At 42.6% G+C, this 72,089-nt stretch overlaps 2 protein-coding genes and 1 long non-coding RNA gene across 3 annotated transcripts; all 3 read right to left on the bottom strand.

Moving 5' to 3' along the window:
• Positions 1–9,481: 9,481 nt before the first annotated feature.
• Positions 9,482–11,505, bottom strand: LOC130840787 (WAP four-disulfide core domain protein 18-like). The gene is made up of 3 exons (XM_057716695.1): positions 11,355–11,505; positions 10,562–10,713; positions 9,482–9,729 (listed from the first exon to the last, which is right to left on the bottom strand). Exons 1-3 carry the CDS (start codon positions 11,437–11,439, stop codon positions 9,682–9,684), a joined length of 285 nt encoding a protein of 94 aa, XP_057572678.1. The 5' UTR covers positions 11,440–11,505; the 3' UTR covers positions 9,482–9,681.
• A 14,553-nt stretch (positions 11,506–26,058) lies between these two features.
• Positions 26,059–28,090, bottom strand: LOC130839660 (WAP four-disulfide core domain protein 18-like). Its single transcript, XM_057713885.1, has 3 exons — positions 27,932–28,090; positions 27,139–27,290; positions 26,059–26,306 (listed from the first exon to the last, which is right to left on the bottom strand). The coding sequence occupies exons 1-3, from the start codon at positions 28,014–28,016 to the stop codon at positions 26,259–26,261; spliced, it is 285 nt and encodes a 94-aa protein (XP_057569868.1). The 5' UTR covers positions 28,017–28,090; the 3' UTR covers positions 26,059–26,258.
• A 14,767-nt stretch (positions 28,091–42,857) lies between these two features.
• On the bottom strand, positions 42,858–46,100 carry LOC130840692 (uncharacterized). Its single transcript, XR_009050041.1, has 3 exons — positions 44,848–46,100; positions 44,108–44,222; positions 42,858–43,266 (listed from the first exon to the last, which is right to left on the bottom strand). It is a non-coding gene; the product is annotated as an uncharacterized LOC130840692 (long non-coding RNA).
• Between the last annotated feature and the right edge of the window lie 25,989 nt (positions 46,101–72,089).

Raw genomic sequence — 72,089 nt, 5'->3', positions numbered from 1 at the left:
GATCCAGGACTTTGAAAAAAGACTGGATGCAAAGATTGAAAAGTTTACCAAAGACCTAGAAGAATTAAAGAGTGAACAAACAGAGATATGCAATACAATAACAGAAATGAAAAATACACTAGAAGGAACCAACAGCAGATTAACTGAGGCAGAAGGGCGAATAAGTGACCTGGAAGACAGAATGGTGAAAATCACTGATGTGGAAAAGAATAAGGAAAAAAGAATGAAAAGAACTGAACACAGCCTAAGAGACCTCTGGGACAATGTTCAATGCACCAACATTCGCATTATAGGGGTCCCAGAAGGAGAAGAGAGAGAGAAAGGACCCGAGAAAATACTGGAAGAGATTATAGTTGAAAACTTCCCTAACATGGGAAAGGAAATAGCTACCCAAGTGCAGGAAGCACAGAGAGTGCCAGGCAGGATAAACCCAAGGAGAAACACGCCAAGACATATAGTAGTCAAACTGACAAAATTAAAGACAGAGAAAAGTTATTAAAAGCAACAAGGGAAATACGGCAAACAACGTACAAGGGAACTCCCACAAGGGTAACAGCTGATTTCTCAGCAGAAACTCTGCCAGCCAGAAGGGAGTCCCACGATATATTTAAAGTGATGAAAGGGGAAAACCTACAGCCAAGAGTACTCTACCCAGCAAGGATTTCATGCAGATTCGATGGAGAAATCAAAAGCTTTACAGACAAGCAACAGCTAAGAGAATTCAGCACCACCAAACCAGCCCTACAACAAATGTTAAAGGAACTTCTCTAAGCGGGAAACATAAGAGAAGAAAAAGACCTACAAAAACAAACACAAAACAATGAAGAAAATGGTAATAGGAACATACATATCAATAATTACTTTGAATGTAAATGGACTAAATGCACCAACCAAAAGACACAGACTGGCTGAGTGGATACAAAAACAAGACCCATATATATGCTGTCTACAAGAGACCCACTTCAGACCACACATACAGATGGAAAGTGAGGGGATGGAAAAAGATATTCCTTGCAAAGGAAAATCAAAAGAAAGTTGGAGTAGCAATAGTCACATCAGAGGAAATAGACTTTAAAATAAAAAATGTTACAGGAGACAAGAAAGAACATTACATAAAGATCAAGGGATCCATCCAGGAAAAGGAGATACCAATTATAAATATATATGCACCCAATATAGGAGCACCTCAATACATAAGGCAAATGCTAACAACTATGAACGAGGAAATGCAAGGCAGAAATAGAGACACAGATGTAGGGAACAAACACATGGACACCAAGTGGGGAAGGCAGGGAGGGTTGAGGGGGGATGAACTGGGAGATTGGGATACCAAATTGTACACTCTAAATATATGCTGTTTACTGTCGGTTAACTGTATCTCATTAAAAGTTCTTAAAAACAATTATAAACTAGACTCACTGCTGTTGGGGGAGGATGGACAGAGCTTAGAGAAGCAAGTCCACTGAGTTCCTCAGTGGGTTTTCCCTCAGACTCCCCTCTACATACTAGTTCCGAAAGCACAGGCTTTCCATTTCAAGATCTGGGGTTCTGGATAGAACAGGGTTTGACGGGAGGTGGGGGGATGGGGATAAGGACAAGCCCCAGAGGAAACTGGAGGTAGTTTGAGGGATCATAAAGTGTCAATAGCAGAAATAAATACATAAATAAATAGCCAGACATGGACACATATTAAGAAATCAACAGCGATAAAAAATAAACCACAAGTTCTAAAAGTTTTCCGAGAGAAAAGTGAGATTGCCTATCAAGGATCAGATTCAGTTCAGAATTCTCAGCAGCAATTCTAACCATCAAGATAATAAAGAAATATTCTCAAAGTCTTAAAGAAAATATTTAAGCGTAGACTATTATATCCAGGTAAGCAATCATTTAGATGTGAGGACAAAATTAAGATAATCCTCAGGCATCCAAGGCCAAAAAGACCTGTTCTGAAAACACTCTTGGAGGAAATATTTCAGCAAGAAAAGGAGAAAAAAATCAGAAAGATGATACAGATATATGGGAGTAAGGGTGAGTATACAAACGACTAATGAATGGAAATATTTTTTAAACTACAAGCATAAAATCCAGAACTAAAATTCTATATGATACTTACTGGGCTATTGAGTAGCATGAGCTTGGGGATACAAGTCCAAAGAGAAATTAAGGCATGCTAAGGTACTTGCCTTGTTCTGCAAAAGATGAAAACATGAATAAAGCTTAAAAAATCCCGTGGTTAACAATCCGCCTGCCAATGCAGGAAACACAGGTCCTTCCCTGGTCTGTGAAGATCCCACATGCTGTGAAGCAATTAAGCCTGTGTGCCACAACTGCAGCGCCTGTGTTCTAGAGCCCATGAGCCACAACTACTGAGCCCCAGTGCCACGACTGCTGACGCTGGTGCGCCCTAGAGCCTGTGCTGCTCAACAAGACAAGCCACCACACTGAGAAGCCCGCACACCGCAATGAAGTGTAGCCCCCGCTCTCCACAACTAGAGAAAGCCACGCTCAGCAGTGAAGACATGACACAGCTGATAGGAAAATAAAAATTAATTAATTAATTAATTAAAAAGCAAAACAAAACACAAATTCATAGAAGAAGAGATCAGATTTGTGGGTACCAGAGGCAGAGGTGGGGGTAGGGGGAATTAGAGGAAGGTAGTCAAAAGGTACAAGCTTCCAATTATAAGTGTTTTATGGATGTGATATACAGCATGGTGCAGATAATTAACACTGCTGCTACATGTTGGAAATGACAGCAGTTAAGAGAGTAAATCTTCAGAGTTTGCATCACAAGGGAAAAAGTATTTTTTTCTATTCTCTACTGTTGTATCTCTACAGGATGATGGATGTTCACTCAATTTATGGTGGTAATTATTTCACAATGTATATAAGACAAATCATTATGTTTTACACCTTAAACATATACAGTGCTGTATGTCAATTATATCTCAATAAAACTGAAAGGGGAAAAAAACACTATACAGTTTACACTTCCTCCCATGGTGAAGGAGACATGGATTTCTCACACACTGGTCCAGTACCTTTGCTGTGTTTCGTCCCCAAGTTAAATGTTTTTAAATTTTATTTATTTATGCTTTTATTGAAGTATTTACAATGTTGTGTTAGTTTCAGCAGTACAGCAATGTGATTCAGTTATACACATACATACATATCTATTATTTTTAAAATTCTCTTCCATGATAGGTTATTACCAGATTTGGAATATAGTTCCCTGTGCTATACAGTAGGTCCTTGTTGTTTCTCTGTCTTCTATATAGAAGTGTGTAACTGTGAATCCCAAACTCCTAATTTATCCCTCCCCCTTAAGTTTTTAATGGACTATTTCAAGCTGTATATAGTCCCATACTCCCCTTGGGATGTATTCCAATTGGGAATATAAGGCAAAGAAGTCTCACCACAGTAAAGAAATTTAACTAGCACAAACTGTATAACACAGTATAATCTGCTTGTTACTCTAGCACTTCGAGTTTTCAGCAGGAAGCAGAGGATAATTATGGCCTGTAAGATTCTTACTGGATAGGCATTGCAATAATAGATGCTGCAAGATTGTTAAGGAGGGACTCTCTCCAATAATGATGACAAAACTTGACCTTTGTTAAGCATGTCATTGCCTGGCAGGTCCTGTGCTTGGACTTCACACCCATCATCTCACTGAAGGCTCACAAACCTGTGGGCTTCCTTCCATTGGGTCCCCCATGCCGCAGATGGAGAAAGTGAGACTCAAAAAAAGTCGCGCCTTGCAAACACTTCAACCCACCACAGACCCACTCTTGTGGAATCTCCAATGCTGGGGTCCAGAAAAGCTCCCCAGGTGTTTTTCATGTACCTGGAAATGAGGAGCACTTTACCTACTGGATTAAAACATTTATTTATTTGTGAGAAACAAGACAAAATGATGTCCCTAAAATAAGTGGATTTCTGGTACTCAAGTGACCATCACAGATTGGGGGATTTGCTAAGTTCTCATGACATATTATCATCTGAAAGGGACAGGTGTCTGCAACAGCCACGAGACACAGATGAACAGTGAAGGGAGAAGAGGGAGTGGAGGCCTTGGGAATTCCTAGACGTCCTCCGGGAGCTGAGCAGGACCCTATGGGGCCTTCCCGGGACAGACCCCTCTCCCACGTCCTCTGCTTCAGTTCCTCTCTGAAGTAGCCACATAATAGCATCTGGTGCACATTTCCTGAGTTGTGTTACAGACACTCACATCACCACCAAATGGAGGGAATTAACTACTTCATGACCACGAGCACAGAGTCCCCAGGCCTCCTGGAGCCTAAGGATTTGTAATGTTAACCCCTGTGACATCCTCACCATCAACCAATGCGAGACTTGCGCAGGAGCTGATCCCATCCCCTGAGACTCCCCTCCTCACCTTGCCTTTACAAAGGCGTTGCTGAGACCCATCTGGGAGTTCAGGCTTTCAGATCCCTGGCTGTCCCGGACCCCTTGTATGGCACCTTCCAGGACACACTGCCCTTTCTTTCACCACAATCCAGGGTCAGTAGATTGGCTTTACTGCAAGCGAGGGGGCAGACCTGAATTTTGGTTCGGTAACACTCCGTCTGTAAATCCCACCCATCTTACTTGCAGCCATCAAACCATGCAAGTTTTATTCCTTTTTTGTTTTTTTCAGGATAGCACATGAGACCTTGAGACTTGTAGCTTCCATGTTCAGACTCCTGAATTTGCGGGAATTCCATTTTTCCTCAGATTTCATATCCCAAACCTACCACATCCTTTAACACCCAAATGCACACTCAGACCCCCAGACCCAGATCTCTTTCATGTTGCATCTTTGTCCTGTTTCATCAAGAGCCCAGGATGAACACCAAGTCACTGTGTTTCAGAGCATGAGATCTTGCTAGACATCTCCTTAACACCCGTGGGCCCGCTGCCTTTTTGCATGACATTGTGTGTAAGAGATATTTGGAGGAATTACAAGGTGTCTTCCCTCCCTCCCCTACTTCCTTATACTCACTCCCATTCTCCTGTGTTGCAAGCAGTCAATTATAAAGTAGACTCACTGCCCTGGAGGAGGGTGGACACAGCTTAGAGAAACAAGTCCACTGAGTTTCTCAGTGGGTTTTCCTCCAGACTCTACATACTAGTTCTGAAGCCACAGGCTTTCCATTTCAAGACTGGGCTTTAGGGAGAAAAGGATGTGAATGGAGCTGAGGGAATGGGGATAAGGCTGAGCCCCAAAGGTAACTGGAGATGTTTTAAAGGATCATAAAGTGTCAACAGTATAAGTAAGTAAATAAATAGCCTCACATGGACACATATAGGGAAATACAACAACAAGAAGAAGATCAACATCAAGTTCTAAAAGTTTTCAGAGAGAAAATCAAGACTGCCTTATGAAGGAATCAGATTAAGTTCAGAATTCTCAGCAGCAATTCTGTTTTTAAAAATTTATTTATTTAGTTGGTATTTTATTTATTGGCTACGTTGGGTCTTCATTTCTGCGCGTGGGCTTTCTGTAGTTGCAGAGAGCGGGGGCTACTCTTCATTGTGGTGCGTGGGTTTCTCACTGCAGTGTCTTCTCTTGTCGTGGGCCACGGGCTCAAAGCGCAGTCTTCCGTAGTTGCAGCATGTTGGCTCAGTAGTTGTGGCTCATGAGCTCTAGAGCCCAGCCTCAGTTATTGTGGCACATGGGCTTAGTTGCTCCGCGGCATGTGGGATCTTCCCAGACCAGAGCATGAACCCGTGTCCCCTGCATTGGCAGGTGGATTCTTAACCCCTGCGCCACCAGGGAAGCCCTCAGCAGCAATTCTAACCATCAAGATAATGGAGAAATATCCTCAAAGTCTTAAAGACAATGTTTAAACATAGAATTTTTCATCCAGCTATGTGATCATTTAAATGCGAGGACAAAATTAAGGTAATCTTCAGGCATCCAAGGTCAGAAAAACCTTTCTTGAAAACACTCTTGGAGGAAACAGTCCAACAAGAAAAGGAGAAAAAAATCAGAAGTTTGATACACATATATAGGATGTAAAGGTGAGTATACAACCTTCTCATAAATGGAACTTTTTTTTAAGTACAAGCAGAAAATCCAGAACTCAAATTCTATATGATACCTGCTTGGCCACTGAGTAGGGTGGCACTGAGGATACAGGTCCAAAGAGAAACGAGGATATCCTAATATGATTGCCTTGTTCTGGAAAAGGTGAAAACATTAATAAAGCTTAAAAAAATCCACAGGGGTAAATTCCAGTGGAATAAAAACAGAAGGATGAATTTCCAATTAGCAGGTGAAAATTTAATCTAGCTAATTGTAACAGTAAAGAAAAACAAACAAACAAAAAGCAACAAGAAAGTATGGTACATGTGGCAAACATGAAATAGGGTGACAGAAATAAATCTTAATTTAACAGTTAGTCTCATAAATATAAAGGGCTTACACTTACTGAGTAAAAGAGCTCTCAGGGTAGACAAAATGAGAACACTAAATCAAGCAATACATTGCTTTAAGAAACACACGAAAAGGTTTAAGAGATGGAAATTTTACTGGACAAATACTAATTAAAAGAATGGTGAATTATCAGTTTTGACATTTAGCAAATAGATTTTAATATCAAATACACAAAGGACAAAGAAGAAGAGTATTTCGTGTTGAGGGATGATAAATTAAAAAGATAATTGTGGTCAAGGGCATAAATACTCCTAACAATATTACTTTAAATATACACAAAGAAACAAGTGATAAAAGTACACAAATACGTGAATAAGTTATTTAGTTGGAAATTTTATCATATCCCTCTCAGAAATTGATGGACAATAGAGACAAAAATAATGAAATATGGAGACAACTTAAATTATAAAGATTAACAAATTCAAACTTGTAAATACTAGAGAACTTTACACTCAACAGAGAAGACACTTTTTTTTTTAGTGTACGGAGGACATTCACAAAAACCAAAGAATACTAGGCCACAAAGAAATTCAAAACCTATTCCCATCGTATAGATTATGTGATCTAGCCATGATGCAAAAAAAAATTTTTAATTCATAGAAATTCTCAAACTCTTCCAAAAATGGGAGAGGGAACACTTGCTAACTCATTCTGTGAGGCCAACATCATCCTAATATCAAAGCCAGATATAGCCATCACAGGAAAAGAAAATTGTAGACCAATATGCCTTAAAAAAATAAATGCAAAAATCCTCAACAAATGCTAGCAAATTGATTCCAATAGCATAATAAAAGGATTATACATCATGACCTACTAGGATTTATCCCAAGAACCACAGGTGGTAAAAATCAATTAGGATAATGTACCACATTAATAGAATAAAGGGAAAAAAAACAAGATCATCTAAACTGATGCACAAAAAGCATTTGATAAAATCTAACACATTTTATGATAAAAATACTGACAAAACTAGGAAGAGAAGACAATTTTCTCAACGTAATAAAGGGCATTTTTGAAAACTGCACAGCTAACATCATACTTGATAGTGAAAGACTAAACACTTTCCCAGTAAGACCAGGAAAAAGACAGCAGTTCCTGCTTTTACTGCTCCTATTCAACAGGAGCTTCTAGCCAGCCAAACAGGCAAGGAAAAGAAACAAAAGGCATATGAATTGGAATGAAAGAAGTAAAACTATCTCTATTTACAGATGACGTGCTCTGATACAGAAAAAACCCCAACGAATCTACAAAGCATCTACAAGAGATAATAAATGAATTCAGTAAAGTTGCAGAACAGTACACAAAACACCGTACGAGCAATGAAAATGCCTTAAAAGAAATTAAGCAAACAATTTCATTTACAATAGCTTCCAAAAGAATAAAATACCTAGGAATAAAATGTAACCAAGGCGGTGAGTAACTCTTTCACCATTGCATGCCAGGTTTCCATGCTGCGATACTAATAAGATTTTTGTGACCTTGAGCATCTAACTAGATCAGTTCATGAAACCCAGAATCCTACCATTGCGCTCAGCATATTTTCCCTGCATCCACTCCTGACACCAGTTTCCATATGCATTAAGGCTCTTAGATGCAAACAAAAGAAACGAATTCCGACCAAGATGAGACATCCGGAATTTTGGAAAGACGTTATTACACAGCTCACAGAAACAACAGAAAAGATGGTGAATCAGGTGCGGGAGAGGATCAAGAGCCAAAATAAGGCAGGTAGCAGAGAATGTAGCCAAGTCCAGCTGACAGCAGCAGTCTAGTTAGGATGCTGTGGCTGGCACCTCTGCTATGGTGAATTGTTTTTGACTCTGTCTGAGTCACAGTGTCATTCCCTATAGATCCACATCATCAGAAAGATGCATGATAGTTCCAAGCCCTACTTGTGAGGAAGCAGAGAGTGTTTGGGTCTTCTCAATTTCCATAGGAGAAATAGAGTTTTCCCTTAAATATAAAGGTGGGTTAAATGCAGGTGAGAAAACTGAGAAGTTTACTTAAAAGAAGAAACAACTTTCTAGGGACACCTGGATTATCTGGAAGGCAGAAACATAAGGGGAAGATGCCATCCTCAAGGATCTTTGCAGGGGGAGGTCATGCCTTGGCATTCAGAATGGCAGATAGTAGGTGAAGTTGATTGAAAATACTTTGGAGGTTTGCTCACTAATTCCCATACATGAGCAAGGGACACTGGAGCATGGGAGGGTGCGGAATGGGGACGACCAGCCAGTTACAGGGGATTTCAGTGCTAATATGCCCGCATTCCAATGCACAGACAGGTGAGGCCATGGGACACTGTGGTTGGAAGATGTGCTGTATGAGAAGCAAGAGCCATGTTGGGACAGGGACACACACATATGGAAGACCACACTCAGCAGGCCAAGTGGGGGGACATCAGTGGAAAGAAGCGAATGGAGAGCTGGGAGAGATAAAGCTTGCAGCAGTCAGTCCACACCATCATTTTGTCAGGGCTTCCTTGGGACACCAAGGTGTATCCTCTGCTTCAGGTAAAGTTGCAATCAAAGGCTCCATCCCCAGACCCTATCTCCTAACTGGATCCTGACTCCTCATCACTCCAGGACAGGAGCTGGCACTTCCAACTCAGGTCACCCAAAGCCCCACATCCCAAGGATGAGAGTCGCTGTCCCGGAGTTAGGCATCTGGTCCTGCTAGATGTCCGTGTGTTGCCTTAGATTGGGGTATCCCCACGCTTGCTCCTGCTCCTGTTCCTCCAACTCTCGCCCTAAGAAAGGCTGCTCCAACTGGCCTGCTATTCGCTACAGAGTCATCACGTTTTCTCCTTGACCACAGGCATATTCACAGAATGCTTGAGAAAATATTCTGGCGCCTTCTGCTGTGTCTAGAGACACAGACATGGGAGGAGGAAAAGAACTAGCTGGGAGCAACTGCCTCTCATCTATTGGAATCCTGTGTGCCTTGTATTCATGCGCTCCCTGCACTGTGCACATACAGTCCTGCTAAGACCACAGAGAATCCACCAGAATGCCTACGTGGGAAGAATGACAAAGCCTGAAGAATGCCACAGATAGAGTTTATTTTGGGCACAAGCCCTTTAGAAAGCCATCATTCGACCATTTGAGAGCTCCATCTTCGAGGGCTCCAATTCCAGGGACAGGAAGTAGGGAGGAGTGGATGTGCAGGTCTTGTTGTTATGCTCAGCATCGAATTCATGGGTTCATGAGCAATCTTTGGGGGCTGGTCTCCAGGCAGGCTCACTCAGCGACAGGTCCAGCTTTCACATGGTCACCAGGGCCAGCCTCCTAAAATAGACATTCAATCATGACATGTCCTCTGCTTAGAAGCCTCCAGCAGACTCTCATACTCTTCAGCAGGAAGCTCATTCCTCACTGGACTCTGGCAGGGATGACCCTCCACCACCCCCCGAGACATTGCAAACCCTACCTCCCCCCATCACGTCCCCATCTCCAAGAGAGCCCACCTTCCTGCCACTGTCAGAACTGCCCTGCCTTCTTCCAGCAAATGTTATGCACCTTTACACCCTCCCTTGATGTTCTCTACTCTCTGACAACTTTCCTAATCCCTCTCCACCCAAGCATAGCCAGTAACTCCTCTCTTTGCTCCCACAGATCTTAGGAGAAATCGGTACAAAGCGCTGGTCACAGTAGGTTGTAAATCTTTATCTCGGTCTGTCTCCTTCACCCGTTGTGTTTGTTTTCTGTTTCCATTGCAGCACAATGCCTGCCTGACACAGGAGATACTCAATCACTTGGGGTTCCCTTGCCCTTCCTCCCTCCTCCCAGGAGGACCCTTTATCCAGGAAGACTTGAGCCCCTTTTGTGGGGGAGGAGAAGGAAAGTGAGAGTCCCTTGGTTAATAATGACCTGCGAATCGCAGGTTGTGGATACCTGTTTCAACCAAACTCATCAGGGTTGTCCTGGCATAGGGCTTCCCTTCTAGGAGAAGGCTGTAGATAATGCAGCCAGCTGTCCTTCTGCCATGTTTCCCGCCCCTTTCTCTTGGAATTGTCTGGACTCCCATGACAAGTGGACGTGTGAGCAGCCCTCTGCCCCAGCAAAGTCCACTGGGGTGTTGTCTGCAACCTTGGCCAACTCTTGGCTGATTTGCACTTACCCAGAAGACAGGATTTTGGCAGGTAAGACATTTGCCCCCGAATAAGCAGCATTTCTTTGGCCTGGGACACATACTATCTCGTGTGCACTGGTTTGAACAAGGCCCGTTGACAGCCAGCAACAGATTTGGGCATCGTCCAGGTCTCGGTCGTCCTGAAACATACGATGATTTTTGTAGAGTGTAGAACGCTCACTAACACACGCATGAGAACAAAGAGCAAGCCCCTGATCCTGGAGGTCTGAAGCCCTCATCGCTGGCAGGACTCCTGCCTCTCCCATGGCTTCCTTGGTGCTCTGCACTCCTCCCTCAGCCTCCACTGCTCCACTCTCATGCTTAAGCCCACACTCTGGGCCTCCGGAGAATATTCTCCCTGCTCCAAAGGCTGCATGGTCTCAGGGGACAGGACACCTGCACACTCATAACCCTCTTCTTCCCACCTTATAAGAAGGTATTAGAAAACTCTCTGCTTACATAGAGCTCCATCTCCCCACCTCACAACACACCCTGTGTTTGTCCTGCAGCTCTCTTTGCAGTCGCACATCCTGGGCACATATCCTAACCAGAGAGAACCCTACATTTTACTCACAATTTCTAATCAGACCCAACCCAATCTGATAAAAACAGTGGGAAACTCAGGGTGATCGCTCCTTTAGATCAAAGGAATTTGGTGTGCTCAATGCCAAATCTCTACTCTGCTGTGGGTACATGGCTGCTTCACTGCCAAACCATCCCCAGGCCTAACACTGGGCTCAGCCTTCTCTGCTCTCAGGGAGGATGCCCTCAGCCCCCTCACCTATGGAAGGAGGTCTCTGAGCACAGGCCACCTGCAGCCCCATGACGATGAAAGCCACCAGGACAAAGATGGTGCCGGTCTTCATGTTGGCCTTGGATGTGATGCAGGGGCAGAGCCCAGCCCCACTTTATACTCTCAGGGTCACCGGAAAGGAGGGTGGGGCGGGAGGCAGTAGAGCAGGCAGAGGATCCAAATGATAAGCTCTCAAGGGCGTACCCTCAGATGTTCTAGTTTCCTTGTTCAATTTCACAACTGGTTTCTCAGACTAGGGAGTGGTTTCTGGGAGATACATATCCCAAAATGGAGAGTTCAGGAACATTTCTGAGCCCTTCGTTCATTGCTGCATCACAGCTTCATCCTGGTTTCTCTGATGACTTTAGGAATCATGGTCGAAGGAAAGAATTTTCTCTTCATAAATTAGAATTTCAGAGTGCAAGCTTCAACTATGAAGCGAGGTGCTGATTGTCAGGGACCATCTGGGGTCTCCTGCAGGTCCGGCTACACAAGGATGGTGAATGTCGTTTTGAGTCACCGCCAGAGCTGAGGGTGGAACCACAATGCTAGTTATGTTCAAAGATCACAAGCCGACCAGGGCCCGTGGGGGTGGGGAGACATGGTCCATCTTGGTGACTGGTGGTCTCTGAGCCTGCCCTGCTCCATGCCAAGAGGTTCCTGGAGGGAAGGCTGTGTGGGTGAGCTACGTGAGCAGAACCACAGCAGAAGGACACTAAAGGTTCGATAGGGGCCTGTGTAGGAGCTCACCCTGTTTCTTATCCCAATTACAAAATCTTTGCGAAGGGGTGTGCAGGTAAAATCCCACTGACTGTGGGAGTGGAGAGAAAGTCTGCTTTGTCCTTGGTGGTCAGAGCTCAGACAAGCACGTTAGGACCTCCTGTGGGGAGGCCTGGACAAGCCACCCTAAGAGCAGAGAAAGACTCCGCAAGCCAAGCGAGGAGGGCAGTTAGCTCCACCCAGCATCTCAGAATCTCTGCAGGGGCAAAGGGTACCAGCACCCAAGACTGACCCCTTGGTCTGCAGGAGAGACCAGGGTACCCGAAGAGGGAGCTCAGTCCAGGGTGGAGACCAATGTCCCCAGGAAGCACAGAGCACAGCAAAGGGCGAGCCCTGATCCCAACCCGAGGTAGCCAGATCCCAGGCTGGTATGAACCGTGGCCTTGATTTTGAGACCTGGGCTGGAAATCCCCAAAGAGCTTGCGGGAGAATGCTTTGAAGCAGCACTCTTGGCAAGGAGAGGACTCCTGAACTCCTCTCGAAAAGTGACCGAGACGTGACGACCATCAGTGAGTTAACATAATGTGTCAAAGTTCATTTTCACACAACACACACAAGAATGAATTCTTGTGGTGAACAATACAAACGATACAGGCATATCCAGAGTACTCTTCCAGGAAGAAATCAATGTTCCCAGTTTGCTATGTATTTTTCTACGTCCTGTTTTTATGTTTTTACATACACACATATGTGAATATTGAAATACATACTTTGTTTCCAGAAATGAAGTTATATGTATTAATTTGCTTTATTCATTTCACATTATGTCTTGGAATGCTTTTCAGGTTAGTATCTTCTTTGCTTTTTAAAAAACAACTACTATCTAAAATTCCGTTACACAAATGGTTTATAATTTATTTAACCAAATCCAAGAGGTGAAGCTTTATCAAGTTTGGGGTTTTTGGTTCTCAAACATTTTGCTGTGGATATACATCATACACTCTGTAATGCTTTGAAATACATCAAGCATTATATATATATATATATTTATATATATATTTATGTGTCCTAATGTGGAAATACAAGGCATACAAAGGAGACATCTTATGTAAAGTTGGAATATCCCACCTAACTGTTCCCCAAAACACTATACATTTTATGGTTCATTAATATTCATGTATATGTGTGTGTGTGTATATATATATATATATATATACATATCACACTTTATCTATTGATGGGCACCTAGGTATCTTGGCATATATGAAATGAACAGTGTGGGGAGTACAGCCTACAATTATGTAATATCCTTGTATGGTGACAGTTGAAAACTACCCTTAGCCTGGGGGTCATTTTGAAATGAATAGAAATATTGAATCACTGTCTTGTGTACCAGGAGCTAACGTCGTGTTGTAAGTCAATTATACTTCAAAAAGAAACAAACAAATTCATAGAAAAAGAGATCGGAGTTATGGCTACCAAAGCAGAGGTGGGATTGGGGGGAAGAATTAGATGCAGGTAGCCAAAAGGTAAAAACTTCCACTTATAAGAGAAGTAAGTGTTAGGGAATAATATACAACATGATAAAGATAATTAACATGCTACATGTTATAAATGAAAGTTGTTAAGAAAGTAAATCTCAGGCTTCCCTGGTGGCGCAGTGGTTAAGAATCCGCCTGCCAATGCAGGGGACACAGGGTCGAGCCCTGGTCTGGGAGGATCCCACATGCTGCGGAGCAACTAAGCTCGTCTGCCACAATTACTGAGCCCACGTGCCACAACGACTGAAGCCAGCTCGCCTAGAGCCCGTGCTCTGGAACGAGAAAAGCCACTGCAATGAGAAGCCCACACGCAGCAATGAACAGTAGCCCCCACTTGCCACAACTGGAGAAAGTCCGTGAGCAGCAACAAAGACCCAAAACAGCCAATAAATAAATAAATAAATAATACAGTTATAAAAAAGAAAAGAGAGTAAATCTTGGCTCCCATCACAATGACAAACAAAACATTTTTTCTGTTCTTTACTGTTGTGTCCCTGTGAGATGATGGATGTTCACTCAACTTATGGTGATAGTCATGTCATGATGTACGTCAGTCAGATCATTACGTTTCACACCTTAAACACATACACTGCTCTATGTTAAGTATTTCTCCATAAAACTGAAAGGAAAAAAAAAAGACTACACAGTTTACACTTTCTCCTGCAGTGAAGGAGATGTGGATTTCCACACGTTGATCCAGTACATGTGTAGTCTTGCTTCCCCAAGATCAATTTTTTAGGTTTATTTATTTATATGTTATTAAAGTATAGTTGATTGCAATGTTGTGTTACTTTCAAGTGTACAACAAAGTGATTCATTTATACGCGTACACAGACATCTATTCTTTTAGAGATTCTTTTCCAAGATATTGACTATGGTTCCCTGGGCTATATATAGTAGGTCCTTGTTTTTTATCGATTATCTATATAATAGTCTGTATCTGTTCATCGCAACCTTCCAATTTATTCATCCCCCCTTAAGTTTTTATTGCACTATTTTAAGCTATACATAGTCCGATACTCCACCAGGATGTATTCCAATTGGGAACATGAGGCAAAGAATTCTCACCACAGTAAAATAATTTCAATAGTAGAAATTGTATATCCAAATATAATCTGCTTGTTGCAGTTTCCCATATGAACCAAAGGATAATTACGGCCTGGAATAGTCTTCCTGAAGTAGGCATTGCAATAACAGATGCTGCAAGGTTATTAAGCAGGGACTCTCTCCAATTCTAATGACAATACTTGGCCTTTATTAAGCGTGCAATTGCCTGGCAGGTCCTCTACTAGTACTTTACACCCTTCATCTCACTGAAGGCTCACAAGCCTGTGGAGCTGCTTCCATTGGCGTCCCCATGTCCCAGATGAAGAAAGTGAGACTCAGAAAAATTCATGCTTGCAAACACTCCAACCCAACACAGACCCATTGATGTGGAATCTCCAAAACTGGGTCCAGAAAAGCTCCCCAGGTGTTTTCCATGCACCTGGAAATAAGGAACACTTTACCAACTGGATTAAAACCTTTACTTCCTTGTGAAAAACAAAACAAGATGATGTTCCTAAAAAATTAGATTTCTGGTACTCAAGCGACCATCACAAATTTGGGGAACTGCTAAGTTCTCATGACATTTTATCATCTGAAAGGACCAGGTGTCTGCAGCAGCCATGAGACACAAATGAGCAATGAAGGGAGAAGAGGGAGCCGAGAACTTGGGAATTCCTAGAGGTCCTCCTGGAGCTGAGCAGGACCCCATGGGGCCTTGCCGGGACAGAACCCTCTCCCATGTCCTCGGCTTCAGCTCCTCTCTGAAGTAGCCAGATAATAGTGCCTGAGGCACATTTCCTGAGTTGTTTTACAGATGCTCACATCACCACCAAATGGAAGAAATTAACTACTTCATGACCATGAGCACATAGTCCCCAGGCCTCCTGAAGCCTAAGGATTGGTAATATGAGCCCCTGTGACACCCTCACCACCAACCAATCAGAATTCTGCACGAGCTAATCACATACACTGGGACTCCCTCCTCACTTTGCCTTTAAAAAGGCTTTGCTGAGACCCATCTGGGAGGTCAGGCTTTCAGATCCCTGGCTGTCCCAGACCCCTTGTATGGCACCTTCCAGGACACACTGCCCTTTCCTTCACCACAATCCAGGGTCAGTAGATAGGCTTTACTGTGTGCGAGGGAGCGGACCCAAGTTTTGGGCTTGGTGACCCTCAGTCTGTAAAACCCACCCATCGTACCTACAGCCATCCAAGTTTTATTCCCTTTTTTTGTTGTTGTTCACATGAGACCGTGAGGCTGTCACAGCTTCCATGTTCAGACTGTGGAATTTGCTGGAATTCCATTTTTCCTGGAATTTCTTATCCCAGAGAGGCATGTCCCAACCCTGCCAAATCCTTGAAACATCCAGCTGCACACTCAGTCCTCCAGACCTAGATCTTGTTCATGTTGCAGCTTTGTCATCTTTGTCCTGTTTCATGGAGAACCAAGGATGAACACCTAGACATTGTGTTTCAGAGCATGAGACCTTCTTATGTCACAGATGATGAAATTTAAAAAGGCAGATGGCACAGATCTGACCAAAGGCACGTCCTTAACACACGGGGGCCTGCTGCCTTTCTGCATGACTTTAAGTGTGTAACAGATAATATTTAGAGGAATTTACAAGGTGTCTTCCCTCCCTCCCCTACTTCCTTATACTCACTCCCAGTTCCCTGTTTTGCAATCAGTCAATTATAAACTAGACGCACTGGCAGACAGCAGTATCAAGCAGTATCAGCAGTATTTCGTCTTGTGGAACTGAAAACCACAGCCACAGAAAGACAGAGAAAATGAAAAGGCAGAGGCCTTTGTACCAGATGAAGGGACAGGATAAAACTCCAGAAAAACAACTAAATGAAGAGGAGATAGGCACCCTTACAGAAAAAGAATTCAGAATGATGATGGTGAAGATGATCCAGGACTTTGAAAAAAGACTGGATGCAAAGATTGAAAAGTTTACCAAAGACCTAGAAGAATTAAAGAGTGAACAAACAGAGATATGCAACACAATAACGGAAATGAAAATACACTAGAAGGAACCAACAGCAGATTAACTGAGGCAGAAAGGCAAATAAGTGACCTGGAAGACAGAATGGTGAAAATCACTGATGTGGAAAAGAATAAGGAAAAAAGAATGAAAAGAACTGAAGACAGCCTAAGAGACGTCTGGGACAATGTTAAATGCACCAACATTCGCATTATAGGGGTCCCAGAAGGAGAAGAGAGAGAGAAAGGACCCGAGAAAATACTGAAAGAGATTATAGTTGAAAACTTCCCTAACATGGGAAAGGAAATAGCTACCCAAGTGCAGGAAGCACAGAGAGTGCCAGGCAAGATAAACCCAAGGAGAAACACGCCAAGACATATAGTAGTCAAACTGACAAAATTAAAGACAGAGAAAAGTTATTAAAAGCAACAAGGGAAAAATGGCAAACAACGTACAAGGGAACTCCCACAAGGGTAACAGCTGATTTCTCAGCAGAAACTCTGCCAGCCAGAAGGGAGTCCCACGATATATTTAAAGTGATGAAAGGGGAAAACCTACAGCCAAGAGTACTCTACCCAGCAAGGATTTCATGCAGATTCGATGGAGAAATCAAAAGCTTTACAGACAAGCAACAGCTAAGAGAATTCAGCACCACCAAACCAGCCCTACAACAAATGTTAAAGGAACTTCTCTAAGCGGGAAACATAAGAGAAGAAAAAGACCTACAAAAACAAACACAAAACAATGAAGAAAATGGTAATAGGAACATACATATCAATAATTACTTTGAATGTAAATGGACTAAATGCACCAACCAAAAGACACAGACTGGCTGAGTGGATACAAAAACAAGACCCATATATATGCTGTCTACAAGAGACCCACTTCAGACCACACATACAGATGGAAAGTGAGGGGATGGAAAAAGATATTCCTTGCAAAGGAAAATCAAAAGAAAGTTGGAGTAGCAATAGTCACATCAGAGGAAATAGACTTTAAAATAAAAAATGTTACAGGAGACAAGAAAGAACATTACATAAAGATCAAGGGATCCATCCAGGAAAAGGAGATACCAATTATAAATATATATGCACCCAATATAGGAGCACCTCAATACATAAGGCAAATGCTAACAACTATGAACGAGGAAATGCAAGGCAGAAATAGAGACACAGATGTAGGGAACAAACACATGGACACCAAGTGGGGAAGGCAGGGAGCGTTGAGGGGGGATGAACTGGGAGATTGGGATACCAAATTGTACACTCTAAATATATGCTGTTTACTGTCGGTTAACTGTATCTCATTAAAAGTTCTTAAAAACAATTATAAACTAGACTCACTGCTGTTGGGGGAGGATGGACAGAGCTTAGAGAAGCAAGTCCACTGAGTTCCTCAGTGGGTTTTCCCTCAGACTCCCCTCTACATACTAGTTCCGAAAGCACAGGCTTTCCATTTCAAGATCTGGGGTTCTGGATAGAACAGGGTTTGAGGGGAGGTGGGGGGATGGGGATAAGGACAAGCCCCAGAGGAAACTGGAGGTAGTTTGAGGGATCATAAAGTGTCAATAGCAGAAATAAATACATAAATAAATAGCCAGACATGGACACATATAAGAAATCAACAGCGATAAAAAATAAACCACAAGTTCTAAAAGTTTTCCGAGAGAAAAGTGAGATTGCCTATCAAGGATCAGATTCAGTTCAGAATTCTCAGCAGCAATTCTAACCATCAAGATAATAAAGAAATATTCTCAAAGTCTTAAAGAAAATATTTAAACGTAGACTATTATATCCAGGTAAGCAATCATTTAGATGTGAGGACAAAATTAAGATAATCCTCAGGCATCCAAGGCCAAAAAGACCTGTTCTGAAAACACTCTTGGAGGAAATATTTCAGCAAGAAAAGGAGAAAAAAATCAGAAAGATGATACAGATATATGGGAGTAAGGGTGAGTATACAAACGACTAATGAATGGAAATATTTTTTAAACTACAAGCATAAAATCCAGAACTAAAATTCTATATGATACTTACTGGGCTATTGAGTAGCATGAGCTTGGGGATACAAGTCCAAAGAGAAATTAAGGCATGCTAAGGTACTTGCCTTGTTCTGCAAAAGATGAAAACATGAATAAAGCTTAAAAAATCCCGTGGTTAACAATCCGCCTGCCAATGCAGGAAACACAGGTCCTTCCCTGGTCTGTGAAGATCCCACATGCTGTGAAGCAATTAAGCCTGTGTGCCACAACTGCAGTACCTGTGTTCTAGAGCCCGTGAGCCACAACTACTGAGCCCCAGTGCCACGACTGCTGACGCTGGTGCGCCCTAGAGCCTGTGCTGCTCAACAAGACAAGCCACCACACTGAGAAGCCCGCACACCGCAATGAAGTGTAGCCCCCGCTCTCCACAACTAGAGAAAGCCACGCTCAGCAGTGAAGACATGACACAGCTGATAGGAAAATAAAAATTAATTACTTAATTAATTAAAAAGCAAAACAAAACACAAATTCATAGAAGAAGAGATCAGATTTGTGGGTACCAGAGGCAGAGGTGGGGGTAGGGGGAATTAGAGGAAGGTAGTCAAAAGGTACAAGCTTCCAATTATAAGTGTTTTATGGATGTGATATACAGCATGGTGCAGATAATTAACACTGCTGCTACATGTTGGAAATGACAGCAGTTAAGAGAGTAAATCTTCAGAGTTTGCATCACAAGGGAAAAAGTATTTTTTTCTATTCTCTACTGTTGTATCTCTACAGGATGATGGATGTTCACTCAATTTATGGTGGTAATTATTTCACAATGTATATAAGACAAATCATTATGTTTTACACCTTAAACATATACAGTGCTGTATGTCAATTATATCTCAATAAAACTGAAAGGGGAAAAAAACACTATACAGTTTACACTTCCTCCCATGGTGAAGGAGACATGGATTTCTCACACACTGGTCCAGTACCTTTGCTGTGTTTCGTCCCCAAGTTAAATGTTTTTAAATTTTATTTATTTATGCTTTTATTGAAGTATTTACAATGTTGTGTTAGTTTCAGCAGTACAGCAATGTGATTCAGTTATACACATACATACATATCTATTATTTTTAAAATTCTCTTCCATGATAGGTTATTACCAGATTTGGAATATAGTTCCCTGTGCTATACAGTAGGTCCTTGTTGTTTCTCTGTCTTCTATATAGAAGTGTGTAACTGTGAATCCCAAACTCCTAATTTATCCCTCCCCCTTAAGTTTTTAATGGACTATTTCAAGCTGTATATAGTCCCATACTCCCCTTGGGATGTATTCCAATTGGGAATATAAGGCAAAGAAGTCTCACCACAGTAAAGAAATTTAACTAGCACAAACTGTATAACACAGTATAATCTGCTTGTTACTCTAGCACTTCGAGTTTTCAGCAGGAAGCAGAGGATAATTATGGCCTGTAAGATTCTTACTGGATAGGCATTGCAATAATAGATGCTGCAAGATTGTTAAGGAGGGACTCTCTCCAATAATGATGACAAAACTTGACCTTTGTTAAGCATGTCATTGCCTGGCAGGTCCTGTGCTTGGACTTCACACCCATCATCTCACTGAAGGCTCACAAACCTGTGGGCTTCCTTCCATTGGGTCCCCCATGCCGCAGATGGAGAAAGTGAGACTCAAAAAAAGTCGCGCCTTGCAAACACTTCAACCCACCACAGACCCACTCTTGTGGAATCTCCAATGCTGGGGTCCAGAAAAGCTCCCCAGGTGTTTTTCATGTACCTGGAAATGAGGAGCACTTTACCTACTGGATTAAAACATTTATTTATTTGTGAGAAACAAGACAAAATGATGTCCCTAAAATAAGTGGATTTCTGGTACTCAAGTGACCATCACAGATTGGGGGATTTGCTAAGTTCTCATGACATATTATCATCTGAAAGGGACAGGTGTCTGCAACAGCCACGAGACACAGATGAACAGTGAAGGGAGAAGAGGGAGTGGAGACCTTGGGAATTCCTAGACGTCCTCCGGGAGCTGAGCAGGACCCTATGGGGCCTTCCCGGGACAGACCCCTCTCCCACGTCCTCTGCTTCAGTTCCTCTCTGAAATAGCCACATAATAGCATCTGGTGCACATTTCCTGAGTTGTGTTACAGACACTCACATCACCACCAAATGGAGGGAATTAACTACTTCATGACCACGAGCACATAGTCCCCAGGCCTCCTGGAGCCTAAGGATTTGTAATGTTAACCCCTGTGACATCCTCACCATCAACCAATGTGAGACTTGCGCAGGAGCTGATCCCATCCCCTGAGACTCCCCTCCTCACCTTGCCTTTACAAAGGCGTTGCTGAGACCCATCTGGGAGTTCAGGCTTTCAGATCCCTGGCTGTCCCGGACCCCTTGTATGGCACCTTCCAGGACACACTGCCCTTTCTTTCACCACAATCCAGGGTCAGTAGATTGGCTTTACTGCAAGCGAGGGGGCAGACCTGAATTTTGGTTCGGTAACACTCCGTCTGTAAATCCCACCCATCTTACTTGCAGCCATCAAACCATGCAAGTTTTATTCCTTTTTTGTTTTTTTCAGGATAGCACATGAGACCTTGAGACTTGTAGCTTCCATGTTCAGACTCCTGAATTTGCTGGAATTCCATTTTTCCTCAGATTTCATATCCCAACCCTACCACATCCTTTAACACCCAAATGCACACTCAAACCCCCAGACCCAGATCTCTTTCATGTTACATCTTTGTCCTGTTTCATCAAGAGCCCAGGATGAACACCAAGTCACTGTGTTTCAGAGCATGAGATCTTGCTAGACATCTCCTTAACACCCGTGGGCCCGCTGCCTTTTTGCATGACATTGTGTGTAAGAGATATTTGGAGGAATTACAAGGTGTCTTCCCTCCCTCCCCTACTTCCTTATACTCACTCCCATTCTCCTGTGTTGCAAGCAGTCAATTATAAAGTAGACTCACTGCCCTGGAGGAGGGTGGACACAGCTCAGAAAAACAAGTCCACTGAGTTTCTCAGTGGGTTTTCCTCCAGACTCTACATACTAGTTCTGAAGCCACAGGCTTTCCATTTCAAGACTGGGCTTTAGGGAGAAAAGGATGTGAATGGAGCTGAGGGAGTGGAGATAAGGCTGAGCCCCAAAGGTAACGGGAGATGTTTTAAAGGATCATAAAGTGTCAACAGTATAAGTAAATAAATAAATAGCCTCACGTGGACACATATAGGGAAATACAACAACAAGAAAAAGATCAACATCAAGTTCTAAAAGTTTTCAGAGAGAAAATCAAGACTGCCTTATGAAGGAATCAGATTAAGTTCAGAATTCTCAGCAGCAATTCTTTTTTTAAAAATTTAGTTAGTTTTTTTATTTATTGGCTGCATTGGGTCTTCATTTCTGCACGTGGGCTTTCTGTAGTTGCAGAGAGCGGGGGCCACTCTTCATTGTGGTGCGTGGGTTTCTCACTGCAGTGTCTTCTCTTGTCGTGGGCCACGGGCTCAAAGCGCAGTCTTCCGTAGTTGCAGCATGTTGGCTCAGTAGTTGTGGCTCATGAGCTCTAGAGCCCAGCCTCAGTTATTGTGGCACATGGGCTTAGTTGCTCCGCGGCATGTGGGATCTTCCCAGACCAGAGCATGAACCCGTGTCCCCTGCATTGGCAGGTGGATTCTTAACCCCTGCGCCACCAGGGAAGCCCTCAGCAGCAATTCTAACCATCAAGATAATGGAGAAATATCCTCAAAGTCTTAAAGACAATGTTTAAACATAGAATTTTTCATCCAGCTATGTGATCATTTAAATGCGAGGACAAAATTAAGGTAATCTTCAGGCATCCAAGGTCAGAAAAACCTTTCTTGAAAACACTCTTGGAGGAAACAGTCCAACAAGAAAAGGAGAAAAAAATCAGAAGTTTGATACACATATATAGGATGTAAAGGTGAGTATACAACCTTCTCATAAATGGAACTTTTTTTTAAGTACAAGCAGAAAATCCAGAACTCAAATTCTATATGATACCTGCTTGGCCACTGAGTAGGGTGGCACTGAGGATACAGGTCCAAAGAGAAACGAGGATATCCTAATATGATTGCCTTGTTCTGGAAAAGGTGAAAACATTAATAAAGCTTAAAAAAATCCACAGGGGTAAATTCCAGTGGAATAAAAACAGAAGGATGAATTTCCAATTAGCAGGTGAAAATTTAATCTAGCTAATTGTAACAGTAAAGAAAAACAAACAAACAAAAAGCAACAAGAAAGTATGGTACATGTGGCAAACATGAAATAGGGTGACAGAAATAAATCTTAATTTAACAGTTAGTCTCATAAATATAAAGGGCTTACACTTACTGAGTAAAAGAGCTCTCAGGGTAGACAAAATGAGAACACTAAATCAAGCAATACATTGCTTTAAGAAACACATGAAAAGGTTTAAGAGATGGAAATTTTACTGGACAAATACTAATTAAAAGAATGGTGAATTATCAGTTTTGACATTTAGCAAATAGATTTTAATATCAAATACACAAAGGACAAAGAAGAAGAGTATTTCGTGTTGAGGGATGATAAATTAAAAAGATAATTGTGGTCAAGGGCATAAATACTCCTAACAATATTACTTTAAATATACACAAAGAAACAAGTGATAAAAGTACACAAATACGTGAATAAGTTATTTAGTTGGAAATTTTATCATATCCCTCTCAGAAATTGATGGACAATAGAGACAAAAATAATGAAATATGGAGACAACTTAAATTATAAAGATTAACAAATTCAAACTTGTAAATACTAGAGAACTTTACACTCAACAGAGAAGACACTTTTTTTTTAGTGTACGGAGGACATTCACAAAAACCAAAGAATACTAGGCCACAAAGAAATTCAAAACCTATTCCCATCGTATAGATTATGTGATCTAGCCATGATGCAAAAAAAAATTTTTAATTCATAGAAATTCTCAAACTCTTCCAAAAATGGAAGAGGGAACACTTGCTAACTCATTCTGTGAGGCCAACATCATCCTAATATCAAAGCCAGATATAGCCATCACAGGAAAAGAAAATTGTAGACCAATATGCCTTAAAAAAATAAATGCAAAAATCCTCAACAAATGCTAGCAAATTGATTCCAATAGCATAATAAAAGGATTATACATCATGACCTACTAGGATTTATCCCAAGAACCACAGGTGGTAAAAATCAATTAGGATAATGTACCACATTAATAGAATAAAGGGAATAAAAACAAGATCATCTAAACTGATGCACAAAAAGCATTTGATAAAATCTAACACATTTTATGATAAAAATACTGACAAAACTAGGAAGAGAAGACAATTTTCTCAACGTAATAAAGGGCATTTTTGAAAACTGCACAGCTAACATCATACTTGATAGTGAAAGACTTAACACTTTCCCAGTAAGACCAGGAAAAAGACAGCAGTTCCTGCTTTTACTGCTCCTATTCAACAGGAGCTTCTAGCCAGCCAAACAGGCAAGGAAAAGAAACAAAAGGCATATGAATTGGAATGAAAGAAGTAAAACTATCTCTATTTACAGATGACGTGCTCCGATACAGAAAAAACCCCAACGAATCTACAAAGCATCTACAAGAGATAATAAATGAATTCAGTAAAGTTGCAGAACAGTACACAAAACACCGTACGAGCAATGAAAATGCCTTAAAAGAAATTAAGCAAACAATTTCATTTACAATAGCTTCCAAAAGAATAAAATACCTAGGAATAAATGTAACCAAGGCGGTGAGTAACTCTTTCACCATTGCATGCCAGGTTTCCATGCTGGGATACTAATAAGATTTTTGTGACCTTGAGCATCTAACTAGATCAGTTCATGAAACCCAGAATCCTACCATTGCGCTCAGCATATTTTCCCTGCATCCACTCCTGACACCAGTTTCCATATGCATTAAGGCTCTTAGATGCAAACAAAAGAAACGAATTCCGACCAAGATGAGACATGCGGAATTTTGGAAAGACGTTATTACACAGCTCACAGAAACAACAGAAAAGATGGTGAATCAGGTGCGGGAGAGGATCAAGAGCCAAAATAAGGCAGGTAGCAGAGAATGTAGCCAAGTCCAGCTGACAGCAGCAGTCTAGTTAGGATGCTGTGGCTGGCACCTCTGCTATGGTGAATTGTTTTTGACTCTGTCTGAGTCACAGTGTCATTCCCTATAGATCCACATCATCAGAAAGATGCATGATAGTTTCAAGCCCTACTTGTGAGGAAGTAGAGAGTGTTTGGGTCTTCTCAATTTCCATAGGGAGAAATAGAGTTTTCCCTTAAATATAAAGGTGGGTTAAATGCAGGTGAGAAAACTGAGAAGTTTACTTAAAAGAAGAAACAACTTTCTAGGGACACCTGGATTATCTGGAAGGCAGAAACATAAGAGGCAGATGCCATCCTCAAGGATCTTTGCAGGGGAAGGTCATGCCTTGGCATTCAGAATGGCAGATAGTAGGCGAAGTTGATTGAAAATACTTTGGAGGTTTGCTCACTAATTCCCATACATGAGCAAGGGACACTGGAGCATGGGAGGGTGCGGAATGGGGACGACCAGCCAGTTACAGGGGATTTCAGTGCTAATATGCCCGCATTCCAATGCACAGACAGGTGAGGCCATGGGACACTGTGGTTGGAAGATGTGCTGTATGAGAAGCAAGAGCCATGTTGGGACAGGGACACACACATATGGAAGACCACACTCAGCAGGCCAAGTGGGGGGACATCAGTGGAAAGAAGCGAATGGAGAGCTGGGAGAGATAAAGCTTGCAGCAGTCAGTCCACACCATCATTTTGTCAGGGCTTCCTTGGGACACCAAGGTGTATCCTCTGCTTCAGGTAAAGTTGCAATCAAAGGCTCCATCCCCAGACCCTATCTCCTAACTGGATCCTGACTCCTCATCACTCCAGAACAGGAGCTGGCATTTCCAACTCAGGTCACCCAAAGCCCCACATCCCAAGGATGAGAGTCGCTGTCCCGGAGTTAGGCATCTGGTCCTGCTAGATGTCCGTGTGTTGCCTTAGATTGGGGTATCCCCACGCTTGCTCCTGCTCCTGTTCCTCCAACTCTCGCCCTAAGAAAGGCTGCTCCAACTGGCCTGCTATTCGCTACAGAGTCATCATGTTTTCTCCTTGACCACAGGCATAGTCACAGAATGCTTGAGAAAATATTCTGGCACCTTCTGCCGTGTCTAGAGACACAGACATGGGAGGAGGAAAAGAACTAGCTGGGAGCAACTGCCTCTCATCTATTGGTATCCTGAGTGCCTTGTATTCATGAGCTCCCTGCACTGTGCACATGCAGTCCTGCTAAGACCACAGAGAATCCACCAGAATGCCTAAGTGGGAAGAATGACAAAGCCCGAAGAATGCCACAGATAGAGTTTATTTTGGGCACAAGCCCTTTAGAAAGCCATCATTCGACCATTTGAGAGCTCCATCTTCGAGGGCTCCAATTCCAGGGACAGGAAGCAGGCAGGAGTGGATGTGCAGGTCTTGTTGTTATGCTCAGCATCGAATTCATGGGTTCATGAGCAATCTTTGGGGGCTGGTCTCCAGGCACGCTCACTCAGCGACAGGTCCAGCTTTCACATGGTCACCAGGGTCACCCTTCTAAAATAGACATTCAATCATGACATGTCCTCTGCTTAGAAGCCTCCAGCAGACTCTCATACTCTTCAGCAGGAAGCTCATTCCTCACTGGACTCTGGCAGGGATGACCCTCCACCACCCCCCGAGACGTTGCAAACCCTACCTACCCCCATCACGTCCCCATCTCCAAGAGAGCCCACCTTCCTGCCACTGTCAGAACTGCCCTGCCTTCTTCCAGCAAATGTTATGCACCTTTACACCCTCCCTTGATGTTCTCTACTCTCTGACAACTTTCCTAATCCCTCTCCACCCAAGCATAGCCAGTAACTCCTCTCTTTGCTCCCACAGATCTTAGGAGAAATCGGTACAAAGCGCTGGTCACAGTAGGTTGTAAATCTTTATCTCGGTCTGTCTCCTTCACCCGTTGTGTTTGTTTTCTGTTTCCATTGCAGCACAATGCCTGCCTGACACAGGAGATACTCAATCACTTGGGGTTCCCTTGCCCTTCCTCCCTCCTCCCAGGAGGACCCTTTATCCAGGAAGACTTGAGCCACTTTTGTGGGGGAGGAGAAGGAAAGTGAGAGTCCCTTGGTTAATAATGACCTGCGAATCGCAGGTTGTGGATACCTGTTTCAACCAAACTCATCAGGGTTGTCCTGGCATAGGGCTTCCCTTCTAGGAGAAGGCTGTAGATAATGCAGCCAGCTGTCCTTCTGCCATGTTTCCCACCCCTTTCTCTTGGAATTGTCTGGACTCCCATGACAAGTGGACGTGTGAGCAGCCCTCTGCCCCAGCAAAGTCCACTGGGGTGTTGTCTGCACCCTTGGCCAACTCTTGGCTGATTTGCACTTACCCAGAAGACAGGATTTTGGCAGGTAAGACATTTGCCCCCGAATAAGCAGCATTTCTTTGGCCTGGGACACATATAATCTCGTGTGCACTGGTTTGAACAACGCCCGCTGACAGCCAGCAACAGATTTGGGCATCGTCCAGGTCTCGGTCGTCCTGAAACATACGATGATTTTTGTAGAGTGTAGAACGCTCACTAACACACGCATGAGAACAAAGAGCAAACCCCTGATCCTGGAGGTCTGAAGCCCTCATCGCTGGCAGGACTCCTGCCTCTCCCATGGCTTCCTTGGTGCTCTGCACTCCTCCCTCAGCCTCCACTGCTCCACTCTCATGCTTAAGCCCACACTCTGGGCCTCCGGAAAATATTCTCCCTGCTCCAAAGGCTGCATGGTCTCAGGGGACAGGACACCTGCACACTCATAACCCTCTTCTTCCCACCTTATAAGAAGGTATTAGAAAACTCTCTGCTTACATAGAGCTCCATCTCCCCACCTCACAACACACCCTGTGTTTGTCCTGCAGCTCTCTTTGCAGTCGCACATCCTGGGCACACATCCTAACCAGAGAGAACCCTACATTTTACTCACAATTTCTAATCAGACCCAACCCAATCTGATAAAAACAGTGGGAAACTCAGGGTGATCGCTCCTTTAGATCAAAGGAATTTGGTGTGCTCAATGCCAAATCTCTACTCTGCTGTGGGTACATGGCTGCTTCACTGCCAAACCATCCCCAGGCCTAACACTGGGCTCAGCCTTCTCTGCTCTCAGGGAGGATGCCCTCAGCCCCCTCACCTATGGAAGGAGGTCTCTGAGCACAGGCCACCTGCAGCCCCATGACGATGAAAGCCACCAGGACAAAGATGGTGCCGGTCTTCATGTTGGCCTTGGATGTGATACAGGGGCAGAGCCCAGCCCCACTTTATACTCTCAGGGTCACCGGAAAGGAGGGTGCGGCGGGAGGCAGTAGAGCAGGCAGAGGATCCAAATGATAAGCTCTCAAGGGCGTACTCTCAGATGTTCTAGTTTCCTTGTTCAATTTCACAACTGGTTTCTCAGACTAGGGAGTGGTTTCTGGGAGATACATATCCCAAAATGGAGAGTTCAGGAACATTTCTGAGCCCTTCGTTCATTGCTGCATCACAGCTTCATCCTGGTTTCTCTGATGACTTTAGGAATCATGGTCGAAGGAAAGAATTTTCTCTTCATAAATTAGAATTTCAGAGTGCAAGCTTCAACTATGAAGCGAGGTGCTGATTGTCAGGGACCATCTGGGGTCTCCTGCAGGTCCGGTTACACAAGGATGGTGAATGTCGTTTTGAGTCACCGCCAGAGCTGAGGGTGGAACCACAATGCTAGTGATGTTCAAAGATCACAAGCCGACCAGGGCCCGTGGGGGTGGGGAGACACGGTCCATCTTGGTGACTGGTGGTCTCTGAGCCTGCCCTGCTCCATGCCAAGAGGTTCCTGGACGGAAGCCTGTGTGGGTGAGCTACGTGAGCAGAACCACAGCAGAAGGACACTAAAGGTTCGATAGGGGCCTGTGTAGGAGCTCACCCTGTTTCTTATCCCAATTACAAAATCTTTGCGAAGGGGTGTGCAGGTAAAATCCCAATGACTGCGGGAGTGGAGAGAAAGTCTGCTTTGTCCTTGGTGGTCAGAGCTCAGACAAGCACGTTAGGACCTCCTGTGGGGAGGCCTGGACAAGCCACCCTAAGAGCAGAGAAAGATTCCGCAAGCCAAGCGAGGAGGGCAGTTAGCTCCACCCAGCATCTCAGAATCTCTGCAGGGGCAAAGGGTACCAGCACCCAAGACTGACCCCTTGGTCTGCAGGAGAGACCAGGGTACCCAAAGAGGGAGCTCAGTCCAGGGTGGAGACCAATGTCCCCAGGAAGCACAGAGCACAGCAAAGGGCAAGCCCTGATCCCAACCCGAGGTAGCCAGATCCCAGGCTGGTATGAATCGTGGCCTTGATTTTGAGACCTGGGCTGGAAATCCCCAAAGAGCTTGCGGGAGAATGCTTTGAAGCAGCACTCTTGGCAAGGAGAGGACTCCTGAACTCCTCTCGAAAAGTGACCGAGACGTGACGACCATCAGTGAGTTAACATAATGTGTCAAAGTTCATTTTCACACAACACACACAGGAATGAATTCTTGTGGTGAGCAATACAAACGATACAGGCATATCCAGAGTACTCTTCCAGGAAGGAATCAATGTTCCCAGTTTGCTATGTATTTTTCTACGTCCTGTTTTTATGTTTTTACATACACACATATGTGAATATTGAAATACATACTTTGTTTCCAGAAATGAAGTTATATGTATTAATTTGCTTTATTCTTTTCACATTATGTCTTGGAATGCTTTTCAGGTTAGTATCTTCTTTGCTTTTTAAAAAACAACTACTATCTAAAATTCCGTTACACAAATGGTTTATAATTTATTTAACCAAATCCAAGAGGTGAAGCTTTATCAAGTTTGGGGTTTTTGGTTCTCAAACATTTTGCTGTGGATATACATCATACACTCTGTAATGCTTTGAAATACATCAAGCATTATATATATATATATATATTTATATATATATTTATGTGTCCTAATGTGGAAATACAAGGCATACAAAGGAGACATCTTATGTAAAGTTGGAATATCCCACCTAACTGTTCCCCAAAACACTATACATTTTATGGTTCATTAATATTCATGTATATGTGTGTGTGTGTATATATATATATACATATCACACTTTATCTATTGATGGGCACCTAGGTATCTTGGCATATATGAAATGAACAGTGTGGGGAGTACAGCCTACAATTATGTAATATCCTTGTATGGTGACAGTTGAAAACTACCCTTAGCCTGGGGGTCATTTTGAAATGAATAGAAATATTGAATCACTGTCTTGTGTACCAGGAGCTAACGTCGTGTTGTAAGTCAATTATACTTCAAAAAGAAACAAACAAATTCATAGAAAAAGAGATCGGAGTTATGGCTACCAAAGCAGAGGTGGGATTGGGGGGAAGAATTAGATGCAGGTAGCCAAAAGGTAAAAACTTCCACTTATAAGAGAAGTAAGTGTTAGGGAATAATATACAACATGATAAAGATAATTAACATGCTACATGTTATAAATGAAAGTTGTTAAGAAAGTAAATCTCAGGCTTCCCTGGTGGCGCAGTGGTTAAGAATCCACCTGCCAATGCAGGGGACACGGGGTCGAGCCCTGGTCCGGGAGGATCCCACATGCTGCGGAGCAACTAAGCTCGTCTGCCACAATTACTGAGCCCACGTGCCACAACGACTGAAGCCAGCTCGCCTAGAGCCTGTGCTCTGGAACGAGAAAAGCCACTGCAATGAGAAGCCCACACGCTGCAATGAACAGTAGCCCCCCACTCGCCACAACTGGAGAAAGTCCGTGAGCAGCAACAAAGACCCAAAACAGCCAATAAATAAATAAATAAATAAATATTACAGTTATAAAAAAGAAAAGAGAGTAAATCTTGGCTCCCATCACAATGACAAACAAAACATTTTTTCTGTTCTTTACTGTTGTGTCCCTGTGAGATGATGGATGTTCACTCAACTTATGGTGATAGTCATGTCATGATGTACGTCAGTCAGATCATTACGTTTCACACCTTAAACACATACACTGCTCTATGTCAAGTATTTCTCCATAAAACTGAAAGGAAAAAAAAAAGACTACACAGTTTACACTTTCTCCTGCAGTGAAGGAGATGTGGATTTCCACACGTTGATCCAGTACATGTGTAGTCTTGCTTCCCCAAGATCAATTTTTTAGGTTTATTTATTTATGTATTATTAAAGTATAGTTGATTGTTGTGTTACTTTCAAGTGTACAACAAAGTGATTCATTTATACGCGTACACACACATCTATTCTTTTAGAGATTCTTTTCCAAGATATTGACTATGGTTCCCTGGGCTATATATAGTAGGTCCTTGTTTTTTATCGATTATCTATATAATAGTCTGTATCTGTTCATCGCAACCTTCCAATTTATTCATCCCCCCTTAAGTTTTTATTGCACTATTTTAAGCCATACATAGTCCGATACTCCACCAGGATGTATTCCAATTGGGAACATGAGGCAAAGAATTCTCACCACAGTAAAATAATTTCAATAGTAGAAATTGTATATCCAAATATAATCTGCTTGTTGCAGTTTCCCGTATGAACCAAAGGATAATTACGGCCTGGAATAGTCTTCCTGAAGTAGGCATTGCAATAACAGGTGCTGCAAGGTTATTAAGCAGGGACTCTCTCCAATTCTAATGACAATACTTGGCCTTTATTAAGCGTGCAATTGCCTGGCAGGTCCTCTACTAGTACTTTACACCCTTCATCTCACTGAAGGCTCACAAGCCTGTGGAGCTGCTTCCATTGGCGTCCCCATGTCCCAGATGAAGAAAGTGAGACTCAGAAAAATTCATGCTTGCAAACACTCCAACCCAACACAGACCCATTGATGTGGAATCTCCAAAACTGGGTCCAGAAAAGCTCCCCAGGTGTTTTCCATGCACCTGGAAATAAGGAACACTTTACCAACTGGATTAAAACCTTTACTTCCTTGTGAAAAACAAAACAAGATGATGTTCCTAAAAAATTAGATTTCTGGTACTCAAGCGACCATCACAAATTTGGGGAATTGCTAAGTTCTCATGACATTTTATCATCTGAAAGGACCAGGTGTCTGCAGCAGCCATGAGACACAAATGAGCAATGAAGGGAGAAGAGGGAGCCGAGAACTTGGGAATTCCTAGAGGTCCTCCTGGAGCTGAGCAGGACCCCATGGGGCCTTGCCGGGACAGAACCCTCTCCCACGTCCTCGGCTTCAGCTCCTCTCTGAAGTACCCAGATAATAGTGCCTGAGGCACATTTCCTGAGTTGTTTTACAGATGCTCACATCACCACCAAATGGAAGAAATTAACTACTTCATGACCATGAGCACATAGTCCCCAGGCCTCCTGAAGCCTAAGGATTGGTAATATGAGCCCCTGTGACACCCTCACCACCAACCAATCAGAATTCTGCACGAGCTAATCACATACACTGGGACTCCCTCCTCACTTTGCCTTTAAAAAGGCTTTGCTGAGACCCATCTGGGAGGTCAGGCTTTCAGATCCCTGGCTGTCCCAGACCCCTTGTATGGCACCTTCCAGGACACACTGCCCTTTCCTTCACCACAATCCAGGGTCAGTAGGTAGGCTTTACTGCGTGCGAGGGAGCGGACCCAAGTTTTGGGCTTGGTGACCCTCAGTCTGTAAAACCCACCCATCGTACCTACAGCCATCCAAGTTTTATTCCCTTTTTTTGTTGTTGTTCACATGAGACCGTGAGACTGTCACAGCTTCCATGTTCAGACTGTGGAATTTGCTGGAATTCCATTTTTCCTGGAATTTCTTATCCCAGAGAGGCATGTCCCAACCCTGCCAAATCCTTGAAACATCCAACTGCACACTCAGTCCTCCAGACCTAGATCTTGTTCATGTTGCAGCTTTGTCATCTTTGTCCTGTTTCATGGAGAACCAAGGATGAACACCTAGACATTGTGTTTCAGAGCATAACACCTTCTTATGTCACAGTTGATGAAATTTAAAAAGGCAGATGGCACAGATCTGATCAAAGACACATCCTTAACACTCAGGGGCCTGCTGCCTTTCTGCATGACTTTAAGTGTGTAACAGATAATATTTAGAGGAATTTACAAGGTGTCTTCCCTCCCTCCCCTACTTCCTTATACTCACTCCCAGTTCCCTGTTTTGCAATCAGTCAATTATAAACTAGACGCACTGGCAGACAGCAGTATCAAGCAGTATCAGCAGTATTTCGTCTTGTGGAACTGAAAACCACAGCCACAGAAAGACAGAGAAAATGAAAAGGCAGAGGCCTTTGTACCAGATGAAGGGACAGGATAAAACCCCAGAAAAACAACTAAATGAAGAGGAGATAGGCACCCTTACAGAAAAAGAATTCGGAATGATGATGGTGAAGATGATCCAGGACTTTGAAAAAAGACTGGATGCAAAGATTGAAAAGTTTACCAAAGACCTAGAAGAATTAAAGAGTGAACAAACAGAGATATGCAACACAATAACAGAAATGAAAAATACACTAGAAGGAACCAACAGCAGATTAACTGAGGCAGAAGGGCGAATAAGTGACCTGGAAGATAGAATGGTGAAAATCACTGATGTGGAAAAGAATAAGGAAAAAAGAATGAAAAGAACTGAACACAGCCTAAGAGACCTCTGGGACAATGTTCAATGCACCAACATTCGCATTATAGGGGTCCCAGAAGGAGAAGAGAGAGAGAAAGGACCCGAGAAAATATTGGAAGAGATTACAGTTGAAAACTTCCCTAACATGGGAAAGGAAATAGCTACCCAAGTGCAGGAAGCACAGAGAGTGCCAGGCAAGATAAACCCAAGGAGAAACACGCCAAGACATATAGTAGTCAAATTGACAAAATTAAAGACAGAGAAAAGTTATTAAAAGCAACAAGGGAAAAACGGCAAACAACGTACAAGGGAACTCCCACAAGGATAACAGCTGATTTCTCAGCAGAAACTCTGCCAGCCAGAAGGGAGTCCCACGATATAATTAAAGTGATGAAAGGGGAAAACCTACAGCCAAGAGTACTCTACCCAGCAAGGATTTCATGCAGATTCAATGGAGAAATCAAAAGCTTTACAGACAAGCAACAGCTAAGAGAATTCAGCACCACCAAACCAGCCCTACAACAAATGTTAAAGGAACTTCTCTAAGCGGGAAACATAAGAGAAGAAAAAGACCTACAAAAACAAACACAAAACAATGAAGAAAATGGTAATAGGAACATACATATCAATAATTACTTTGAATGTAAGTGGACTAAATGCACCAACCAAAAGACACAGACTGGCTGAGTGGATACAAAAACAAGACCCATATATATGCTGTCTACAAGAGACTCACTTCAGACCACACATACAGATGGAAAGTGAGGGGATGGAAAAAGATATTCCTTGCAAAGGAAAATCAAAAGAAAGTTGGAGTAGCAATAGTCACATCAGAGGAAATAGACTTTAAAATAAAAAATGTTACAGGAGACAAGAAAGAACATTACATAAAGACCAAGGGATCCATCCAGGAAAAGGAGATACCAATTATAAATATATATGCACCCAATATAGGAGCACCTCAATACATAAGGCAAATGCTAACAACTATGAACGAGGAAATGCAAGGCAGAAATAGAGACACAGATGTAGGGAACAAACACATGGACACCAAGTGGGGAAGGCAGGGAGGGTTGAGGGGGGATGAACTGGGAGATTGGGATACCAAATTGTACACTCTAAATATATGCTGTTTACTGTCGGTTAACTGTATCTCATTAAAAGTTCTTAAAAACAATTATAAACTAGACTCACTGCTGTTGGGGGAGGATGGACAGAGCTTAGAGAAGCAAGTCCACTGAGTTCCTCAGTGGGTTTTCCCTCAGACTCCCCTCTACATACCAGTTCCGAAAGCACAGGCTTTCCATTTCAAGATCTGGGGTTCTGGATAGAACAGGGTTTGAGGGGAGGTGGGGGGATGGGGATAAGGACAAGCCCCAGAGGAAACTGGAGGTAGTTTGAGGGATCATAAAGTGTCAATAGCAGAAATAAATACATAAATAAATAGCCAGACATGGACACATATTAAGAAATCAACAGCGATAAAAAATAAACCACAAGTTCTAAAAGTTTTCCGAGAGAAAAGTGAGATTGCCTATCAAGGATCAGATTCAGTTCAGAATTCTCAGCAGCAATTCTAACCATCAAGATAATAAAGAAATATTCTCAAAGTCTTAAAGAAAATATTTAAGCGTAGACTATTATATCCAGGTAAGCAATCATTTAGATGTGAGGACAAAATTAAGATAATCCTCAGGCATCCAAGGCCAAAAAGACCTGTTCTGAAAACACTCTTGGAGGAAATATTTCAGCAAGAAAAGGAGAAAAAAATCAGAAAGATGATACAGATATATGGGAGTAAGGGTGAGTATACAAACGACTAATGAATGGAAATATTTTTTAAACTACAAGCATAAAATCCAGAACTAAAATTCTATATGATACTTACTGGACTATTGAGTAGCATGAGCTTGGGGATACAAGTCCAAAGAGAAATTAAGGCATGCTAAGGTACTTGCCTTGTTCTGGAAAAGGTGAAAACATGAATAAAGCTTAAAAAATCCCGTGGTTAACAATCCGCCTGCCAATGCAGGAAACACAGGTCCCATCCCTGGTCTGTGAAGATCCCACATGCTGTGAAGCAATTAAGCCTGTGTGCCACAACTGCAGCGCCTGTGTTCTAGAGCCCATGAGCCACAACTACTGAGCCCCAGTGCCACGACTGCTGACGCTGGTGCGCCCTAGAGCCTGTGCTGCTCAACAAGACAAGCCACCACACTGAGAAGCCCGCACACCGCAATGAAGTGTAGCCCCCGCTCTCCACAACTAGAGAAAGCCACGCTCAGCAGTGAAGACATGACACAGCTGATAGGAAAATAAAAATTAATTAATTAATTAATTAAAAAGCAAAACAAAACACAAATTCATAGAAGAAGAGATCAGATTTGTGGGTACCAGAGGCAGAGGGGGGGTAGGGGAATTAGAGGAAAGTAGTCAAAAGGTACAAGCTTCCAATTATAAGTGTTTTATGGATGTGATATACAGCATGGTGCAGATAATTAACACTGCTGCTACATGTTGGAAATGACAGCAGTTAAGAGAGTAAATCTTCAGAGTTTGCATCACAAGGGAAAAAGTATTTTTTTCTATTCTCTACTGTTGTATCTCTACAGGATGATGGATGTTCACTCAATTTATGGTGGTAATTATTTCACAATGTATATAAGACAAATCATTATGTTTTACACCTTAAACATATACAGTGCTGTATGTCAATTATATCTCAATAAAACTGAAAGGGGAAAAAAACACTATACAGTTTACACTTCCTCCCATGGTGAAGGAGACATGGATTTCTCACACACTGGTCCAGTACCTTTGCTGTGTTTCGTCCCCAAGTTAAATGTTTTTAAATTTTATTTATTTATGCTTTTATTGAAGTATTTACAATGTTGTGTTAGTTTCAGCAGTACAGCAATGTGATTCAGTTATACACATACATACATATCTATTATTTTTAAAATTCTCTTCCATGATAGGTTATTACCAGATTTGGAATATAGTTCCCTGTGCTATACAGTAGGTCCTTGTTGTTTCTCTGTCTTCTATATAGAAGTGTGTAACTGTGAATCCCAAACTCCTAATTTATCCCTCCCCCTTAAGTTTTTAATGGACTATTTCAAGCTGTATATAGTCCCATACTCCCCTTGGGATGTATTCCAATTGGGAATATAAGGCAAAGAAGTCTCACCACAGTAAAGAAATTTAACTAGCACAAACTGTATAACACAGTATAATCTACTTGTTACTCTAGCACTTTGAGTTTTCAGCATGAAGCAGAGGGTAATTATGGCCTGTAAGATTCTTACTGGATAGGCATTGCAATAATAGATGCTGCAAGATTGTTAAGGAGGGACTCTCTCCAATAATGATGACAAAACTTGACCTTTGTTAAGCATGTCATTGCCTGGCAGGTCCTGTGCTTGGACTTCACACCCATCATCTCACTGAAGGCTCACAAACCTGTGGGCTTCCTTCCACTGGGTCCCCCATGCCGCAGATGGAGAAAGTGAGACTCAAAAAAAGTCGCGCCTTGCAAACACTTCAACCCACCACAGACCCACTCTTGTGGAATCTCCAATGCTGGGGTCCAGAAAAGCTCCCCAGGTGTTTTTCATGCACCTGGAAGTGAGGAGCACTTTACCTACTGGATTAAAACATTTATTTATTTGTGAGAAACAAGACAAAATGATGTCCCTAAAATAAGTGGATTTCTGGTACTCAAGTGACCATCACAGATTGGGGGATTTGCTAAGTTCTCATGACATATTATCATCTGAAAGGGACAGGTGTCTGCAACAGCCACGAGACACAGATGAACAGTGAAGGGAGAAGAGGGAGTGGAGGCCTTGGGAATTCCTAGACGTCCTCCGGGAGCTGAGCAGGACCCTATGGGGCCTTCCCGGGACAGACCCCTCTCCCACGTCCTCTGCTTCAGTTCCTCTCTGAAATAGCCACATAATAGCATCTGGTGCACATTTCCTGAGTTGTGTTACAGACACTCACATCACCACCAAATGGAGGGAATTAACTACTTCATGACCACGAGCACATAGTCCCCAGGCCTCCTGGAGCCTAAGGATTTGTAATGTTAACCCCTGTGACATCCTCACCATCAACCAATGTGAGACTTGCGCAGGAGCTGATCCCATCCCCTGAGACTCCCCTCCTCACCTTGCCTTTACAAAGGCGTTGCTGAGACCCATCTGGGAGTTCAGGCTTTCAGATCCCTGGCTGTCCCAGACCCCTTGTATGGCACCTTCCAGGACACACTGCCCTTTCTTTCACCACAATCCAGGGTCAGTAGATTGGCTTTACTGCAAGCGAGGGGGCAGACCTGAATTTTGGTTCGGTAACACTCCGTCTGTAAATCCCACCCATCTTACTTGCAGCCATCAAACCATGCAAGTTTTATTCCTTTTTTGTTTTTTTCAGGATAGCACATGAGACCTTGAGACTTGTAGCTTCCATGTTCAGACTCCTGAATTTGCTGGAATTCCATTTTTCCTCAAATTTCATATCCCAACCCTACCACATCCTTTAACACCCAAATGCACACTCAAACCCCCAGACCCAGATCTCTTTCATGTTACATCTTTGTCCTGTTTCATCAAGAGCCCAGGATGAACACCAAGTCACTGTGTTTCAGAGCATGAGATCTTGCTAGACATCTCCTTAACACCCGTGGGCCCGCTGCCTTTTTGCATGACATTGTGTGTAAGAGATATTTGGAGGAATTACAAGGTGTCTTCCCTCCCTCCCCTACTTCCTTATACTCACTCCCATTCTCCTGTGTTGCAAGCAGTCAATTATAAAGTAGACTCACTGCCCTGGAGGAGGGTGGACACAGCTTAGAAAAACAAGTCCACTGAGTTTCTCAGTGGGTTTTCCTCCAGACTCTACATACTAGTTCTGAAGCCACAGGCTTTCCATTTCAAGACTGGGCTTTAGGGAGAAAAGGATGTGAATGGAGCTGAGGGAATGGAGATAAGGCTGAGCCCCAAAGGTAACGGGAGATGTTTTAAAGGATCATAAAGTGTCAACAGTATAAGTAAATAAATAAATAGCCTCACGTGGACACATATAGGGAAATACAACAACAAGAAAAAGATCAACATCAAGTTCTAAAAGTTTTCAGAGAGAAAATCAAGACTGCCTTATGAAGGAATCAGATTAAGTTCAGAATTCTCAGCAGCAATTCTTTTTTTAAAAATTTAGTTAGTTTTTTTATTTATTGGCTGCATTGGGTCTTCATTTCTGCGCGTGGGCTTTCTGTAGTTGCAGAGAGCGGGGGCCACTCTTCATTGTGGTGCGTGGGTTTCTCACTGCAGTGTCTTCTCTTGTCGTGGGCCACGGGCTCAAAGCGCAGTCTTCCATAGTTGCAGCATGTTGGCTCAGTAGTTGTGGCTCATGAGCTCTAGAGCCCAGCCTCAGTTATTGTGGCACATGGGCTTAGTTGCTCCGCGGCATGTGGGATCTTCCCAGACCAGAGCATGAACCCGTGTCCCCTGCATTGGCAGGTGGATTCTTAACCCCTGCGCCACCAGGGAAGCCCTCAGCAGCAATTCTAACCATCAAGATAATGGAGAAATATCCTCAAAGTCTTAAAGACAATGTTTAAACATAGAATTTTTCATCCAGCTATGTGATCATTTAAATGCGAGGACAAAATTAAGGTAATCTTCAGGCATCCAAGGTCAGAAAAACCTTTCTTGAAAACACTCTTGGAGGAAACAGTCCAACAAGAAAAGGAGAAAAAAATCAGAAGTTTGATACATATATATAGGATGTAAAGGTGAGTATACAACCTTCTCATAAATGGAACTTTTTTTTAAGTACAAGCAGAAAATCCAGAACTCAAATTCTATATGATACCTGCTTGGCCACTGAGTAGAGTGGGACTGAGGATACAGGTCCAAAGAGAAACAAGGATATCCTAATATGATTGCCTTGTTCTGGAAAAGGTGAAAACATTAATAAAGCTTAAAAAAATCCACAGGGGTAAATTCCAGTGGAATAAAAACAGAAGGATGAATTTCCAATTAGCAGGTGAAAATTTAATCTAGCTAATTGTAACAGTAAAGAAAAACAAACAAACAAAAAGCAACAAGAAAGTATGGTATATATGGCAAACATGAAACAGGGTGACAGAAATAAATCTTAATTTAACAGTTAGTCTCATAAGTATAAAGGGCTTACACTTACTGAGTAAAAGAGCTCTCAGGTTAAATAAAATGAGAACACTAAATCAAGCAATATATTGCTTTAAGAAACACACGAAAAGGTTTAAGAGATGGAAATTTTACTGGACAAATACTAATTAAAAGAATGGCGAGCACCTAGAGCCCATGCTCTGCAGCAAGAGAGGCCACAGCAAAGAGAAGCCACAGCAGTGAAAAGCCTGCGCACCACAGCAAAGAGTAGCCCCTGCTCGCCGCAACTAGAGAAAGCCCGTGTGCAGCAACGAAGACCCAACACAGCCAATAAATAAATAAATAAATTTAAAAGTAAATAAATAAATAAAACTTTCTATTTAAGAAAAAAAATAAAAAAAAAGAATGGCGAATTATCAGTTTTGACATTTAGCAAATAGATTTTAATATCAAATACATAAAGGACAGAGAAGAATAGTATTTCCTGTTAAGAGGGATGATAAATTAAAAAGATAATTGTGGTCATGGGCATAAATACTCCTAAAAATATTACTTTAAATATACACAGAGAAACAACTGATAAAAGTACACAAATATGTGAATAAATTATTTAGTTGGAAATTTTATCATATCCCTCTCAGAAATTGATGGACAATAGAGACAAAAATAATGAAATATGGAGACAACTTAAATTATAAAGATTAACAAATTCAAACTTGTAAATACTAGAGAACTTTACACTCAACAGAGAAGACACTTTTTTTTAGTGTACATAGGACATTCACAAAAACCAAAGAATACTAGGCCACAAAGAAATTCAAAACCTATTCCCATCGTATAGATTATGTGATCTAGCCATGATGCAAAAAAAAATTTTTAATTCATAGAAATTCTCAAACTCTTCCAAAAATGGAAGAGGGAACACTTGCTAACTCATTCTGTGAGGCCAACATCATCCTAATATCAAAGCCAGATATAGCCATCACAGGAAAAGAAAATTGTAGACCAATATGCCTTAAAAAAATAAATGCAAAAATCCTCAAAAAATGCTAGCAAATTGATTCCAATAGCATATTAAAAGGATTATACATCATGACCTACTAGGATTTATCCCAAGAACCACAGGTGGTAAAAATCAATTAGGATAATGTACCACATTAATAGAATAAAGGGAAAAAAAACAAGATCATCTAAACTGATGCACAAAAAGCATTTGATAAAATCTAACACATTTTATGATAAAAATACTGACAAAACTAGGAAGAGAAGACAATTTTCTCAACGTAATAAAGGGCATTTTTGAAAACTGCACAGCTAACATCATACTTGATAGTGAAAGACTAAACGCTTTCCCAGTAAGACCAGGAAAAAGACAGCAGTTCCTGCTTTTACTGCTCCTATTCAACAGGAGCTTCTAGCCAGCCAAACAGGCAAGGAAAAGAAACAAAAGGCATATGAATTGGAATGAAAGAAGTAAAACTATCTCTATTTACAGATGACGTGCTCCGATACAGAAAAAACCCCAACGAATCTACAAAGCATCTACAAGAGATAATAAATGAATTCAGTAAAGTTGCAGAACAGTACACAAAACACCGTACGAGCAATGAAAATGCCTTAAAAGAAATTAAGCAAACAATTTCATTTACAATAGCTTCCAAAAGAATAAAATACCTAGGAATAAATGTAACCAAGGCGGTGAGTAACTCTTTCACCATTGCATGCCAGGTTTCCATGCTGGGATACTAATAAGATTTTTGGGACCTTGAGCATCTAACTAGATCAGTTCATGAAACCCAGAATCCTACCATTGCGCTCAGCATATTTTCCCTGCATCCACTCCTGACACCAGTTTCCATATGCATTAAGGCTCTTAGATGCAAACAAAAGAAACCAATTCCGACCAAGATGAGACATGCGGAATTTTGGAAAGACGTTATTACACAGCTCACAGAAACAACAGGAAAGATGGTGAATCAGGTGCGGGAGAGGATCAAGAGCCAAAATAAGGCAGGTAGCAGAGAATGTAGGCAAGTCCAGCTGACAGCAGCAGTCTAGTTAGGATGCGGTGGCTGGCACCTCTGCTATGGTGAATTGTTTTTGACTCTCTCTGAGTCACAGTGTCATTCCCTATAGATCCACATCATCAGAAAGATGCATGATAGTTCCAAGCCCTACTTGTGAGGAAGCAGAGAGTGTTTGGGTCTTCTCAATTTCCATAGGGAGAAATAGAGTTTTCCCTTAAATATAAAGGTGGGTTAAATGCAGGTGAGAAAACTGAGAAACAACTTTCTAGGGACACCTGGTGTATCTGGAAGGCAGAAACATAAATGGCAGATGCCATCCTCAAGGATCTTTGCAGGGGAAGGTCATGCCTTGGCATTCATAATGGGAAACAATAGGTGAAACTGATTAAGAACATTTTAGAGGTTTGCTCATGAACCCCCATAAATGACCATGGGAGACTGGAGCATGGAAGGGTGCAGGATGGGGATGACTGCCAGTGAGAGAACAAGTCAGTGCTAATATGCCCTCCTTCCAGTGCAGAGACGGGTGAGGCAATGAGACATTGGGGCTCTAAGATGTGCCTTGTGAGAAGGAAGATCAGTGTTGGGGACAGGGACACACAGATATGGAAGACCACACTCAGCAGGCTACGTGGGGGGATCTCAGTGGAAAGAAGTGAACGGAGAGCTTGGAGAGATAAAGCTTGTAGCAGTCAGTCCAGACCATCCTTTTGATCAGGGCTTCTTTGAAAGACCAAGGTTTACCTGCTGCCTCAGGTAAAGTTGGAATCAAAGGTATTATGCCCAGAGCCAATCTTCTAACTGGATGCTAACCCCTAATCACTCCAGGACAGGAGCTGGCACTTCCCAACTCAGGTCACCCAAAGCCCCACGTCCCAAGGATCAAGGTCCCTGTCCCCCAGTTAGGCATCTGGTCCCCCTAGATGTCAGTGGGTTGCCTTAGAATGGAGTACCCCCAGCCTTCTCCTGCTCCTGCCTCTTCCCACTCTTGCCCTAATAAAGGCTGCTCCAACAGGCCTGCTGTGTGCTTTATAGCCATTCATTTTTTGGCTTGACCACAATCCTTTTCACAGAATGGGTGAGAAAGTATTCCCGTGCCTTCTGCCCTGTCTGGAGACATAGACATGGAAGCAGGAAAGGAAGTAGCTGGGAGAAACTGGCCTCTCATCGATTGGTATCCTGAGTGCCTTGTATTCATGGGATCTCTGCACTGTACACATATGGCCCTGCTAAGCCACAGAGGGTCCACCAGAATTCCTAAGTGGAAAGAACCACTCAACCCGAAGAATGCCACAGATAGAATTTATTTTGGACACAAGCTCCTAGAGAGCAGTCATTTGACCATTTTAGAGCTTCATCTTCTAGGGCTCCAACTCCAGGGATAGGCAGTAGGAAGGAGTGGATGCGGAGGTCTTGTTGTTATGCCCAGCGTTGAATTCATGGATTTATGAGCCATCTTCGGCGACTGGTCTCCAGGCAAGCTCAATCAACGTCAGGTCCAGCTTTCACATGGCCACCAGGGACAAGCTTGTAAAATACATATTTGATCACGATGTTTCCTCTGCTTAGAAACCTCCAGCAGTTGAGTTCAGAGGAAAAGGGAATGGGGACAATTTCCAAGAAAAGGGAGGCGCAGGGAGGGAATTAGTATGAGGGAACTGAGGGTATAGAAGAGGTGTAGGCAACATAGAAGGGAGGAGGAACCTAAAAGAAAAGAAAAGAAACCTCCAGCAGGTTATGAAAATCTTCAGCAGGAAGCTCATTCCTCACTGGACTCTGGCAGGGATGACCCTCTACCACCCCCCTGAGACACTGCAACCTCTACCTACTCCCATCACTTCCCCATCTCCAATGGAGCGTCCACACTCCTCCCACTGTCTGAACTGCCCTACCTTCCTCCAGCAAACTTTGTGCATCCTTTATGCTCTCTGTTAATGTTCTTTACTCTCTGATAACTTTCCCCATCCCTCTCCCCAAGGCAAAGCCAAATACTCCTCTCTTTCCTCCCTTAGATCTTAGGAGAAATCTGTACAAAGCACTTGTCACACTAGGTTGTAATTATTTATCTAGGTCTGTCTTCCACACCCAGTTGTGTTTGTCTTTTGTTTCCATTGCAGCACAATGCCTGCCTGACACAGGAGATACTCAATCACTTGGGGTGGCCTGCCCTTCCTTCCTCCTCCCAGGAGGACCCATTTTCCAGGAGGAGTTAAGCCCCTTTGGTGGGGGAGGAGAAGGAAAGTGAGAATCCCTTGGTTCGTAATGAGCTGTGTAACTAGGGTCATGGATACTTGTCTCAGCTGAACCCATGAGGGCTGTCCCAGCTAGGGCTTCTCTTCTAGGAGAAGGCCTTAGATAATGCAGCCAGCTGTCCTTCTGCCATGTTTCCAGCCCCTTTCTCTTGACTTATCCAGACTCCCAGGTGCAGTGGACACGTGAGCAGCCCGCTGCCCCAGCTAAGTCTACTGGGGAGTTGTCTGAACCCTCGGACAGCTCCTGGCTGATTTGTACTCACTCTTAAGGAAATTTTGCGACATGAACATACCCATTGCTGCAGCATTTCATTCCATTGGGACACGATTCATGTCCTGTGCACCTTTTCACACAAGGCCTCATGGTCCCTTTGGGCAATTTTGGACAGAAGCCAGATCTCTGTCATCCTGAAACATATGATAATTGTGGATTATGGAATGGTCACAAAGACAGACGTGAGAACTGATGCTGGAGGTCTGAAGCCCTCATCGCTGGCAGGACTCCTGCCTCTTCCATGGCTTCCTTTGTGCTCTGCACTCCTGCCTCAGCCTCCACTGCTCGACTCTCACTCTTAAGCCCACATTCTGGACCTCCGGAGAATGTTCTCCCTGCTCCAAAGACTGCACGGTCTCAGAAGACAAGACACCTGCACACTCATAACCATCTTCTTCCCACTTTATAAGAAGGTATTAGAAAAATCTCTACTGACACCGAGCTCCATCTCCCCACCTCACACACACCCTGTGTTTGTCCCACTGCTCCCCTTGGAGCCCCACATCCCGGGCACAAGACCTAACTAGAGAGAACCCCACATTTTACTCACAATTACTATTCACACTCAACGTAATCTGATAAGGAGAATGGGAAACGCAGCGTGATTGCTCATTTAGATCAAAGGTAATGCGTCTGATCAATGCCAAATCTCCACTGTGCAGTGGGTACACAGCTGCTTCTGTGTCAAACCATCCCCAGGCCTAACACTGGGCTCTGAGCCTTCTCTGCTCTCAGGGAGGATGCCCTCAGCCCCCTCACCTCTGGAAGGAGGTCTCTGAGCACAGGCCACCTGCAGCCCCATGACGATGAAAGCCACCAGGACAAAGATGGTGCCGGTCTTCATGTTGGCCTTGGATGTGATGCAGGGGCAGAGCCCAGCTCCAATTTATACTCTCAGTGTCACCAGAAAGGAGGGTGGGTGGGAGACAGTAGAGCAGGGAGAGCATCAAAATATAATCTCTCACGGGCGTGCCCTCAGATGTTCCAGTTTCCTTATTCTATTTTGCAGCTGATTTCTCAGTCTGTGGAATGGTTTCTTGGAGATGCAAATCCCAAACTGGAGAGTTTGGGAGCATTTTCCAACCCTTCGTTAATTGCTCCATCACAACTTTGCCCTGCTTTCCCTAGTGCCTTTAGGAACCATGGTCAAAGAAAAGAATTTTCTCTGTGTAAATTAGAATTTCTGAGTGTGATCTCAAACTATAAAGCTAGATGCTGTTTGTCAGGGCCCATCTGGGATCTCCTGCAGGACCAGTTACACAAGGATGGTGAATGTGTGCTTTGAGCCGCTCCCAGGGCTGAGGGTGGAACCACAATGGCAGTGAAGTCTCTCATCTAAGGGGATGGATGTTCAAAGATCACAAGCCAGCCAGGGCCCATGGGGGTGGGGAGACACGGTCCATCTTGGTGACTGGTGGTCGGAGTCTACTCTGGTCCATACCAAGAGGTTCCTGGAGGGAAGGCTGTGTGGGTGAGCTACGTGAGCAGACTCACAGCAGAAGGACACTAAGTGTTCCACAGGGGCCTGTGTAGGAGCCCGCTCTCTTTCCTGTCCCAGTAACAAAATCTTTGAGAAGGATGAATGCAGGTACAACCCCAATGACTGTGGGTGTGAAGAGAAAGTCTCCTTTGCCCTTGCTGGTCAGAGCTTGGACTAGCACCTTAGGACTTCTTGTGGGGAGGCCTGGACAAGCTACCCTAAGAGCAGAGAAAGGCTCAGCAAGCCAGGAGAGGAGGGCTCAGCCTGGCCATCCCAGGCAGTTAGCTCACACCCAGCATCTCAGAATCTCTGCAGGTGCAAAGGGTCCAAGCACCCAGGAATGACTCCCCGGTCCACAGGAGGGACCAGGGCACCCGGAGAGGGAGCTTAGTCCAGGGTGGAGACCAATGTCCCCAGGCAGCACAGAGCACAGCGAAGGGCAAGCCCCGATCCCAACCCAAGGTGCCTGGATCCCAGGCTGGTATATATTGTGCCTTGATCATGGGACGTGGGCAGGACAGCCCCAAAGAGCTTGCAAGAGAATCCTTGGAGCAGCACTGTTGGCAAGGAGAGAACTCCTGAACCCTCTCAAATAGTGACCGAGACATGACAACTATCACTGAGTTACTGTAATCTGTCAAAGTTCATTTTTATACAACAAACACATGAATGAATTCTTGTGGTTAATAATTCAAATATTATAGATAGATCCAGAGTAACCTTCCAGGAAGGAATCAATATTACCAGTTTGCTATGTATTTTTCTAAGCCCTTCTCCTATGCTGTTACACACACACATACGTGTATAAACAAATATATACTTTTTTGATGAAATGAAGTTATATGTATTATTTTGCTTTTTTCACTTAATATTATGTCTTGGAGAGTTTTCCACTTCAATATCTTCATTTCCTTTCAAAAAACAACTTGTGTCTAAAATTCCATTATATGAATGGTTTATAATTTATTTAACTAAACTTCATTTGTTGAACATTTAGCAGGTTTGGAGTTTTTTTGGTTATCAAACAATTTGCTGTGAATATGTACCATACACTTCGTAATGCTTCTTTGTGTGTGTGTGTGTGTGTGTGTGTGTGTATAAATCTCAGTATTTCCTTCACAATTAAGGTCTAAATGTGGAAATAAAAAGGATATAAAGGAGACGTCTACTGTAAAATTGGAAGTTATTGCCAAATTGTCCCTCAAAAATGCTATACAAGAGGGAGGGGATAAGGGGATATATGTATAAATACAGCTGATTCACTTTGGTGTACAGCAGGAACTGGCACAGCAGTGTAAGGTAATTATATTCCAATAAAGATCTGAAGGAAAAAATGACTATACAACTTATGGCTCTACCATATTCATTTCTCTCTCTCTCTCTCTCCCTCTCTCTCTCACTTCCTTTAACTATTCCTCTGTTGACGGGCACCTAGGTTTCTTTGCAGATATGAAATGCACAATGTGGGGATACAGCCTATAATTATGTAGTGTCTTTGTACGGTGACAGATGACAACTAGATGTGTGCTTGGGATCATTTTGAAATGTATAGAAATATTGACTCACTATCAAGTGTACCAGAAAGTAACCTAGTGGTCAAAACAAACAAATTCATAGAAAGAGATCAGATTTGTGGCTACCTGAGACAGAGGTGGGGGGGAGGGGAAATTAGATGAAGGTTGTCAAAAGGTACAAACTTCCAGTTATAAGTAAGTTTTAGGGATATGATATACAACATGATAAAGAGAATTAACGCCGCTACATGTTAGAAACAAAAGCTGTTAAGAGAGTAAATAAGAGTTCACAACACGAGGAAAAATATTTTTTTCTACTTCTTTACTGTTGTGTCTCTAGGAGATGACGGGTGTTCACTCAACTTATGGTAGTAATCATTTCACGATGTACGTAATTCAAGTCATGTTGTACACCTTCAACATATACAGTGCTGTATGTCAACTATCTCTCAATAAAACTGAAATGGACAGAAAAAAAGACTATGCAATTACACTTCCTCCCACAGCGAAGGGGACGTAGATTTCTCACACACTGATCCAGTATATTTGTAGCCTTGCTTCCCCAAGTTAAATTTTTTAAATTTATTTATTGATGTTTTTCTTCAGGTATAGTTGATTTACAATATTGTGTTAGTTTCAGGTGTACAGCAATGTGATTCAGTTATACATATACATACATATCTATTCTTTTCCAGATTCTTTCCATTATAGGTTATTACATGATATTGAATATAGTTCCCTGTGCTATACAGTAGGTCATTGTTGTTTTTCTATTTTCTATATAGTAGTGTGTAACTGTTAATTCTAAACTCCTAATTTATCCCTCCCCCCTTAAGTTTTTAATGGACTCATTCAAACTGTATACTCCATACTCCCCTTGGGATGTTTCCCAGCTGGGACTATAAGGCAAAGACTTCTCACCACAGTAAAGAAATTTCATTAGCAGAAATTGTATAACACAACATAATTAGTTTGTTATAGCACTTCAAGTTTCCAGTATGAAGCAAAGGATAATTATGGCAAGATACTTACTGAATAAGCATTGCAATAACAGGTGCTGCAAGGTTATTAAGGAGGGACTCTCCAATACTTGACTTTGTTTTTTTCAATGCCTCGACAGATTATGAGGCTTTTTTTAAAGCTCTTTATTGGAATATAATTGCTTTACACTGTTGTGCCAGTTTCTGCGGTACAACAAAGTGAATCAGCTGTATTTATACGTATATGCCCATATCCCCTCCCTCCCGCAACTCCTTCCCACCCTCCCTATCCCAGCCCTCTAAGACATCAGCCATCATCGAGGTGATCTCCGTGTATTATGCAGCAGCTTCCCACTAGCCATCTATTTTACATTTGGTAGTGGATATGTGTCAATGCTACTTTCTCACTTCGTCCCAGAGTCCCCTTTACCCCCCACCTGACCTTTATTAAGCACACACTTGCCTGGCAGTTCAGGTGCTGGTACTTTACGCCCATCGTCTCACTGAAGGCTTACAATCCTGTGGACTTGCTTCCACTGGCGTCCCCATGTACCAGATGAAGAAAGTGAGACTCAAAGGGAGTCATGCCTAGCAAACACTTCAAACCCATCACAGACCCACCAATATGGAATCTCTAATGCTGGAGTCCAGAAAATCTCCCCCATTGCTTTTCATGCACCAGGACATGAAAAGCACTTTACCTACCTGATTTCTTTGTGAAAAACAAAACAAAATGATGTCCCTAGGAAAAGTGGTTTTCAAGTACTTGAGTGACCACCACAAATTTGGGGAATTGCTAAGTTTGGGAATTCCTTGGGAACTCCTAGATGTCCTCCTATAACTGACCAGGACCCTATGGGGCCTTCCTGGGACAGACTCCTCTCCCACATCCTCTGCTTTAGCTCCTCTCTGAAGTACCCAGATAACCTGAGGCACATTTCCTGAGTTGTTTTACAGATGCTCAATCACCACAAAGTGGAAGAAATTAACTACTTAATGACCACGAGCACACAGTCCCCAGCCCTCCTAGAGCCTAAGGACTGATGTTAACCCCTGTGACATCCTCACCATCGACCAATCAGAGATTGTGCACGAGCTGATCACATACCCTGGGACACCACTCCTCACCTCATCTTTTATCAATAAAAGGCTTTGCTGGAACTTCCCTGGTGGCACAGTGGATAAGAATCCTATTTGCAGGAGTTTCTAGGTGGTGCAGTGGTTGGGAATCTGCCTGCCAATGCAGGGGACACAGGTTCGAGCCCTGCTGTGGGAAGATTCCACATGCCACAGAGCTAAGCCTGTATGCCACAACTATTGAGCCTGTGCTCTAGAGCCTGTGAGCCACAACTATAGAGCCCGTGTGCTGCAACTATTGAAGCCCATGAGCCTAGAGCCCGTGCTCCACAACAAGAGAAGCCACTACAATGAGGAGCCCACGCACCACAATGAAGAGTAGCCCCTACTCGCAGCAACTAGAGAAAGCCGGTGTGCAGCAACGAAGACCCAACACAGCCAATAAATAAATAAAATAAATAAATAAATTTATAAAAAAAAAGAATCCTATTTGCAAACAAATCGACAAAGGATTAATCTCCAAAATATATAAACAGTTCATGCAGCTCAATATCAAAAACACAAACTACCCAATCAAAAAATGGGCAGAAGACCTAAATAGCCATTTCTCCAAAGAAGACATGCGGACGGCCAAGAGGCACATGAAAAGCTGCTCAACATTGCTAATTATTAGAGAAATGTAAATCAAAACTACAATGAGGTATCACCTCACACCGGTTAGAATGGGCATCGTCAGAAAGTCTACAAACAGTAAATGATGGAGAAGCTGTGGAGAAAAGGGAATGCTCTTGCACTGCTGGTGGGAATGTAAATTGATACAGCCATTATGGAGAACAATATGGAGGTTCCTTGAAAAACTAAAAATAGAATTAGCATATGACCCAGCAATCCCACTGCTGCGCATATACCCAGAGAACACAATAATTCAAAAAGACACATGCACTCCAATGTTCACTGAAGCACTATTTACAATAGCCAGGACATGAAGGTAACCTAAATGTCCATCAACAGATGAATGGCTAAAGAAGATGTGGTACATATATACAATGGAATATTACTCAGCTGTAAAAAGGAATGAAACTGGGACATTTGTAGAGACTGTCATACAGAGTGAGGTGAGTCAAAAAGAAAAACAAATACAGTATATTAACACATATATGTGGAATATAGAAAAATGGTACAAATCCACCAGTGTGCAAGGCAGAAATCGAGACACAGATGTAGAGAACAAACATATGGACACCAAGTGGGGAAAGTGGGGAGGGTTGGGGGGGAATGAATTGGGAGATTGGGATTGCCATATATACATTACTAATAAGGAAAAAATATCAAATTTTACACTCTAAATATATTCAGTTCATTGTATGTTAACTGTATCTCAATAAAAGTTCTAAAAAAATTTTTTTAAATAATAATAATAATAATAAAAAAGAATCCACCTGCCAATACAGGGGACAGAGATTTGATCCCTGGGCCGGGAAGATCCCACATGCTGTGAAGCAACTAAGCCTGTGCGCCACAACTACTGAGCCTCCACTACTGAGCCCTCAAGCCACAACTACTGAAGCCTACGCGCCTAGAGCCTGTGCTCTGCAATAAGAAAGGCCTGAGCACCATGAAAAACAGTAGCCCCTGCCCACCGAACTAGAAAGCCCACAAGCAACAACGAAGACACTCCACAGGCAATAAATAATTTAATTAATAAATAAATAAATTTTTAAAAGAAGAAAAAGAAAAGGCTTTGCTGGTATCCACGGGGAGTTCAGGCATTTTGAGCACTAGCTGTCCTAGACTCCTTGTATGCCACCTTGCAATAAACACTGCCCTTTCCTTCACCACAACCCCATGACAGTAGATTGTCTTTACTGCATGCGAGGGAGTGGACCCAAGTTTTGGGTCGGTAACACTCCATCTGTAAAATCCACCCATTGTACTTGCAGCCATCCAAGTTTTATTCCTTTTGTTTTTTTTCCTTCAGGATGGCACATGAGACCTTAAGACTGTCACAGCTTTTGTGTTCAGACTCCTGAATTTGCTGGAATTCCATTTTTCCTGGAATTTCATATTCCAGAGAGTCATTTCCCAACCCTGCCAAATCCTTTAAACACTGAACTACACACTCGTCCCGCCCCCCCCCCGCCCCCCCTCCAGTCCCAGGTCTTATTCATGTTGCAGCTTTGTCATCTTTGTCCTACTTCATAAAAAGCCGGGGATGAATGCCAAGACAGTGTATAACAGAGCATGAGCCCTTGTTAGGTCAGAGATGGTGAAATTTAAAAAGTCAAGTGGCACAGATCTGACCAAAGACATCTCCTTAACACCCATTGGGCCTGAGGCCTTTCTGCATGACTTTAAGAGTTTAACAGATAATATTTGGGGAATTACAATGTCTTTTCTTCCTCTCCTGATTCTTTATACACACTCCCATTCTCCTGTGTTGTAAGCAGTCAGTTATAAACTAGACTCACTGCTGTTGTGGGAGGATGGACACAGCTTAGAGAAGCATGTCAACTGAGCTCCTCAGTGGGTTTTCCTTCAGACTCTACATACTATTTCTGAAAGCAGAGGCCTTCCATTTCAAGATCTGGGCTTTTGGGGAGAAAACTATTTGGGTGGAGGTGGGGGGGATGGGGATAAGTCCAAGCCCCAAAGGAAATAGTTTGAAGGATCATGAAGTGTCAATAGCATAAATACATAAATAAATAGCTACATAAGGACACATATATAAAAATACCACAACAATAAAAAAAAAAAACCCACAAATTCTAAACGTTCTCACAGAGAAAAATAAGACTGCCTGTGAAGGAATTGGATTAAGTTCAGAATTCTCAGCAGCAATTCTAACTGTCAAGATAATGAAGAATATTCTTAGAGTGTCATAGAAAATATTGAAACATGAGATACTAAGTCAGATAAGCGATCACTTAAAAGTGAGGACAAAATAAACATAATCCTCAGGCATCCAATCCCCAAAGACCTTGTTTGAAAACACTCTTGGAGGAAATATTTCAACAAGAAAAGGAGAAAAAGAATCAGAAGGATGTTACAGACACATAGAGAGTAAGGGTGAGTATACAACGTACAGATGGAATTTCTTTGAAGTACAAGCATAAAATTCAAAACTAAAATTCTATATAATACCTACTGGGCTATTGAGTAGAATGGGGCTGGGGATAGAAGTCCATAGGGAAATGAGGGTATGCTAGGGTAGTTGCCTTGTTCTGGAAAAGGTGAAAACATTAATAAAGATTTTTTAAAAATCCATAGGGGTAAATTCCTGTAGAATGAAAATAGGAGTGTGAATTTAAAATTATCAGATGAAAATTTAATCTAGCTAATGGAAAAAGTAAAGAAAAACAAAGAAAAGCAATAAGAAAGTATGATAAATAAAAAACACAAAATCGAGTGACAGAAGTAAAACTTAACAGTTAGGGAAATAAATATAAATGGCTTAAACTTAATGATCAAAAGACCTCTCACATTCAATAAAATGAGGACACTAAATCAAGCAATATATTGCTTTAAGAAACACATGAAAAATGTTTAAGAGATGGAAATTTTACTGCTCAAATATGAACTAAAATAATGCTGAATAATCAATTTTGATATTTAGCAAAAAGATTTTAATGTCAAATACATAAAGGAAAAAGAAGGAAATTATTTAGTGTTAAGAGGAAGGGTGGGGGGGACTCGAGGGGGGGCGTCAAGGAAGGGAGGGAATATGGGGATATGTGTATAAAAACAGTTGATTGGGAAGCGAAAAGATGGCGGCGAAGTAGAGAGACGTGGAGTGCATCCCTCTCCACAGACGCATTGGGAATGCACGGAGGGACGCAGACATTCCCACAGAGAACCAGCTGAACACCAGCAGACGGCCTCGGACACCAGAAAGGACTGCGGGGAGCCTGACATAGCCGGTAGGGAGGCATCTACGAGGGTTCAAAGAGGGTGAAGCGGCGGAGCTGTGGCAGAAGGGAGGGAATGAGAAACATACGGAGGGTCTGCAGCGCAGCTCAGCCTTCCCGGACCGAGACATCGATCCGCGGCTGAACGGAGGGTCCAGGAGCGGGAGCGTGGGAACCGGAGAGCTGGTTCAGGGTGAGAAACATTGTTGCCGGTAGGGTGACGGACCGAGAGGACAGGAGGGAGGAGGTCCACGGCGAGGAGTGCCCGTCCCTGAGAGCTGCCCGGCCATGATGGCGGCTGGAGGCTGCAGGCTCCCGGGCGGGGGGGGAGGAGCCGCGCGCATAGCCTCTCCCTCTCTTTCGGTGCCTCTGCAACAGGCAGCAGAGAGACGCCCTGCGGGCCACCTAAGGAGCTCAGGGATAACAAGCACCCTCAGGCACTCGGGCGGGGCTAGATTAAAACTCCTTGCAACGCCAGCAGCAGGAAGGCTGCCGAGAAAAAAAAAAAAACAAACCAGCATCAAAAAGAAAAAACCCCAAGAGAGGCCCAACTCTAAGACTTTCTGTGTACGCCTGAGCCACCAGCGCCCTCTGCAATGGGCACCTCCAAGCCTGACTGAGACAACAGTGCACCACTGCTCACTCACTCCCAGGAGAAGGAGCCACTATTGTACCCTCTCCCTCCCCACACACCGAGGCTTACAGACGAACAATAAAGGAACCTCTGCTGGTCACAGAATAACGCAAAAAAAAAAAAACCCAAGGCAAGGAGAAGGACACTTACAGCTGAGACGCTAAGGAAACAGAAATAGTAGTATCAATACCTATTGAACTGGTCCATTCTGGGATCAGTTCTGGGTTTTTTTTTTTTTCTTTCTTTCTCTCTCTCTCTCTCTCTTTTTTTTTTTTTTTTTTTCTTTTTGATTTATTAAACACGATCTTAGCCCTAAGGGATCTACAAGTTTTACAACATAATTTTTTAAGGATATTTTTTATTCTTTTTTTTTTTTTTTTTTGCCTTTTTATATACTTCTATATCTAGCTAAGTTTTTGGTAGTACGGACAAAATATCTTTCATACTTTCCTTTCATCCCTTTCTTTTATACACTTCTATTCCTTTCTTTTTCTTTGCATATTTCCAACCACATTATGCTCTTCTGTTCCCCTTTCTTCCAGCCATTTTAAGTGTATTTTATCTTAACATATTTATAAGCAACACTATCGGTCTGCTCAGACTCCTTGCTCTATTCTCCAGATGATGCACTGCCTTGGTATTTAATATTAGGCTTTTGTCTTTCTCTTAGTTCTTAGTACTGTTGTCTAATTACATTCTGAGAATCTCCATTCTCTCTGGTGGTACTCCAGCTCATTTCTATATTTGATCCTAGCTTACAAAATCTCCCTGGATTGATGTTTGTATGTGTAGGGTGTTATTTGTTGTTTGTTTGCTTTTGCTTTTGTCTCTGATTTGTTCTGTTTCAGTTGTCAATTTCTGCTGGGTTTCTCTTTGAATATCTGATAGCACACTGGGGTTCTGTCAGGTCTTTCTAGAGCCTTATGTCCTAACGGATTCAATAATTGTGTGTCTTATACATGTATGTGTATCCTAGACTGAATATTCATTTAATCCAATACTTGGACATTAGTCTGAGGCTTGGACAGTCTTCTATAAACACCTCTATCACCAGGACAAGCAACCCCAAAAGCTTGGACAACCATGAGGAAACAAAGAAACCCCATGCAGGCAAAGGAGCAGGAAAAAAACCCACAAGACCAAATAAATGAGGAGGAAATAGGAAAAATGCCTGAAAAAGAATTTAGAGTAATGATAGTAAAAATGATACAAAATCTCAATAACAAAATAGAGAAAGTACAAGAAACAGTTCATAAGAACTCAGAAAAACAAACAGCAATGGATAACAAAATAACTGAAATTAAAAATACTCTAGATGCTATAACCAGCAGAATGACTGAGGCAGAAGAACGAATAAGTGAGTTGGAAGATAGAGTGGGGGAAATAACTGCCACAGAGCAGGAAAAAGAAAATAAAAATAAAAAGACTAGAAGACAGCCTCAGAGACCTCAGTGATAACCTTAAACGTACCAACATTCGAATTATAGGCATCCCAGAAGAAGAAGAAAACAAGAAAGGGTCTGAGAAAATCTTTGAAGAGGTTCTAGTGGAAAACTTCCCCAACATGGGAAAGGAAATAATTCACCAAGTCCAAGAAGCACAGAGAGTCCCATACAGAATAAACCCAAGGAGAAATACACCAAGACACATATTAATCAAACTAACGACAATTCAACACAAAGAAAAAATATTAAAAGCAGCAAGAGAAAAGCAACAAACAACATATAAGGGAAAACCCATCAGGATAACAGCTGACCTTTCTACAGAAACTCTGCAGGCCAGAAGGGAATGGCAGGATATCCTGAAAGTCCTGAAACAGAGAAACCTACAGCCAAGAATACTCTACCCAGCAAGAATCTCATTCAGATTTGAGGGAGAAATCAAAAGCTTCCCAGACAAGCAAAAGTTAAGAGAATTCAGCACCATCAAACCAGCCTTACAACAAGTGCTAAAGGAACTTCTCTAAGTAGGAAACCCAAGAAAAGGAAAACACCTACAAATACAAACCCCAAACAATTCAGAAAATGGTCATTGGAACACACATGTCAATAATCACTTTAAATGTAAATGGATTAAATGCTCCAACCAAAAGACACAGACTGGCTGAATGGATACAAACACAAGACCCTTCTGTATGCTGCCTACAAGAAACCCACTTTAGACCAAGGGATACATAGAGACTGAAAGTAAAGGGATGGAAAAAGATATTCCATGCAAATGGAAGTCAAAAGAAAGCTGGAGTAGCAATACTCATATCAGACAAATTAGACTTGAAAGTAAAGACTATTAAAAGAGACAAGGAAGGGCACTACATAATGATCAAGGGATCCATCCAAGAAGAACATATCACAATGGTAAATATCTATGCCCCCAATATAGGAGCACCTCAATACATAAGGCAAATGCTAACAGCTATAAAAGGGGACATCGACAGTAACACAATCATAGTGGGAGACTTGAACACCCCACTTACATCAATGGACAGATCATCCAAACAGAAAATAAATAAAGACACACAAGCTTTAAATGACACATTAGACCATCTCGACTTAATTGATATTTATAGGACATTCCATCCAAAAACGACAGACTACACTTTCTTCTCAAGTGCACACGGAACATTTTCCAGGATAGATCACATCTTGGGTCACAAATCAAACCTCAGCAAATTCAAGAAAATTGAAATCATATCAAGCATCTTCTCAGACCACAACGCCATGAGACTAGATATCAATTACAGGAAAAAAACTGCAAAAAATACAAACACATGGAGGCTAAACAATTCACTCCTAAACAACCAAGGAATCACTACAGAAATCAAAGAGGAAATCAAAAAATATCTAGAAACAAATGACAACAAAAACACAACAACCCAAAACCTATGGGACGCAGCAAAAGCAATTCTAAGAGGGAAGTTTATAGCAATACAGTCCTACCTTAAGAAACAAGAAAATGATCGAATAAACAACCTAACCTTACACCTCAAACAACTAGAGAAAGAAGAACAAAGAAACCCCAAAGTGAGCAGAAGGAAAAGAAATCATAAAGATCAGAGCAGAAATAAATGAAAAAGAAAGGAAAGAAACCATAAGAAAAATAAATGAAACCTAAAAGCTGGTTCTTTGAGAAGATTAACAAAATTGATAAACCATTAGCCAGACTCATCAAGAATAAAAGGGAGAAGATGCAAATCAACAGAATTAGAAATGAAAAAGGAGAAGTCACAACGGACACCTCAGAAATACAAAACATCATGAGAGACTACTACAAGCAACTATATGCCAATCAATTGGATAACCTGGAAGAAATGGATACATTCTTAGAAAAATACAATCTTCCAAGACTGAACCAGGAAGAAATAGAAACCATGAACAGACCAATCACAAGTACAGAAATTGAGGCAGTGATTAAAAATCTCCCAACACACAAAAGCCCAGGACCAGATGGATTCACAGGCGAATTCTATCAAACATTTCGAGAAGAGTTAACACCTATCCTTCTCAAACTCTTCCAAAATATTGCAGAAGGCGGAGCACTCCCAAACTCATTCTACAAGGCTACCATCACCCTGATACCAAAACCAGGCAAAGATGTCACAAAAAAAGAAAACTACAGACCAATATCACTGATGAATATAGATGCAAAAATCCTCAACAAAATACTAGCTAACAGACTGCAACAGCACATTAGAAAAATCATACACCACGATCAAGTGGGGTTTATCCCTGGGATGCAAGGATTCTTCAATATATGCAAATCAATCAACGTGATACATCATATCAACAACTTGAAGGATAAAAACCATATGATCATTTCAATAGATGCAGAAAAGGCTTTTGACAAAGTTCAACATCCATTTATGATAAAAGCTCTCCAGAAAATGGGCATAGAAGGAAATTACCTCAACATAATAAAAGCCATATATGACAAACCAAAAGCCAACACTGTTCTCAATGGAGAAAAACTGGAAGAATTCCCTCTAAGAACAGGAACAAGACAAGGGTGTCCACTCTCACCACTGTTATTCAACATAGTTTTGGAAGTGTTAGCCACAGCAATCAGAGAAGAAAAAGAAATTAAAGGAATCCAAATTGGAAAAGAAGTAAAATTGTCACTCTTTGCAGACGACATGATATTATATATAGAAAACCCGAAAGACTCTACCAGAAAACTGCTAGCACTCATTGATGAGTTTAGTAAAGTAGCAGGATACAAAATTAATGCACAGAAATCTCTTGCATTCCTATACACTAACAACGGAAGGGCAGAAAGAGAAATTAAGGAAACTCTCCCATTCACCATTGCAACCAAAAGAATAAAATACCTAGGAATAAACCTGCCTAAGGAGGCAAACGATCTGTATGCAGAAAACTTTAAGACATTGATGAAAGAAATCAAAGATGACACAAACAGATGGAGGGACATACCATGTTCCTGGATTGGAAGAATCAACATCGTGAAAATGACTGTACTACCCAAAGCAATTGACAGATTCAATGCAATCCCGATCAAATTACCAATGGCATTTTTCACAGAACTAGAGCAAGAAATCTTACGATTTGTATGGAAACGCAAAAGACCCCGAATAGCCAAAGCAATCTTGAGAAGGAAAAATGGAGTTGGTGGAATCAGGCTTCCTGACTTCAAACTGTACTACAAGGCCATAGTGATCAAGACAGTATGGTACTGGCACAAAAATAGAAAGGATGATCAATGGAATAGAATAGAGAACTCAGAAGTAAGCCCAAACACATATGGGCACCTTATCTTTAACAAAGGAGGCACGAGTATACAATGGAAAAAAGACAGCCTCTTCAATAAGTGGTGCTGGGAAAATTGGACAGCAACATGTAAAAGAATGAAATTAGAACACTTCCTAACACCATACACAAAAATAAACTCCAAATGGATTAAAGACCTACATGTAAGGCCAGACACTATAAAACTCCTAGAGGAAAACATAGGCAGAACACTCTTTGACATACATCAAAGCAACATCCTTTTTGACCCACCTCCTAGAATCATGGAAATAAAATCAAGAATAAACAAATGGGACCTCATGAAACTTAAAAGCTTTTGCACAGTGAAAGAAACCATAAACAAGACTAAAAGGCAACCCTCAGAATGGGAAAAAATAATTGCCTATGAAACAACGGACAAAGGATTAACCTCCAAAATATACAAGCAGCTCATGCAGCTTCATACCAAAAAAGCAAATAACCCAATCCACAAATGGGCAGAAGACCTAAATAGACATTTCTCCAAAGAAGACATACAGATGGCCAACAAACACATGAAAAGATGCTCAACATCACTCATCATCAGAGAAATGCAAGTCAAAGCCACAATGAGGTATCACCTCACACCAATCAGAATGGCCATCATCACAAAATCTGGAAACAACAAATGTTGGAGAGGGTGTGGAGAAAAGGGAACTCTCCTGCACTGTTGGTGGGACTGTAAGTTGGTACAGCCACTATGGAAAACAATTTGGAGGTTCCTTAAAAAACTACAAATAGAACTACCATATGATCCAGTAATCCCACTCCTGGGCATATACCCAAAGAAAACCATAATCCCAAAAGAAACTTGTACCATAATGTTTATTGCAGCACTCTTTACAATAGCCAGGACATGGAAGCAACCTAAATGCCCATCAACAAATGAATGGATACAGAAGATGTGGCATATATATACAATGGAATATTACTCAGCTATAAAAAGGGACGAGATGGAGCTATATGTAATGAGGTGGATAGAACTACAATCTGTCATACATAGTGAAGTAAGTCAGAAAGAGAAGGACAAATATTGTATGGTAACTCACATATACGGAATCTAAAAATGGTACTGATGAACTCAGTGACAAGAACAAGGAAGCAGATACAGAGAATGGACTGGAGAACTCGAGGTATGGGAGGGGGCGGGGGGTGAAGGGGAAACTGAGAAGAAGCGAGAGAGTAGCACAGACATATATATACTACCAACTGTAAAATAGTCAGTGGGAAGTTGTTGTATAACAAAGGGAGTCCAACTCAAGGATGGAAGATGCCTTAGAGGACTGGGGCAGGGAGGGTGGGGGGGACTCGAAGGGGGGGCGTCAAGGAAGGGAGGGAATATGGGGATATGTGTATAAAAACAGTTGATTGAACCTGGTGTACCCCCCCCCAAAAAAAAAAAAAAAAAAAAAAACAGTTGATTGAACCTGGTGTACCCCCAAAAAAATTTTAAAAAAATTAAAAAAAAAAGTTAATTGTGATCATGAGCATATATATTCCTAAAAATTTTACTTGAAATATACACAGAGAAACAACTGATAAAGTACAAAAATACATGAATAAATTATTTTATTTGGAAATTTTATCATATCCCTCTTAGAAATTGATGGCTAATATAGACAAAAATAATGAAAAATACACAACTTAAATTATAAAGATTAACAAAATCAAACTAATAGATAATAGAGAACTTTACACTCAAAAACAGAGATGAGAATTTTTGTTTGTTTTGTTCATTTGTTTGTTTTAGTGTACATAGGATTTTTTTTAAGTTTTTGCATAATTTAATTCAACCACAACTTTTGAAGTAGGGTCTACTATTATCCCCCATTTTACAGATGAGAACATTGAGGCCCAGGAGATAACTTGCTCAAGATTTGGTTAGTGGTGGAGCTGGGATATTAACCCAGGCAGGCTCCAAAGTCCACACACAAAAGCTATGCTCAACTGCTATTTCTTGATTTATCAATTTTAGCCTCTAAGCTAATGTTTACCTAATTTCTTTTTTTATCCCCATATTCCCTCCCTCCCTCAACTCCCCCCCACCCTCCCTCGAGTCCCCCCCACCCTCCCCATCCCAGTCCTCTAAGGCATCTTCCATCCTCTACTTGAACACCATTTGTTATACAACAACTTCCCACTGGCTATCTATTTAACAGTTGGTACTATATATATGTCTGTGCTACTCTCTCGCTTTGTTTCAGCTTCCCCTTCACCCTCCGCCCCCCCCAAACCTCGAGTTCTCCAGTCCATTCTCTGCATCTGCATCCTTGTTCTTGTCACTGAGTTCATCAGTACCATTTTTAGATTCCGTATATGTGAGTTAGCATACAATATTTGTCTTTCTCTTTCTGATTTACTTCACTCTGTATGACAGACTCTAGGTCTATCCACCTCATTACATATAGCTCCATCTCATCCCTTTTTATAGCTCAGTAATATTCCATTGTATATATCTGCCACATCTTCTTTATCCATTCATTTGTTGACGGGCATTTAGGTTGCTTCCATGTCCTGGCTATTGTAAATAGTGCTGCAATAAACGTTATGGTACATGTTTCTTTTGGGATTATGGTTTTCTTTGGGTATACGCCCAGAAGTGGGATTACTGGATCATATGGTAGACATACAGATGGCCAACAAACACATGAAAAGATGCTCAACATCTCTAATCATCAGAGAAATGCAAGTCAAAGCCACAATGAGGTATCACCTCACACCAATCAGAATGGCCATCATCACAAAATCTGGAAACAACAAATGTTGGAGAGGGTGTGGAGAAAAGGGAATTCTCCTGCACTGTTGGTGGGAATGTAAGTTGGTACAGCCACTATGGAAAACAATGTGGAGGTTCCTTTAAAAACTACAAATAGAACTACCATATGTACATAGGATTTTAAAAAACCAAAAAAGAAGGAAATTCAAAACCTATTTCCATCGTATTGATTGTTATCTAGCCATAATGCAAACAAATTAAAAATCCATAACAATTCTCAAATTCTTCCAGAAAATGGAAGATGGAACACTTGCTAACTCATTCTATGAAGCCAAGATTATCCTAATATCAAAGCCAGATAAAGACATTACAAGAAAATTATACACCAATATAGACAATCTTATTTACAAAGCAGAAATAGAAACATAGACATAGAGAACAAACCTGTGGAAAACAAGGGGGTAAAGGGGTATGGGATGAATTGGGAGGTTGGGATTGACATATATACACTATGAATGCTATGTATAAAATAGATAACTAAAGAGAGCCTACTGTATAGCACAGGGACATCTACTCAATGCTCTGTGGTGATCTAAATGGGAAGAAAATCAAAAAAAGAGGGTATATATGTATACATATAGCTGATTCATTTTGCTATACAATAGAAACTAACACAACATTGTATAGTAACTACACGCCAATGAAAATTTTTAAAAATGAAAATTATAGATCAATATTGCTTATAAAAATAAATGCAAAGAACCTCAAAAAATACTAGCAAGTTGATTCCAATACCATATTAAAAGATTATATATCTTAACTTAGTAGGATTTATCCCAAGAAGACATGGGGGGTGAAAAATCCATAAATGTAATGTACCACATTAATAGAATAAAGCAAGAAAAAGCACATGATCATCTAAATTGATGCACAAAAAGCATTTGGCAAAATCTAACACCCTTTAATAATAAAAATCCTAAGAAAACTAGGAGCAGAAGAGAATTTTCTCAACACGACAAAGGGCATTTATGAAAAATTCACAGCTAACATCATACTCAATAGTTAAAGACTAAAATCTTTCCATCTATAACCAGGAAAAAGACAAAGTTTCCTGCTTTCACAGCTGCTGTTCAACTGGAGGTTCTAGCCAAAGCAATTAGGCAAGAAAAAGAAACAAAAGGCATATGAATTAGAAAGGAACAAGTGAAACTTTCTCTATTTGCAGATGACATGCTCCAATACAGAGAAACTCCAAAGATATAGAAAACTTTTGCAAGAGGTAATACATGAATTCAATAAAGTTACAGGGCAATACACAAAACAATACAGCAACAATGAAAAATTCATAAAAGGAATTAGCCAAACAATGTCATTTATAATAGCTTCCAAAAGAATAAAATACCTAAGAATAAATTTAACCAAAGAGGCGATTAACTGTTTCACCCTTGCATGCCAGATTTCCATGCTAGGATACTAATAAGATCTTTGTTACCTTCAGCTTCTAACTAGATCAGTTCGTGAAACCCAGACTACTGCCATTTCCCTGAGCATATTTGCCCTGTATCCACTCCTGACATTAGCTTCCATACACATTAAGGCTCTTAGATGCAAACAGAAGAAACGAATTCAGACCAAGTTGAGATAGCAGGAATTTTGCAAAGACAATACTACACAGCTCACAGATACGAGAGGAAAGACTGGTGAATCCGGTGCAGGAAAGGATCAAGAGCCAAACAAAGGCAGGTCTCAGAGGACATAACCAAGTCCAGCTGACAGCAACAGTCTAGTTAGGATGCTGTGGCTGGCACCTCTTCTGTTGTGAATTGTTCTTGACTCTCCCTGAGTCACAGTGTCATTCTCTATAGATCCACATCATTGGTAAGAAGCATCATAATTTTAAACTCTGCTTGTCAGGAGGTAGGGAGACAGTGTCTTGATCTTATCAATTTCCATGGGGAGAAATAGGGTTTTCCCTTAAACATAAAGGTGGGTTAAATGTAGGTGAGAAAACTGAGAAGTTTACTTAAAAGCACAGACAACATTCTAGGGACATCTGGACTCTCTGGAGGACAGAAACATAAGTGGAAGTTGTAGGAGGCCATCCTCAAGGATCTTTGCAGGGGTAGGTCATATATTGGCATTCAGAATGGCAGATAATAGGTGAAATTGATTGAGAACATTTTAGGGATTTGCCCATGAACCCCCACAAATGATCAAGGGAGACTGGAGCATCGAAGGGTGTGGAATGGGGATGACAGGCCACTGAAAGAAGATGTCAGTGCTCATATGCCCTCATTCCAATGCACAGACCCATGAGGCCATGGCAGGCTGCGGCTCTTAACGTGTGCTGTGTGAGAAACAAGAGCAGTGTTGGTGAAAGGAACACACAGATGTGGAAACCTACACTCAGCAGGCTAACCAGGGGGATCTCCGTGGAAAGAAGTGAACAGAGAGCTCAGAGAGATAAAGCTTGTAGCACTCCATCCAGACCATCTTTTGGTCAGGACTTCTTTGGGACACCAAGGTTTACCTGCTGCCTCAGGTAAAGTCGGAATCAAAGGCTACTTCCCCAGACCCTATCTCTTAACTGGATCCTAGCTCCTACTCACTGCAGGACAGGAGCTGCCACTTCCAATCATGTCAGCCAAAGCACCATATCCCATGGATCAGTGTCCCTGTCCCCCAGTTAGGCATCCAGTCCTGCTAGATGTCAGTGGGTTGCCTTAGAATGGAGTACCCCCACGCTTGCTTCTGCTCCTGCCTCTTCCCACTCTTGCCCTAATAAAGGCTGATCCTACAGGCCTGCTGTGTGCTACATAGTCATTAATTTCTTTGCCTGACCACAAACATATTGACAGAATGCTTGAGAAAAGATTCTCGAGACTTCCGCCCTGTCTGGAGACATAGACATGGAGGCAGGAAAGGAAGTAGCTGGGAGGACCTGGCCTCTCATCGATTGGTATCCTGAGTACCTTGTATTCATGGGCTCCCTGCACTGTGCTCATATGGTCCTGCACAGAGGATCCATCAGGGTGCCTAAGGGGAAAGAACCACACAACCCGAAGGATGCCACAAATAGAGTTTATTTAGGACACAAGCTCCCAGAAAGCAGTCATTCACCATTTTAAAGCTTCATCTTCTAGGGCTCCAACTCCAGGGACAGGAAGTAGGCAGGAGTGGATGTGCAGGTCTTGTTGTTTGCCCAGCCTCGAATTCATGGATTCCTGAGCAATCTTTGGGGCTGGTCTCCAGGCAAGCTCAATCAACAACAGGTCCAAATGTCACACGGCCACGAGGGACAAGCTTGTAAAATACACATTTGAGCATGATATTTCCTCTGCTTCAAAATCTCCCGCCATTGACCCAACTCTTCAGCAGGAAGCTCATTCCTCACTGGACTCTGGCAGGGATGACTCTCCACCACCCCCCTGAGAGGCTGCAGACTCGACCTACCCCATCACGTCCCTATCTCCACATGAGCCCACACCCCTCCTGCCCTCTAAACTGCCCTGCCCTCCTCCAGCAAACTCTATGCATCCTTTCTGCTCTCCTGAGATGTTCTCTACTCTCTGACAATGTTCCCAACCCCTCTCCCACAGGAAAAGCCAATAACTCCTCCCTTTGCTGCCACAGATCTTTGGAGAAATGTGTACACATGTGTATACACTAGGTTGTAATTATTTATCTAAGTCTGTCTCCCTCACACAGTTGAGTTTGCACTTTTGTTTTCATTCCAGCTCAATGCCGGCCTGACACAGGAGATACTTATTCACTTGGGGTGCCCTTGCCCTTCCTTCCCCCTCCCAGGAGGACCCATTCTCCAGGAAGACTTTAGCCCCTTTGCTGGGGGAGAAGGAAGAAAGTGAGAAATGCTTGGTTACTAATGAGCTGTGAATCTAGGGTCCTGGATATGTCTCAGCTGAACCCACAAGGGAGGTCCGGGGATAGGGCTTCTCTTCTACCAGAAGGCCTTAGAAAATGCCACCAGCTGTCCTTCTCCATGTTTCCAGCCTCTTTCTCTTGAGTTCTACAGCCTCCTGTGAACAGTGGACACGTGAGCGGCCCTCTGCCCCAGCAAAGTCCACCAGGGATTTGACTGCACCCTTGGCCAGCTCTTCACTGATTTGTACTCACCCCGAAGACAGGATATTTGCAGATATGACCGCAGCCAGTGCTACAGCATTTCATTCTCTTGGGACACCACTCATCTGCTGTGCATCTTTCAACACAAGGCCCCCTGGGACCTTTGGGCAACGATGGGCAGAAGCCACGTCTTGGTGGTTCTGAAACATATGATGAGTTTTGTGGATTATGGAATGGTCACTAAGACAGGCCTGAGAACTGAGGCAGGGAGTCTGAAGCCCTCAGCTCTGGCAGGACTCCTGCCTCTTCCATGGCTTCCTTCGTGCTCTGCACTCCTGCCTCAGCCTCCACTGCTCCACTCTCACGCTTAAGCCCACAGTCTGGGCCTCAAGAGAATGTTCTCCCTGCTCCAAAGGCTGCACAGTCTCAGGAGACAAGACACCTACACAGTCATAACCCTCTTCTTCCCACCTTATAGGAAGATATTAGAAAAAACTCTGCTTACATAGATCTCCATCTCCCACCTCACACACATTTTGTGTTTGTCCTGCAGCTCCCCTTCAAGTTCCATATTCCAGCACACATCCTAACTAGCAAGAACCCTACAGTCTACCCACAACTTCTAATCAGACCCAACCCAATCTAATGAGGAGAATGGGAAATGTAGGGTGATCGCTCATTTAGATCAAAGGAAATTGGTCTGATCAATGCCAAGTCTCCACTCTGCAGTGGGTACATGGCTGCTTCCATGCCAAACCATCCCCAGGTCTAACACTGCCCTCTGAGCCTTCTCTGCTCTCAGGTAGGATCCCCTCAGCCCCCTCACCTTTCCAAGGAGATGTCTGAGCACAGGCCACCTGCAGCCCCATGATGACGAAAGCCACCAGAACAAAGATGGTGCCGGTCTTCATGTTGGCCTTGGATGTGATGCAGGGGCAGAGTCCAGTCCCAATTTATACTCTCAGGGTCACCAGAAGGGAGGGTGTGGCAGGAGGCAGTAGAGCAGGAAGAGGATCCAAATAATAATCTCTCAAGGGAGTGCCCTCAGGTGTTCTCGTTTCTTTGTCCTATCTCAGCTGGTTTCTCGGACGAGGAAATGGTTTCCTGGAGGTGCAAATCCCAAACTGGAAAGTGTGGGAACATGTTGCAACCCTTCGTTCATTGCTCCATCACTCGTCGGCCCTGCTTTCCCTGCTGCCTTTAGGGACCATGGTTAAAACTAGGATTTTCCCCACATAAATTAGAATTTCGGAGAGTGAGTTTAAACTGTGAAGCGAGGTGCTGATTGTCACAGCCCATCTGAGGTCTCCTGCAGGTCCGGTTACACAAGGATGGTGAATGTCACTTTGAGTCATCCCCAGGACTGAGGGTGGAACCACAATGCTAGTGATGTTCAAAGATCACAAGCCGGCCAGGGCCCGTGGGGGTGGGGAGACACGGTCCATCTTGGTGACTGGTGGTCTCTGAGCCTGCCCTGCTCCATGCCAAGAGGTTCCTGGATGGAAGACTGTGTGGGTGAGCTACGTGAGCAGAACCACAGCAGAAGAACACTAAGTGTTCTATAGGGGCCTGTGTAGGAGCCTGCCCTCTTTCCTATCCCAATCACAAAATCTTTGAGAAAGGTGTATGCAGGTAAAACCCCAATGACTGTGGGAGCGAAGAGAAAGTCTGCTTTGCTTGGTGGTCAGAGCTCTGACAAGTGCCTTAAGAACTCCTGTGGGGAGGCCTGGACAAGCCACCCTAAAAGCAGAGAAAGACTCAGCAAGCCAAGAGAGGAGGGCTCAGCCTGGCCATGCCAGGCAGTTAGCTCACATCCAGCATCTCACAATCTCTGCCGGTGCAAAGGGTACAAGCACTCAGGAATGACTCCTTGGTCTGAAGGAGGATCGAGGGTACTGGGAGGGGGAGCTCAGGACCCAGAGCGGGAGACCAATGGCCCCAGGCAGCACAGCGCACAGCAAAGGGCAAGCCCCGATCCCAACCTGAGGTGCCCGGATCCCTGCCTGGTACATAGCGTGACCTTGATCACGGCCCCAGGGCAGCACAGCCTCAAAGAACTTGCAGGAGAATCCTTTGGAGCAGCACTGTTGGCAAGGAGAGGACTCCTGAACTCCTCTCAGAAAGTGACCGAGACGTGATGACTACCTCTTAGTTTACATAACCTGTCAAAGTCCATTGTCACACAACAAACACATGAATGAACTCAAACAACACAGATAGATTCAGAGAAAACTTTTAGGAAGGAATCAATATTACCAGTTTGCTATGTATTTTTCTAAGCCCTTTTCCTGTGCATTTACGTACACACATACGTGTATATAGAAATACAAATTTTGCAGCAAAGAAGTTATACCTATTAATTGGCTTCATTCACTTAACATTATGTCCAGGAGCGCTTCCCAGATGACTATCCTCCTTTCCTTTTTTTAAGTAACTTCTATCTAAAATTCAGTTATATGTACTTCCCTGGTGGCGCAGGGGTTAAGAATCCGCCTGCCAATACAGGGGACAGGGGTTCAAGCCCTGGTCTGGGAAGAGCCTGCATGCCGTGTAGCAACTGAGCCCAAGTGCCACATCTACTGAGCCTGCGCTCTAGAGGACTTGAGCCACAACTACTGAGCCCATGCTCCACAACTACTGAAGCCCACATGCCTAGAGCCTGTGCTTCTCAACTAGGGAAGCTGCTGCACTGAGAAGGCTGCACACGGCAACGAAGAGTAGCCCCCACTCGCCACAACTAGAGAAAGCCCTCTCGCAGCAACAAAGACCCAACACAGACAATAAATAAATTTTTAAAAGAAATAAAATTCAATTCTTTGAATGGTTTATAATTTATTTAACCAAACTTCAATTGTTGAACATTTAGCAGAGTTGGGGGTTTTTTGGTGCCCTAACATGGAAATGCAAAGTATACAAATGGAGACATCTACAGCAAATTTGGAAGATATTGCCAAATTGTCCTCCAAAAAGACTAAACAATTTATGGCTCAATAATATTCATACATTATATGAATCCATATATATATATCTCACACTTTATTCCTCTACTGGTGGGCACCAAGGTATCTTTGCACATATGAACTGTACAGTGAGGGGAATAGAGTCAGTAATTACATAATGTCTTTGTATTGTGACAGATGACAACTACTAGACTTCTCCTGGGGAACATTCTGAAATGTCTAGAAATATTGAATCACTACCTTGTGTACCACTACCTTTAGTGCTGTAGGTCAATAACACTTCAAAAAGAAACAGACAAATTCATAGAAAAAGGATCAGATTCGTGGCTACTGTAGGCAGAGGTTGGGGGGGATGGAGAATTAGATGAAGGCTGTCGAAAGGTACAAACTTCCAGTTTTGAGACAAGTATTAGGCATGTGATACACAACATGATAAAGATAATTAACACTGATACATGCGAGAACTGAAAGTGGTTAAGAAAATCAATCCTGAGAGATGCCATCACAAGTAAAAACATTTGTTTTAAACTTTCTTTACCGTCATATCTCTATGAGATGATGGATGTTCACTCAACTTATGGTGGTAATCGTTTCACGATGTATGTAAGTCAAATCATTATGTTTTACACCTTAAACACATACAGTGCTCTATGTCAACTATGTCTCAATAAGCCTAAGGGAAACAAAAAAAACTATACAATATACACTTCCTCCCACAATGAAGGAGACGTGGATTTCTCGCACACTGATCCCGTACATTTGTAGTCTGGCTTCCGCATGTTAAACGTCTTAAAGTTTATTTATTTCTGTTTTTATTGAAGCACAGTTGATTTACAATATTGTGTTAATTTCAGGTGTACAGCAAAGTGATTCAGTTGTACATATACATATATAACTACTCATTTTCAGATTCTTTTCCATTATAGGTTATTATAAGATTTTGAATAGAGTTCCCTGTGCTATCCTCTAGGTCCATGTTGTGTACCTATTTTGTATATAGTAGTGTCTATCTGTGAATCACAACCTCCTAATTTATCCCAACCCCTTTAACTTTTAATGGACTATGTCCAGCTGTATATAGTCCCATACTCCCCTGGGGATGTATTCCAATTGGGAATATGAGGCAATGAATTCTCACCACAAGAAAAGAATTTCACTAGCACAAATTGTATAACACAATAGAAACTGCTTGTTATTCTAGCACTTCAACTTCCCAGTATGAAGTGCAGGAAAATTAGGACCTGGAATAGTCTTGCTGAAGTAGGCATTGCAATAACAGATGCTGCAAGGCTATTAAGGAAAGATTCTCTTCAATTCTAATGACAATACTTGACCTTTACTCAGCACGTGATCACCTGGCAGGTCCTGTGCTTGTACTTTACACCCATCACCTCACTGAAAGCTCACCAGCCTGTGGAGCTGCTTCCATTGGCGTCCCCATGTCCCAGATGAAGAAAGTGAGACTCAAAGAAAGACATGACTTGCAAACACTTGAAACCACCACAGACCCACTGATGTGGAATCTCCAATTCTGGGGTCCAGAAAGCTCCCCAGATGTTTTTCATGCACCTGGAATTGAGGACTGCTTTACTTACCTAATTAAAACTTTTATTCCTTTGTGAAAAAGAAAACGAAATATGTCCCTAAAAACAGTGGATTTCTGGTACTCCAGTGACAGTCAAGCATTTGGGGATGTGCTAGCTTCTCATGACATATTATCATCTGAAAGGGCCAGGTGTCTGCAGTAGCCATGACACACAAATGAACAGTGAAGGGAGGAGATGGAGAGGAGGCCTTGGGAATTCCTAGACGTCCTCCTGGAACTGAGCAGGACCCTATGGGGCCTTCCCGGGACAGACGCCTCTCCCATGTCCTCTGCTTCAGCTCCTCTCTGAAGTACCCACATAATAGTGTCTGGTGCACTTTTCCTGAGTTGTGTTACAGACGCTCACATCACCACCAAATGGCAGGAATTAACTACTTCATGACCATGAGCACATAGTCCCCAGGCCTCCTGGAGCCTAAGGACTGATAATGTTAACCCCCGTGACATCCTCACCATCGACCAATCAGAGACTTGTGCAGGAGCTGATCCCATCCCCTGGGACTCCTCTCCTCACCTTGCCTTTAAAAAGGGTTTGCTGAGACCCATCTGGGAATTCAGGCTTTCTGAGCACTGGCTGTCCTGGACTCCTTGTTTGGCACCTTCCAATACTCACTGCCTTTTCCTTCACCACAATCCAAGTCAGTAGATTGGCTTTACTGCAAGCGAGGGAGTGGATCTGAGTTTTGGGGGAGTAACACTCAGTCTGTAAAAACCACCCATCATACTTGTAACCATTCAAATTTTATTTCTTCATTAAATGTTTTTCATAATGGCACATGAGACCTTGAGGTGGTCACAGTCTCTGTGCTCAGACTCCTGAATTTGCTGGGATTTCATTTTGCCTGGAATTTCATATTTCATAGAGTCATTTCCCAACCTTGCCAAATCATTTAAACACCCAACTGCACACTCAGCCCCTCAGTCCCAGATCTTGTTCATGTTGCATCTTTGGCATCTTTGTCCTGTTTCATGAAGAGCCGAGGATGAAGGCCAAGAGAATGAAAACTTAGCTCAGAGACAATGAAGTTTAAAAAGTCAAATGGCACAGATCTGACAAAAAAAACACCTCCCTAACTCCCATGGGCCTGCTGCCTTTCTGCATGTTTTGAAGTGTGTAAGAGATAATGTTTGAAGGAATTACAAGGTGTCTTCCCTCCCTCCCCTACTTCCTTATACTCACTCCCATTCTCCTGTGCTGCAAGCAGTCAATTATAAAGTAGACTCACTGCCCCTGGGGAAGGGTGGACACAGCTTAGAGAAGCATGTCAACTGAGCTCCTCAGTAGATTTTCCTTCAGGCTCTACTCTACACACTAGTTCTGAAAGCACTGGCTTTCCATTTCACGATCTGGGCTTTTGAGAAGAAAGGGATTTGAATGGAAGTGAGGGGATGGGGATAACACCAAGTCCCAAAGGGAACTGATGAAGAGGTTGATACCGTAAACAGTAGATGTGTTTTTTAAATTCATGAGGTAAAATCTAGTTTTCCACATCTTGGGTGAGAGAAATAACATATACACTAGTGGGAGCATAAAGGAAAGATGTGAGCCAGCAAGGTCGGCATCTGAAAGTGATCTTAATAGGGTCCCTTCCCTGCACAGGAAGAGGGTGGACTGTAGGTGTATTGGGGCAGGGAAGAGGCACAGCCCAGGAAGGCTGCCAGCCTTCCCAAGAAACCTGGTGAGCTCAGCGGAGCTTAGGGTGGGACAAATAGCCCAGAGTCACAGAACTGACCCAGGAAACCTTGACAGGACTCCTGGGTCTGTGAAGGGTGAGTACGCAAAGCCACTCAGGACAGCGCGTGGCCATCAGGCCTGGTTATCAGGAAGAGCTCTGGTTTCATTCACCCTCTGCAGCTCAACTCACATCCTTGGCTCCTGCTTGCTCAGCTCCTGGCCTCCTGGGAGGAAAATGCCTGTGTCATGGAAACATTACAGAAGAGTCTGGGTTGGGTGAAGTAGTGAGAGGGCAGAAAGTTTGCGTAAGCCAGAACATGAGGAAATAGACTCCCTCCCATCTAGAGAGGGAGATGAGGGGAGGCAGGCACTGCCGGAAGCAGAAAACACAGGGCTGGTGTCCAGTGCTGGCCATCCCCCATCGTGCCTTGTCTGTTCTGGCCCTCACCCAGAAACCCAGAGAAACCTCAACCAGACAGTCTTGAAAGCAGACATGAGCTCCCTGGCCTCTGGGTGAGAAAAGGAAGTTTTATGAAAAGAGGAGAAAGGAAAACACAAAGTCTGATATTGCGCAACAGGTGAGGTTCTGCATT

Source organism: Hippopotamus amphibius, chromosome 17 (genome assembly GCF_030028045.1).
Source record: "Hippopotamus amphibius kiboko isolate mHipAmp2 chromosome 17, mHipAmp2.hap2, whole genome shotgun sequence".
In the NCBI taxonomy this organism is placed as follows: domain Eukaryota; kingdom Metazoa; phylum Chordata; class Mammalia; order Artiodactyla; family Hippopotamidae; genus Hippopotamus; species Hippopotamus amphibius.
The sequence above is the reverse complement of the archived record's forward strand: the minus strand, read 5'-3'. Positions and strand labels throughout refer to the sequence as shown.

Excerpts from the sequence above, each read along its gene's own strand:
- LOC130840787 (XM_057716695.1), bottom strand. The coding sequence starts at position 11,439 with ATGAAGACCGGCACCATCTTTGTCCTGGTGGCTTTCATCGTCATGGGG. Across the intron at positions 10,714-11,354 it reads TCAGAGACCTCCTTCCATAG|GACGACCGAGACCTGGACGA; the intron begins GTGAGGGGGCTG and ends CGTATGTTTCAG. Across the intron at positions 9,730-10,561 it reads GCCAAAATCCTGTCTTCTGG|GAGGCTGGCCCTGGTGACCA; the intron begins GTAAGTGCAAAT and ends TGTCTATTTTAG.
- LOC130839660 (XM_057713885.1), bottom strand. The coding sequence starts at position 28,016 with ATGAAGACCGGCACCATCTTTGTCCTGGTGGCTTTCATCGTCATGGGG. Across the intron at positions 27,291-27,931 it reads TCAGAGACCTCCTTCCATAG|GACGACCGAGACCTGGACGA; the intron begins GTGAGGGGGCTG and ends CGTATGTTTCAG. Across the intron at positions 26,307-27,138 it reads GCCAAAATCCTGTCTTCTGG|AAGGGTGACCCTGGTGACCA; the intron begins GTAAGTGCAAAT and ends TGTCTATTTTAG.